This window comes from Vicia villosa, linkage group LG1 (assembly GCF_029867415.1).
Source record: "Vicia villosa cultivar HV-30 ecotype Madison, WI linkage group LG1, Vvil1.0, whole genome shotgun sequence".
Taxonomy (NCBI): domain Eukaryota; kingdom Viridiplantae; phylum Streptophyta; class Magnoliopsida; order Fabales; family Fabaceae; genus Vicia; species Vicia villosa.
Genome location: NC_081180.1, coordinates 193,136,248 through 193,208,336, shown reverse-complemented (window position 1 = coordinate 193,208,336; position 72,089 = coordinate 193,136,248). Strand labels below are relative to the sequence as shown.

The 72,089-nt window shown below is 37.0% G+C and overlaps 2 protein-coding genes and 2 long non-coding RNA genes across 4 annotated transcripts; 1 reads left to right on the top strand and 3 right to left on the bottom strand.

Annotated features, from left to right (window-relative positions):
- Positions 1 to 27,936: 27,936 nt before the first annotated feature.
- On the bottom strand, positions 27,937 to 29,078 carry LOC131621523 (uncharacterized). Its single transcript, XR_009289618.1, has 2 exons — positions 28,549 to 29,078; positions 27,937 to 28,218 (listed from the first exon to the last, which is right to left on the bottom strand). It is a non-coding gene; the product is annotated as an uncharacterized LOC131621523 (long non-coding RNA).
- A 7,178-nt stretch (positions 29,079 to 36,256) lies between these two features.
- On the bottom strand, positions 36,257 to 37,215 carry LOC131621515 (uncharacterized). The gene is made up of 2 exons (XR_009289615.1): positions 36,869 to 37,215; positions 36,257 to 36,538 (listed from the first exon to the last, which is right to left on the bottom strand). It is a non-coding gene; the product is annotated as an uncharacterized LOC131621515 (long non-coding RNA).
- A 167-nt stretch (positions 37,216 to 37,382) lies between these two features.
- On the bottom strand, positions 37,383 to 37,944 carry LOC131661886 (uncharacterized). The gene is made up of 2 exons (XM_058931537.1): positions 37,539 to 37,944; positions 37,383 to 37,403 (listed from the first exon to the last, which is right to left on the bottom strand). Exons 1-2 carry the CDS (start codon positions 37,872 to 37,874, stop codon positions 37,383 to 37,385), a joined length of 357 nt encoding a protein of 118 aa, XP_058787520.1. The 5' UTR covers positions 37,875 to 37,944.
- Positions 37,945 to 58,400: 20,456 nt separating this feature from the next.
- Positions 58,401 to 62,681, top strand: LOC131661878 (uncharacterized). Its single transcript, XM_058931527.1, has 3 exons — positions 58,401 to 60,669; positions 60,766 to 60,849; positions 61,081 to 62,681. The coding sequence occupies exons 1-3, from the start codon at positions 58,401 to 58,403 to the stop codon at positions 62,679 to 62,681; spliced, it is 3,954 nt and encodes a 1,317-aa protein (XP_058787510.1).
- The last annotated feature ends 9,408 nt before the right edge of the window (positions 62,682 to 72,089 follow it).

Genomic DNA, 72,089 nt, shown 5'->3' with positions numbered 1-72,089 from the left:
CTTCAATATAAGTCTTCAAATTCTGAAAAAGAATATTGGAGATGTTGACTTCAATTCCTCTTCCAATGCAGAAGAGAGCAATTTCTGATCCGGACTAATGTATGTTGAGGAAAAGGATCTCCTTCTATGATGGAGAGATCCTAGAATAATCTCAGCCTAAACTTGGTAGAACGGCTTCAACAAACCAGTTTGATGAGATGAAATACCAGTAACGTTAGATATTTGTTTCTCAACTGTGAACCAACACACTCTGCCAGGAAAAGCACCAGTGCTTCCTTCTTCATCATCCAGATTGTACAACTTCCTGATCAACTTCTCAGTTATCACAACTTCATGCCCTAACACGAATGAGATGATTGCAGTTGGGGTAACTGTTGCATGAGCCCAGAAATCTTTCACTAATGCAGGATAAATTAGTCCAACCAATCTATCAAGGTAGTTTGACCATCCTTGTGCCATTGTCGTAGCATCAGTGTTGAAACCATGTAATCTTAGATTTTCAAAATCTACCGAAGATTCACATAGAACTTCCATTTCAGATGAAGGAATGGAACAGGTCTTCAGGGGAGCATAACCATGCTTGCGAAAAACAAGATGAGCAGAAGACATTTCTTCTTGTCTTGAGGAACTTGAAGAAGGATTCATGGAGATATACTGGGATTCGGATACGAACTAGGGTTTATGCAATGAATGAGAAAAGAAAGAGAGGGATGAATGAAGAGAGAGAAAGTAAAAAGATGAAATGAAGGTGAAGATGGGTATATAAAAGGGTGGCTTTTAAAAAATGCAATATGTTTTAAACGAAATGATTACAGAAAAGCATGACATCAATTTGCATATAATGAGATATGATGTTAGGAGAGATAAAGTGAGAAATTGACATGATTTGCACAGTTACCTAGGGCGGCGTCTCCTCAACTGTACGCATGGTTGTCCAAAAATAGTGAACACGTGTTCATTTTCTGGAAAACTGGTGACAGCTGTTTTACTTTAAAAGAGATTCTGAATCAACTTAGATAATGAAACGTTAGTAATAACAGAATCAGAACTTCTAATTGATCACTATCAGAACTTCTTATAAAAACATAATCCTAACACATTTCAGAACTTAACCATACGTAAGAACTTCTCATCTTCTCATTCTGGGCATAAATCCATACTGATATTCTTCAGAATGAACTTAAACCTATCTTCAGCAAGGGGTTTTGTAAAGATATCAGCCCATTGATGGTCTGTATCCACGAAGTTTAAAGAAAGAACACCCTTCTGAACATAGTCTTTAGTGAAATAATGTTTAATCTCAATATGATTAGCTTTGGAATGCAAGATAGGATTCTTAGATAAACATATGGCAGAAGTATTATCACAGAAGATAGGAATGCTACTCTCATATATTTGATAATCTTCTAGCTGAATCTTCATCCAGAGCATTTGTGTGCTACAACCAGCAGCAGCAACATATTCTGCTTCTGTTGTGTATAGGGCAATGGTAGCTTGCTTCTTGCTGTACCAGGAGATTAGGTGACTTCCAAGAAATTGACAACTTCCAGAAGTACTCTTCCTTTCAATTCTATCTCCAGCATAGTCAGCATCACAAAATCCTACTAAGTTGTATTCTTTAGATCTTCTGTAGACTAAACCAACATTAGTAGTACCTCTCAGATACCTCAGAATTCTCTTAACAGCAGTTAAGTGAGATTCTCTAGGATCTGATTGGAATCTAGCGCACAAACAAACATTGAATAAAATGTCAGGTCTAGAAGCAGTTAATTATAGAAGATATCCAATCATACCTCTGTACAACTTCTGATCTACCTTCTTACTTACCTCATCCTTACCTACGACACACGTTGGATGCATAGGAGTTTTGGCTTCTTTGCTTTCAGAAAGATTAAACTTCTTCAGAAGTTCTTTCACATACTTCGTTTGATGAACATATGTTCCATTAGAAGTTTGATTGATTTGAATCCCAAGAAAATACTTGAGTTCTCCCATCATACTCATTTCAAATTCAGCCCGCATAGACTTAGCAAACTCCTTCCCAAGTGTAGCATTAGATGTTCCAAAAATAATATCATCAACATAAATTTTACAATATAAAATGTCCTTCTTAGATGTTTTACAGAAGATAGTCGTATCCACTTGTCCTCTAGTGAAACCATTGTTCAGAAGGAAAGAACTTAATCTTTCATACCAAGCTCTAGGAGCTTGCTTCAATATGTATAATGACTTCTTTAGTTTAAAAACATGTTCTGGAGACTTAGAGTCTTCAAAACCAGGAGGTTGGTGGACATAGACTTCCTCATCTATATAACCATTTAAGAAGGCACTCTTAACATCCATCTGATACAGAGTGATGTTATGTTTAGTGGCAAAAGAAATTAATAAGCGAATAGATTCTGACCTGGCCACTGGTGCAAAGGTTTCAGTATAGTCAATACCTTCTTGCTGACTATAGCCTTGAGCAACTAGTCTGGCTTTGTTTCTTACAACTTCTCCTTTTTCGCTTAGCTTGTTTCTGAAGACCCACTTAGTTCCAATGATGTTAAATCCTTTTGGTCTTGGAACAAGATCCCAGACATCATTCCTTGTAAACTGATTTAGTTCTTCTTGCATGGTAATTATCCAGTCAGCATCTTCAAGAGCTTGATCAACAGAATTTGGCTCAATAAGAGATACTAGACAAAATTGACATTCTGCATTGTTCTTAAGGAATGCTCTTGTTCTGATAGGATCTTCTTTCTTCCCAATGATAACATCTTCTGAGTGAGCAGAGTTGAGTCGAGAAGATCTTCTAATAGTTGGCTCTTCAGAAATTCTGAGATTCTCTAATGAAGCAGCAACTTGATCTTCTGACACTTTGCTTCTGGGTTCTTCAGCTTCTGAGTTAGAGATTTCAATATCTGCAAAATTCTCAAACTTCTTTGGCTTTTCAAGACCAAGCTTATCATCAAATCTGATATTGATTGATTCTTCAACAACCAATGTTTCAGTATTGTATACTCTGTAGCCTTTTGAGCGTTCAGAATTGAAGGATAGAAAAACACTTAGAAAGGGGGGTTTGAATAAGTGTAGCTTTAAAACTTGTAAGATAAAAACAATTTGCACAATGATTTTTATCCTGGTTCGTTGTTAACTAAACTACTTCAACCCATACAATGATTTCTTTAGTTTTAAAACATGTTCTGGAGACTTGGAGTCTTCAAAACCAGGAGGTTGGTGGACATAGACTTCCTAATCTATATAGCCATTTAAGGAGGCACTCTTAACATCCATCTGATACAGAGTGATGTTATGTTGAGTGGCAAAAGAAATTAATAAGCGAATAGATTCTAACCTGGCCACTGGTGCAAAGGTTTCCGTATGTTCAATACCTTCTTGTTGACTATAACCCTGAGCCACCAGTCTGGCTTTGTTTCTTACCACTTCTCCCTTCTCACTTAGCTTGTTTTTGAAAACCCACTTTGTACCAATGATGTTGAATCCTTTTGGTCTAGGAACAAGATCCCATACATCATTCCTTGTAAACTGATTTAGTTCTTCTTGCATAGCAATTATCTAGTCTGGATCTTCTAGAGCTTGATCAACAAAAGTTGGCTCGATCAAAGAAACAAGACCTAATTGACATTCTGTATTGTTCTTAAGGAATGCTCTTGTTCTGATAGGATCATCTTTCTTTCCAAGAATCACATCTTCTGAGTGAGCTGAGGTGAGTCTAGAAGATCTTCTGACTGTTGGCTCTTCAGAAATTCTGAGATTCTCTAAGGATGCAGCAACTTGATCTTCTGATCCTTTGCTTCTGAGACTTTCAGCTTCTGAAACTTTGCTTCTTGGTTCATCAGCTTCTAATATGTCAATATCTATATCTGCAAAATTCTCAAACTGCTTTGGCTTTTCAAGACCAAGCTTATCATCAAATCTGATATTGATTGATTCTTCTACAACCAATGTTTCAGTATTGTATACTCTGTAGCCTTTAGAGCGTTCGGAATATCCAAGAAGGAAACATTTTTGTACCTTAGAATCAAAATTACCAAGACGATCTTTAGTATTCATAATGAAACAAACATATCCAAAAGGATGAAAATATGAAATGTTGGGCTTTCTGTTCTTCCACAATTCATAAGGAGTCTTATTTAGAATAGGTCTTATAGAGATTCTATTATGAATATAACATGCAGTATTTATTGCTTCTGCCCAGAAGTGCTTAGCCATATTGGTTTCATTGATCATGGTTCTGGCCATTTCTTGTAGAGTCCTATTCTTTCGCTCTACAACTCCATTTTGCTGTGGAGTTCTAGGGCAAGAGAAATCATGGGCAATACCATTTTCTTTGAAGAACTCCTCAAAGAATCTGTTCTCAAATTCACCACCATGATCACTTTTGACCTTTATGCTTTTGCACTCCTTCTCAGACTGAATCTGAGTGGAGAATTCAAAGAACACTGAATGAGACTCATCCTTGTGTTTTAAGAACTTTACCCATGTCCAGTGGCTATAATCATCTATGATGACTAATCCATATTTCTTCCCTCTGACATATTCTGTTTTGATTGGTCCAAATAGATCAATGTGTAGAAGTTCTAACGGCCTAGAGGAAAAAACATCATTCTTATACTTGAATGCAGGTTTGGAGAACTTGCTCTTCTGACATGCTTCACAAAGAGCATCTGATTTGTACTTCAGATTTGGGAGTCCTCTGACCAGATTTAGTTTGTTAATCTGAGAAATCTTTCTCAAACTAGCATGTCCTAATCTTCTGTGCCAGACCCATTGCTCTTCAGAGACAGACATAAGGCAAGTCACCTTCTGCTTCTCAAGATTAGAAAGATCAATCTTATAAATGTTGTTCTTTCTCTTGCCTGTAAATAGGATTGAGCCATCCTTCTGACTTACAGCCTTGCAAGACTTTTGATTGAAGATTATGTCATAACCATTGTCACTTAATTGACTTATGGACAATAAGTTATGCGCTAATCCTTCTACAAGAAGTACATTAGTTATGGAAGGAGAGTTACCAATACTTATGGTTCCAGAGCCAATTATCTTGCCCTTCTGATCTCCTCCAAACTTGACTTCTCCACCAGACTTAAGCACCAGGTCTTGGAATATAGACCTTCTTCCCGTCATGTGTCGCGAGCACCAAGAGTCCAGGTACCATGACATTTTGTGCTTTGTCTTCTTTGCTGCCAAGGATATCTGCAACAGAAATTATCTTCTCCTTAGGTACCCACAACTTCTTGGGTCCTTTCTTGTAAGTTTTCCTCAAGTTCTGATTGAACTTGGGTTTAGCATAATAAACAACAGGAGGAACATCATGATATTCTTTAGGTTTGGCAGCATGATATTTTCTAGGTTGTGTCACATGCTTCTTAGTGTGTGTAGCATGAAAGCTTTTGGCATGTGAGGTGAGCCTAATATCATGTGAGTGGCCATATTTGAACTGATCATACAATGGCTTGTATGTGATTTTCATATCATCTACAGGTTCAAATTTGTGTGGAGTATCACCCTCATAGCCAACGCCAATCCTTTTGTTTCCAGAAACACCATATATCATAGAAGCAAGATGACTTCTGCCAATACTTCTAGATAAAAACTTTCTGAAGCTCGAGTCATATTCTTTCAGAATATGATTGAGGCTAGGAATGGATTTTTCTGATTCAGAAGGAGATCCAATATCTTTGGATAATTTGAAAACTTTTTCCTTCAGTTCAGAATTTTCCACTTCCAGCTTCTTAGTTTCAGAATCAAATAGCTTCTTCAGCTTTTTGTATTTGATACTAAGATGAGCCTTGAGTTCCAGAAGTTGTGTTAAACTGGAAACTAACTTTTCTCTAGATAGTTCAGAAAATACCTCTTCAGAATCTGATTTTGATGTAGATTATGATCCATCATCCACTGTGGCCATCAGTGCAAGGTTTGCCTGTTCGCCTTCAGAGTCTGATTCTGATTCTGATTCTGAATCATCCCATGTTGCCATAAGACCTTTCTTCTTATGAAACTTCTTCTTGGGATTCTCTGTCTGAAGTTTTGGACATTCATTTTTGAAGTGTCCAGGCTCATTGCACTCATAACAAATGACCTTCTTCTTGTCAGATCTTCTGCTTCCAAAATATTCTCCTCTTTCAGGCTTCTTTGAACTTCTGAAGTTTTTGAACTTCCTTTGCTTGCTCTTCCAGAGTTGGTTTACCCTTCTGGAGATCATAGACAGTTCATCTTCTCCTTCTGATTCTGATTCTTCAGAATCTTCTTCTTCAGCCTGAAAAGTGTTAGTGCATTTTTTATAATTAGATTTTAATGCAATAGACTTACCTTTCTTCTGAGGTTCATTAGCATCCAGCTCAATTTCATGACTCCTCAGAGCACTGATCAATTCTTCAAGAGAGACTTCATTCAGATTCTTGGCAATTTTGAAAGCAGTCACCATTGGACCCCATCTTCTTGGCAAGCTTCTGATGATCTTCTTGACATGATCAGCCCTTGTGTATCCCTTGTCAAGAACTCTTAAACCAGCAGTTAGCGTTTGAAATCTTGAGAACATCTTCTCAATATTTTCATCATCCTCCATCTTGAAGGCTTCATATTTCTGGATCAAAGCAATGGCTTTAGTCTCCTTGACTTGTGCATTTCCCTCATGAGTCATTTTCAATGATTCATATATGTCATAGGCAGTTTCCCTGTTAGATATCTTCTCATATTCAGCATGAGATATAGCATTCAGCAAAACAGTCCTACACTTGTGATGATTTTTGAATTGCTTCTTTTGATCATCATTCATTTCTTGTCTTGTAAGCTTTACACCACTAGCTTTCACTGGATGTTTGTAACCATCCATCAGAAGATCCCATAAGTCACCATCTAAACCAAGAAAGCATCTTTCAAGTTTATCTTTCCAATATTCAAAGTTTTCACCATCAAATACTGGTGGTCTAGTATAACCATTGTTACCATTTCCATTATGTTGCTAAGCAGAGCCAGATGTAGATGTATGTGTTGAATCTTCACCAGCCATCTTTACTTAAACGTTTTTCTCTTCCTGAATCTTTTCTAAACACGATTAAGTGCTTGCACCTTAGAACCGCGCTCTGATGCCAATTGAAGGATAGAAAAACACTTAGAAAGGGGGGGTTTGAATAAGTGTAGCTTTAAAACCTGTAAGATAAAAACAATTTGCACAATGATTTTTATCCTGGTTCGTTGTTAACTAAACTACTCCAGTCCACCCCCTTGGAGTGATTTACCTCACCTGAGGATTTAATCCACTAATCACACAAGATTACAATGGTTTTCCACTTAGATAACCTCTAAGTCTTCTAGAGTATTCTGATCACAACCTGATCACTCTAGGAACACACTGCTTAGATACCCTCTAAGACTTTCTAGAGAATCCGATAACAACTTGATCTTCTCTAGTTCTTACAAATTAATGTAAACAAATTCTTATAAGAGTTACAATGCTTCTTAATAAGCTATTATCACAACTGTGATTTTTCTCTTTAGTTTAAGCTTAATCTCACTAAGATATTACAACAGCAATGTAGTGAGGTTGAAGATGGAGTTTGAGAGCTTTTGAATTTGACAGCGTTTCTGTACGTTTGCGCAAAAGTGTTGTATTCAGCTTCTCATCAGAACTTCTATTTATAGGCACTTGAGAAGATGACCGTTGGGAGCATTTAATGCTTTGCGTGATCCGTACAGCATTGCATTTAATGTTTCACTCTTTTGTCAACTACCTCGAGCCTTGCTTTCGCTGTGTCAACTGACGTTGCCTTTAATAGCTTCTAACGTTCCTTTTGTCAGTCAGTGTAGCCTGCCATCTTGTACTTGCTTCTGATCTGATGTTTGTGTAAACAACGTTTGAATATCATCAGAGTCAAATAGCTTGGTGCAGAGCATCTTCTTGTCTTCTGACCTTGAAGTGCTTCTGCTTCTGATACCATGAGAATCTTCAGTGCTTCTGCTTCTGATCTCAAGTTCTTCTGATGCTTCCATAGACCATGTTCTGATTCTGCTTGACCATCTTCTGATGTCTTGCCAGAGCATGTTCTGATGTTGCATGCTGAACCTTCTTAGTCAGTGCTTCTTGCGCTGATTTTGTGCATACTCTTTATGTGATTCCTGAAATGGAAATTGCATAGGATTAGAGTACCACATTATCTCATACAAAATTCATATACATTGTTATCATCAAAAATAAGAATATTGATCAGAACAAATCTTGTTCTAACAAGAATATCCAAGAAGGAAACACTTCTGAGCCTTAGAATCAAACTTATTCAAATGATCTTTAGTGTTCAGAATATAACATATACATCCAAATGGATGGAAATAAGAAATGTTGGGCTTTTTGTTCTTCCACAATTCATAAGGAGTCTTATTAAGAATAGGTCTTATAGATATTCTATTCTCAATATAACATGCAATGTTTATTGCTTCTACCTAGAAATGCTTAGCCATATTGGTTTCATTGATCATGGTTCTGGCCATTTCTTGTAGAGTCCTATAATTTCGCTCTACAACTCCATTTTGCTATGGAGTTATAGGGCAAGAGAAATCATGGGCAATACCATTTTCTTTGAAATAAATCTCAAAGAATCTGTTCTCAAATTCGCCACCATGATCACTTTTGACCTTTATGATTTTACATTCTTCTCAGATTGAATCTGAGTGCAAAAATCAAAGAACACAGTATGAGACTCATCCTTGTGTTTCAAGAACTTTACCCATGTCCATCGGCTATAATCATCTATGATGACTAATCCATATTTCTTCCCTCTGACAGATGCTGTTTTGACTGGGCCAAACAGATCAATGTGCAGAAGTTCTAACGGCTCAGAGGAAGAAACAACATTCTTAGACTTGAATGCAGGTTTGGAAAACTTCCCTGTCTGACATGCTTCGCAAAGAGTATCTGATTTATATTTCAGATAAGGGAGTCCTCTGACCAGATTTAGTTTGTTAATTTGAGAAATCTTTCTCAAACTAGCATGGCCTAATCTTCTGTGCCAGACCCATTGCTCTTCACTAACAGACATAAGACAAGTTACCTTCTGATTCTTAAGATCTTGAAGATCAATCTTGTAAATGTTGTTCTTTCTCTTGCCTGTAAATAGGATTGTGCCATCCTTCTGACTTACAGCTTTGCAAGACTTTTGATTGAAGATTATGTCATAGCCATTGTCACTTAATTGACTTATGGACAATAAGCTATGAGCTAATCCTTCTACAAGAAGTACATTAGTTATGGAAGGAGTTACCACTACTTATGGTTCCAGAGCCAATTATCTCGCCCTTTTGATCTCCTCCAAACTTGACTTCTCCAGCAGACTTAAGCACCTGGTCTTGGAACATAGACCTTTTTCCCGTCATGTGCCGTGAGCACCCAGAGTCCAGGTACCATGACATGTTTTGCTTTGTCTTCTTTGCTTCCAAGTATATTGCAACAAAAATTATCTTCTCCTTAGGTACCCACATTTTCTTGGGTCCTTTCTTGTTAGTTCTTCTCAAGTTCTGATTGAACTTGGGTTTAGCATGATAAACAACAGGAGGTACAACTTGATATTCCTTAGTTTGAGCAACATGATATTTTCTATTTTGTGTAATATGCTTCTTAGTGTGTGTAATGTGAAAGCTTTTGACATGTGATGTGAGCCTAATATCATGGGAGTGGCCATACTTGAACTGATCATACAAGGGGTATCATGGGAGTGAGCCTAAGAAGCTTAGTGTGTGTATGTGATTTTCATATCATCTATAGGTTCAAGTTTGTATGGGGTATCACCCTCATCGCCTATTCCATCTCTCTTGTTTCCACTAACAGCATATATCATAGAGGCAAGTTGACTTCTTTCAATACCTCTAGATAAGAACTTCCTGAAACACAAGTCATATTCTTTGAGAATATTGTTCAGGCTTTGAATAGACTTTTTTGAACCAGAAGATGACTCAGCATCTTTGGATAGTTTTAAAACTTTTTCTTTGAGTTCAAAATTTTCTAATTCAAGCTTCTTAGTTTCAGATGCAAAGAGCTTTCTCAGCTTTTTGTATTTGATACTAAGCTTAGCCTTTATTTCCAGAATTTCAGTTAGGCTGGAACTAGCTCATCTCTAGATAGTTCAGAAAATACCTGTTCAGAGTCTGAGTCTGATTCTGATGTAGATTCTGATCCATCATCAACAGTGGCCATGAGCGCAATGTTTGCCTGCTCATCTTTAGAGTCTGATTCTGATTCCGATGAATCTGAATCGTCCCAAGTTGCCATAAGACCTTTCTTCTTTTGAAACTTCTTCTCGGGCTTCTCCCTCTGAAGCTTTGGACACTCACTCTTGTAGTGACCTGGCTCCTTGCATTCAAAGCACGTGACCTTCTTTTTGCCAGATCTTCTGATTCCAGAAGATTCTCCTCTTTCAGGCTTTTTGGAACTTCTGAAGTTCTTGAACTTCCTTTGTTTGCTCTTCCTGAGTTGGTTTACCCTTCTGGAGATCATGGACAGTTCATCATCTTCTTCTTCTTCTGATTCTGACTCTTCAGAATCTTCTTCTTCAGCCTGAAAAGTGTTATTGCATTTTTTATTCAAAGATTTCAACGCAATAGACTTACCTTTCTTTTGGGGTTCATTAGCATCCAGCTCTATTTCATGACTCCTCAAAGTACTGATCATCTCTTCCAAAGAGACTTCATTCAGATTCTTTGCTATCTTGAATGCAGTCACCATTGGGCCCCATCTTCTGGGAAAGCTTCTGATGATCTTCTTGACATGATAAGCCTTTGTATATCCCTTGTCAAGCACTCTTAATCCAGCAGTTAGAGTTTGAAATCTTGAGAACATTGTTTCAATGTTTTCATCATCCTCCATCTTGAAGGCTTCATACTTTTGGATTAATGCAAGAGCTTTTGTCTCCTTGACTTGGGCATTTCCTTTGTGAGTCATCTTCAAGGATTCAAAGATGTCATGGGCAGTTTCTCTGTTTGATATCTTCTCATATTCAGCATGAGAAATAGCATTTAGCAGAATAGTCCTAGACTTGTGATGATTTTTGAATTGTTTCTTTTGATCATCACTCATTTCTTGTCTTGACATCTTTACCCCTCCAGCATTTACAGAATGTCTGTAACCATCCACAAGTAAGTCCTATAAATCACCATCTAGACCAAGAAAGTAACTTTCCAATCTATCTTTCCAGTATTTAAAGTTTTCACCATCAAATACTGGTGGTCTAGAATATCCATTTCCATTGTTGTGTTGATCATTTGAAACAGGTGTAGGAGTTGATGGAGTAGTTGGTGTATCAACCATATTGACTTAGCATTTTTCTCTTCCTAAATCTTTTTCTAACACAGTTAAGTGCTTGCACCTAGAACCGGCGCTCTGATGCCAATTGAAGGATAGAAAAACACTTAGAAAGGGGGGGGGTTGAATAAGTGTGACTTTAAAAAACTCTTAAGACAAAAACAATTAACACAATTATTTTTATCCTGGTTCGTTGTTAACGAAACTACTCCAGTCCACCACCTTAGAGTGATTTACCTCAATTGAGGATTTAATCAACTAATCAATCTTAATTACAATGGTTTTCCACTTAGATACCCTCTAAGTCTTCTAGAGTATACTGATCACAACTTGATCACTCTAGGAATACACCACTTAGAAACTTCTAAGTCTTCTAGAGTTTACTGATCTCACTGATCACTCTAGGAACCTTTTACAAATCAATGTAAAATAAATGTTTACAAGAGTATTGAAATGCTTCTTAGAAAGCTATAATCACAACTGCGATATTTCTCTTAAGTTTTAAGCTTAACTCTTACTAAGATATTACAAGTGAAGTGAGTTTGAAGATGAAGTTCGTGAGTAATGAATTCGGCAGCATTTCAGTATATTGCAAGAGTTGTTCATTGTGCTTCTGATCAGAACTTCATATTTATAGGCGTTTTGAGAAGATGACCGTTGGGAGCATTTAATGCGTTGCGTGTTCCGTACAGCTCTGCATTTAATGTTTCACTTTTTTGTCAACTACCTCAAGCCTTGCTTTTGCTGCTTCTACTGACTTTGCCTTTTGTAGCTTCTAACGTTCCTTTTTTCAGTCAGCGTAGCCTGTCATCTTGTACTTGCTTCTGATCTGATGTTTGTAGATACAACGTTTGAATAATCAGAGTCAAACAGCTTGGTGCAGAGCATCTTCTTGTCTTCTGACTTTGAAGTGCTTGAGCGTGATACCATAAGAACTTCAGTGCTTCTGCTTCTGATCTCATGTTCTTCTGATGCTTCATAGACCATGTTTTGATTCTGCTTGACCATCTTCTAATGTCTTGCGAGAGCATGTTCTGATGTTGCAATCTTGAACCTTCTTAGTCATATACATTGTTATCATCAAAACAAGAATATTGATCAGAACAAATCTTGTTCTAACAAATAATTCTTGTCCATATTTGAAGGCTATTAGAGACTCTCTAATGTGTCCAAAGATAATCGCAGCAAGATTTATCAGATAACCTGATTCCAAGCGATTGATTAATAACCTGTCTCTGGCACACAAGAGTTTATGGAATTTTCCTCTAGGAATGAGATTTGAAAGAATCATCCTGAACCAGACTTGTTTGGATGAGGAGAGGTAGTAGGGATTGTTTTTGATACGACGAGCGTGTCTGCTCAAATCGTTTGGAATGACAAAAGCATTGGCATAGTCGAAGACTAAGAGACATGAAGCATCATGTCTGACTGGACAACCAATAACTTCAGCAATGGATGCTTCAGAAATTGCAAAGTGAATTCCATAAATGGAGGAAGTGATACTGAGGTTATCTTCACTAACAGACGCATTGACCTAGAAGTTTTTGACAAGGTTTGGAAGGACAGTACCATTTATAATAGAAATGTAGGATTCCCATCCTTGCTTATGGCAGAGGTTTATGTAGTAGTTGTCTCTTTTAGCTAGCCATTGATTTTGTTCTTTTATGACAGTGAGGGCTATTTGGGACGTTATGCTGGAAGGAAGTATTGATGAGAGAACAGAAAACTGATTCTAATTGAATGAATGAATGCTAGAAAAGGAAAGCTTTTTATAGAGGTTGATGAGAAGAGAAAACGTTTGAACTAGGTAATCAATGTATGAACTCGCATGCATTATGGAATGAAGAGAAGGAGAGAAATATTGCAATGACCAAGGAGATAGTAGCGTTATGATTAAAAACATGTTAGGGATAACGTAGAGAATTAATGCAACAGTTACGAAGACTTATTACTCATTTTGCTTTACACGCGCGACCTTTCAGATTTTGAACATGTGCTCAAGAATCTCAGGTTTATGTGAATTTGCAGTTTTATATGCTGAACTTCTGATCCAAGGGGTCAGCTATTTCTAGATGATAGTCTTGTAGATAGTTCAACTCGCACTTCAGAATTTAACCACGATTTCATTCAGGACACAAATCCATACTAATGTTCTCTAGAATGAACTTGAATCTATCTTTAGAAAGAGGTTTTGTGAAAATATCAGCCCATTGATGGTCTGTGTCCGTAAAGTTTAAGCTTAATATCCCTTTCTGAATATAGTCTCTGATGAAATGATGCTTAATTTCTATATGTTTAGCTTTAGAGTGAAGAATAGGATTTTTGGAAAGGCATATTGCAGAAGTGTTATCACAGAAAATAGGGATCTTATGCTAATAGATGTGATAATCTTCTAACTGACTCTTCATCCAAAGCATTTGAGTGCTACATCCTGCAGCAGCAACATATTCTGCTTCTGTAGTTGATAGTGCAATGGTGGGTTGCTTTTTGCTATACCAGGAGATCAAATTATTTCCTAGAAACTGACAGCTTCCAGATGTACTTTTACGTTCAATTCTATCTCCAGCAAAATCAGCATCACAATAACCTACTGAGTTAAATTCTCTGGATTTTCTGTAACATAATCCAACATCAGTAGTACCTTTCAGATACCTTAGAATTCTCTTGACAGCAGTCAAGTGTGATTCTCTATGATCTGATTGGAATCTTGCACATAAACATACACTAAACAGAATATCAGGCCTAGATGCAGTTAGGTAGAGTAATGATCCAATCATACCTCTTTAGAGCTTCTGATCTATCTTCTTACTTACCTCTTGTTTGCCTAAAATGCAAGTAGGATGCATTAGGGTGTTTGCTTCTTTACTTTCTGATAATTTGAATTTCTTCAGAAGTTCTTTGACATATTTTGCCTGATGAATGTAAGTTCCTTCAGAAGTTTGGTTTATTTGAATTCCCAGAAAGAATTTTAGTTCACCCATCACGCTCATTTCAAATTCTTCCTGCATAGACTTAGCAAATTCTTTTCCAAGAGAGATATTAGAAGTTCCAAAGATAATATCATCCACATATATTTGACAGATTAAGATATCATTTTGAATGATTTTCGAAAGAGTGTTGTATCAACTTTCCCTCTTGTGAAACCTTTATCTAGAAGAAATGAACTAAGTCGTTCATACCAAGCTCTGGGAGCTTGTTTTAAACCATATAAAGATTTCTTTAATTTAAAAACATGTTCATGATAGATAGAATCTTCAAAACCAGGGGGTTGATGAACATACACCTCTTCTTCGATGTAACCATTTAAAAATGCACTTTTAACATCCATTTGATATAGAGTTATGTTAAATTGAGCAGCATAAGCAATTAATAGTCTAATTGACTCTAACCTGGCGACTGGAGCAAAGGTTTCATTATAGTTAATACCTTCTTGCTGACTATACCCTTGAGAAACCAGTCGTTCCTTGTTTCTGATGACTTCTCCTTGCTCATTCATTTCGTTTCTGAACACCCACTTTGTTCCGATAATGTTGAATTCTTCAGGTCTTGGAACTAGATCCCTGTTATACCCCAAAATTTGCTCGCATCTTTTTTTAAGAAAACTTCAATCTAAAAATTAAGAGTTTCATATAATCTTGGATTTTCACATCCTGATTTATGAATACTTGGTTTTTAGAATTTTTTCTTATACAGTATTTTGGCTTGCTGTTGAATTTATTCTTACGCAAACGCCAAGTACTGTTTATTGCTTCACACACGCTATTTATTTGATATTTGTTTACAGATAAATAGTACTGACGCAATTGGTACAAAATTAAATCTTTTGCAGGCGCAGAGTCTGGGATTCAGACTGTACTAGTAAACAAGTAAATTATTACTAATTTTTGTTTCCCACTAACTTTTGTACTATATTCCATTATTTTCGAAATCTCTTTTCAAATCTCTTTTTCAAAAATCAAATATTAACTTTATTCTACACATCTCTCTTTTTCCCAACACTATCATACACTTTATTTCAAATCTTACTTCCACTCAAATTTTCCTTTTGTACGGAATCACTTCATTCCCCAACGTCTCTATCCTTCTTTTCATTCTATAAATACCTCTCATTTTTTCCATAAAATCTCACATCAAATTCTAAATCATTTCTCAAATTTCTACTTCATATCCATTCTCTCTTCCTCCCCGGCAAAATGGCGAAGCGGATGGAAACGTGTTTTCTTATGGTCATCACCATTGCTACAGTGATCATGTCCATCTTCTGTCTGCATAGTCCTGAAAAATGTGGACCCGCGATGGTTACACTCCCGATCATCTATTTTCTGTTGGTCATAGCATGGGTTATTAATCGTCATTCTTAAAGTTTGTCGTATCTCTTATTTTCTTAAATGTACCGTTTACTCGTCGTACCGTTCATTATAGTATGTAATGTTTGTACTGTCAATATTAAATGTTGTACTATTTGTCATATTGTTGCTTAATTATTCAGATAATATTTTGTGTGTTTTCTGCCAGTCAAATATTTATGTTTCTGTGCATTAAATGATTTTTAGGGTTATTATCGGTAATTTTGCTCGCGTACAGTAAATAATAATTATTTATTATGTCTGTGTTTTTTAACAAGTCATGTAAATAAACTTTCATCTTTCACATAAAACAAAAATAACAAAAAGAAAATTAACTTTGACTGTTGATTTTTCACTCTTACTGTTACATGTCTGAATAGTCAGTTGACAGTCAAACTGCTGACAGTACAATTCTCCGTGTTTTGTACCATCAATCAAATCAAACATTTGCATTTCAAAATTCCAAGATTTTTGTCCTAGAAGTCTTCTGAATATCACATGATTAGCAGAGACTCAACACTACACAAAAATCAGGTACGCTTAACTGTCTCCTACACAAACAGTCCCTGATTAGGGTTTCTTGTTTTTTCAGGAGAAACAAGTTTTTGAGACCTCAAATGGATTTCATGGACCTCCATATATCTCAAAGTACCATTATACAAATTTTCAGACTTCAATTCACTCAGACGCACCGTCAGCAGCTTAAACAGTCAACAGACAACCCGTTTGACCAAAAAGTCAACAGACAGTCAAAAATGAAATTTTTTGTCAACATCCATATTTTGTCAAAGGATTCATCATTTTATCATTGGATGATCATAATTCATCAAGGAAAGATCAAAAATCAACAAAACCCTAAGATTCAAAATTAGGGTTTTCTCCTAAAAAGTCAACTGAACTTTGACTGGTCATAACTCTCTCATCCTTCATCCAAAAAGTTCAAACCAAAGCTCATTTTGAAGGAAATTCAATTATCTTTCAAATGCAATTGATCCCATGGTCATTACATTCACCATTTGAAAAATATGAACAAATACATTACAGGTCATTTTCAAAGTCAACAAAAAGACACTTTTTTCAAAAGGACACACAAGGAGCATCAAAAATCATTTTGACATGAGACCAAAGACATTGGTTAGAGGACTCTTTGAGGTTTCCAAAAAGTGCAAGATCTCCTTCATATGACAAAAATTGAGGGATTTACACCTTGTTGAAGTTGGCTAAATTTTAGGAAAATGCATAAAACCAACATTGCTCAAAAATGTATTTTTTTTCCAAATGGGGCCAAGTTTTCATGGTTCAAACATGTTTGCCATGATATTATTGGCCTCCCACGACCAAGACAAAGCCCACACCATTTTTATCCATTTTTGGTTTAATTTTATCCTATTTTAAGATTAAATGAAAATGGAAAATGGAAGGATAATGGATAACTTAGTTTCTAAGCATGAGTCATCCAAGAATCTTTAATTTTCTGCAGAAGATTGAGGTACAAGGCAAGAGCATTGAAGAGAAGCAAGACTTGGTCAACAATTCAAAGGTTTTAGTATAAAAAAATCAAGAATTCAACAAAGGCAACCAAAGGCTTCTTGGCTTCAATTCTAAGCACAACATAGCTTATAAATAGCTTAGAGTACTTCACAAATAAAAAACCACGAATTCAGAAGAGAATCTATGCTTGTAACCATACTTGTAATCACTTAAATTTTTCAAAGAAATTCCAAATTCGAATTTTGAATTCAAGTCAGTTTCAATACAAACTAAACATTCAAACACCTTCCTCAAGTATCACTGAAACTATTCCAATCATTTCCCAGCCTTGAAACCCACTGAACTAAGCACTACAGGTCACGATTTATTCAAAATAAAACCAACTCGTATCTGATCATTCAGGCATGTTTAACAAGATGTAGACATATATTTGAACTTAGCTTAATGTCCTGATCATTTCTGGACATTTAATTAAAGTTTGGGAGCCTGTACACGAAACTACCATTTTAGGGTTTCTTAGTTCAAATTTAGGGTTTTTCGTTAGAACCAAAAATAGGACAAATTAAGGGCATGGTTGAATTCAGTAGATTGAGACGAATCGAATGGGCATGTCGCGCCAAATTTATATTCATGTTTGACCCTATTCGCTATTTTGCAGGTTTAGAAGGTATCTATTACAGCGCTTTTATTACAAAAACGTTATTAAAGGTGCTGGCTGGAGGTTGAAGATGATGAGGTGTCCTCACCTCATTGGATAGAACGCGCGCGCCAGTGCTTTTGAATTCTGGGTTCCCATGTGCGCTTTACATCATCTTTCCATGTGACCTCAATATCTGGGCCGTCTGATCTCATTAAACTCTCAATCCAACGCATCAAAACACTCATCCTTACCATGACCCTCATTTAAATACCACACCTGATCATTCATCTTTTTATTTTCAATTTTATTTTAATTTCTTTGTTAAATTAATTAAAAATAGTTTTAAAAATCCAAAAAATACACAAAAAATATTTTTAAGTTTCTAAAATAATATTTTATTTTCTGATATAAAAATATTTTATTTTTCTTCATAATTTGATTATTTTGTGTAATTAATTAGATAATATGCATATATTTATCTTTTAATTATTTTCACCCAATCAAAAATCATAAAAAAATTTGTTCTTTATATTAAATATTGTTTATATATTATAAACTAATTTTGTACATATTTTGAATAATTTTCTCTTCAAGTTTTAACTATTTGTGTAATTATTTATATAATTATGTATTAATTAACTTAATAGATTTCAAATCAAATTTCAAAAAAAAACAAAAAAAAAAATAGTTTTGTTTTAAATTTAATTAACAAGCATTTTTGAACATATTTTGAACTTAATTTTTAGGTTTGAAATTTATTTTCATCTTTTTTCCTCATTTTAATTTAATTAATCATGCATTAATTATAATTAAAATCAATCATAAAAATCCAAAAACATTTCTTTTATATTTCTTGCAATTTAAATTCCTAGATAAATGTATAGGTTGTCAAATTCATGTAAATAGCGTAGTTTACATTTCCCGCACAATCGATGTAATAGCGTAGATTTACTTTCCGCATTTTACATTACCGCATTTTAAATTCCAGCACATATAAACTGCGTGTATGCCAAAGATAAAATTGAATCATTAGATCACTAACTTCAAAGATAAAATATCTGAATCCAAACACAATCACACTTGCACCTCTTAGGGTAATCCCTTTCTCATTCTTTTCAAAATCAAAATCAAATTCTATTATTTCAAACGCAAAATCGAACTTTTGTTTATATCCGGTGAAAGGATAGATTTTTAAAGGAAATAGGATAAAGACCTTATAACTCAGGGTAGATCTCCTAATTTGCTTGCTCAAATCAAAACAAACAAATCTCTCATATATCATTGTTTTTCAAAATAAAACTTTCAAAAAAAGACAATACTTTGTATATATCCAAACGAGGATCATTACGAAGTTAACGTTCTTTTTTCAAAAAACATCTTTTGAAAGATAAAAACACTTTGTATACATCCGCACAAGGATCATTACAAAGTCAATTTAAAAAGGTATTTGGAACCACATACGAGCATTTCAAGGCAATCGAAAAGTAATTGAAAACAAGTGAGCTAAGCAAATTAAAGAGCCCATGGATAACCATGGATACAAAGGGTGCTAACACCTTCCCTTTGTATAACCTACCCCCTTACCCAGAATTTCTTAAAGGTCTTTTTTTTTGTTTCTTTTATAAACCTTTCCTTAATTGGATAAAATAAAAGGTCGGTGGCGACTCTCTGATTTTCAAACACAAAAGCAGAAACAAAAAAGAGTCAGTTCGCGTATCTCTCCGCGAGAGGTATGGCAAAAAACCGAGCGCGCGACAGAACTGGCGACTCTGCTGGGGATACTTTCTAAAAACAAAATGTTTTCAAAAGGGGTTACCTTTAGAGAATAGATCATTCCGATGTTTTCAATTGTTTGACTTGATTGCTCTATTTTTCAAAAGGTTGTTTGGGTGTTTTGCTTGTGTGAAAGATTCTAACCCGAATCTCGAGATACCTTAAGTATGTGAAAATAGACCAAGGAAACTGTACGGCATGTACCGATACGGTTGATCTGGTAGTCACCGTTAGTGCGATACTTTGGTTTATACTGATGTCCCTTGAAAACGATCAAGGAGTATATTAGGCTTCCGAAATGTCATTAAACACTAATTTGTCTTAGAACCTTTTAGTTGAACTTGACTTATGGCCTTTTAAGTGGCTAGCTTTGAAGTTGATCGAAGTTAGTTATCCTCGAGGAATATTTTGATCGGCCGTCCGAGCGCCGTATTGAGATGTTACCTTCAAGGATCATAGAACCCGAATACTATTCTAGGACAGGTTTTAACCATCTCAACTTCAGTGGGGAGGGTATCACCTATGGACTTCATGCAAGCCTTTAAACTTAAGGCTATTGTTTGATTTGTTTTTGTGTGCCACATGTTTGACATCATAACATCATAAGCATCATAAGCATATCATTTTTTTCACTAATCATTTCAAGGATCAAAGAGTTTACCTTTGTTTTGTTATTGCAGGTAATGGCTCCCGCCACCAGAGATTACATCCGAATCAACATCTCAACGGTGCCATCTGAACTGAAAAACTTAGTATCAGAATTCCCCAGGAATGTTCAATTCACCGAAAAGCACGGTCACCTACACCATTTGGTTACCTCAAAATTTGAAGAAGACATGATACGGGTCCTGTTCCAGTTCTTTGATCCCGAACATCATTGCTTCACCTTTTCTGATTACCAGTTAGTACCCACTTTGGAAGAGTTCTCTGAACTAATTGGATTACCTGTTCGAAATCAATTACCTTTCACTGGTTTAGAAAGGATTCCAAAACCTGAAACCATTGCTGCTGCTTTACATTTGCGAAAGTCAGAAATCAAGTCCAATTGGGAAACAAAGAGTGGAGTTAAGGGTTTGCTTGCTAAGTTCTTAATGGAAAAGGCTCGATTACTACTAGAAAACAAAAGTTACCCAGCTTTTGAGGAGGTTGTGGCTCTTTTGATCTATGGGTTGGTTTTATTCCCTAATCCCGACCAATTCATAAGTGTGCACGTCATCAACCTTTTCCTAACCCGTAACCCGGTACCAACATTGCTGGGAGACATTCTACATTCTCTACACACTCGTACCATGAAGAAACGAGGAACTCTCATGTGCTGTATACCACTACTGGCTAGGTGGTTTACATTTCATCTTCCCCGATCAGTGTTGAGAAATGAACAAAGAATGCAATGGTCTCACAGGATTATGTCTTTGTCTCGTTCAGATATCCGGTGGAACAACTTCTTTCGGAGAGACATTACTATCATTGATCATTATGGAGAGTACCCTAATGTGGCACTACTTGGCATCAAAGGGGGCATCACTTACAATCCCTCTTTAGCTTTACGCCAATTTGGATATGCACGGAGCAACGGTCCTCATGACATGATTATCCGTGGCATTGTGTTTGATTACGAGGATGATTCCCACAGACATCGACGAAGGTTCATACATGCGTGGGGAAGTGTCTATAGAATAGAAAGCAAAACTTTGGGACAATGGAATTCTATTCCTATGGAACCTTACCTCAGATGGGTTCGGGCTCATGCTCAGAAACTCATCATGCCATATCCTGCTATTCTACCTGTGACTATTGAGCCGGAAGCCGAAGGAGACGAACCTCAAGTTATTCTACATCCGGATATGCCAACTGACCTGGAAGAGTTGCAAAAATCTTGGGTTCAACTAAAAGAGGAAAGAGATACCTTCAAAGCATACTGTCAAGACTATGAGAGAAGATTATTGGAGCTCACCGGACAACTCCAAGAAGAGCAGCAGATCAACATATTCCTGGGTGCAAAGAGAAAGCGTCCATGGGAGACCTGAGGGATCCTTCATTTTCTTTATTTTTGTTTTGTAAGCCCGAATGAGGCAAAAAAGAAAAAAAAGAAGAAAAAATAATAATAAATTGTTTGACTAACAAATGTTTGTTTTTCTTTTGTTTTAACAAATCTAAACTCTAAGATCCTTGAAAACATTGCATATACATTTCATTCATTGCATATACATTTCATTCATATACATTGCATAACAGGTTCACATGATAGATTTCTCATCTCCTCGCTGTTTATTTCAGTCAGAAGAGATGGAATCTGAAACAAGCATCAAGAATCTCGAAGCACAGAACGCCCAAGTTCAAGTGGCAATTCTGGAACTGGCAAAGGGGCAACAAGAACTGAAAGCCCTGATGATCAAGAAGAAAAAGAAGCCCAAAGGATCTGTAGGCTTGAGCCAACTGAAAAGAAAGATCAAAATCCCAGCCAAAAAGTTCAAAAAGCCACCGATCCCTGAAATAGTCGGTGATGGTGAACAAGGAGACAATCACAGCAACCAGGGTTCTGCCAAACCCTCTCTCTCTTCTAATGAAGAAGATTATCATTCTGGAGACGAACAGGATGATGACAAGTACCAGCAGTTGGAGGAACGCATGAAAGCTATGGAGATACAAAAAATACCTGGCTTAGATTTCAATGATCTGGGACTCATCTCAGATGTCGTTATCCCTCCAAAGTTCAAAGTTCCTATATTTGCGAAATATGATGGAGTTTCTTGCCCAAAACTACATCTGAGGTCCTATGTAAGGAAGATACAACCTCACACAACAGATAACAAATTGTAGATTCACTTCTTCCAAGAAAGTCTGTCGGGTACACAACTCGAATGGTACTACCAGCTGGAAAGTACCAAAGTTCATACCTGGGAAGATTTAGCTGCTGCTTTTTACAAACAGTATCAATACAATGCTGATCTTGCACCAACCCGTACTCAACTAAGGGGCATGTCCATGGCACCAAAAGAAAGTTTCAAAGGATATGCACAAAAATGGAGAGATATGACTGGAAGGGTTCAACCACCCTTATCTGATCGCGAGCTGGTCGACATGTTCATGGGCACTTTAACTGGCCCTTTCTATATTCATTTGCTGGGAAGCTCATCATCAGGTTTCACTGACCTGATATTAACTGGGGAACGTGTCGAAAGTGGCATTCAAAATGGAAAAATTCAAATAGGCTCTTCCTCTGGTACTACAAAAAGGCCCATCAGTGGGAGAAACGAGGTCAACACAATGCACAGTCTGAAAGGTCACAAAAGTGAGCAGCACCAATCTGTGGGGGCAGTTCTGATCTCCGCATCTGCACCTCAAAAAGATCAACAGCCAAAATATACGCGTCGACCAGATGCGCCAAGAAGAAATTTCACCAGAATCAATATGCCAATCTCTCAGGCATTGCAGCATTTGTTAAAAGCATATCTGATCACATTAAAAGATCCTCCAAAGAATGTCAACACTTCCTCTCCGAGTTATCGCCCCGATGCAACGTGTGCGTATCACTCAAACTGTCCAGGACATGACGCAGATCACTGTTGGGCCCTGAAAAATAAAATACAAGACATGATAGATGCTGGGGAAATTGAGTTCGATCCTCCAGAAACTCCAAATGTCATCACGACACCCATGCCGAAGCATGACAAAACTGTCAACGCTATCCTAGACATGTTTACATCTATGATGTGACCGAATTGTCAACTCCGCTCCTTGAAGTCAAAGTAATCCGAGCTGGTTACTTTTCAGGTTGTGACCCTGATTGCTTTTATTGCACATGCCTGCCCAATGGTTGTGAGAATCTGAGAATGGGAATTCAAAAATGGATGGATCGCCGTATCATTATGTTTGAGAGGCTCCTTTCTATGGACGTTTTATGCGAAGTCTTTGCAAACGGGATGAGAATAGAGGATGTCTCAGTGATCTCCAGCTTACCATTCAAAATCTCTGCCAAGGCTCCTTTCAAAATTTCCGCTACACTCAAAGTGGCATCAGTAATCATTGCTAGTCCAACTCCATTTCCATACTCCTCAGATAAAGCTGTCCTGTGGGGTTACGACACTAATGTTTATGTCCATGGAGTTAAGCAGGGTACCTCGACTGAAGAGGCCACGAAGTTAACTGCTCCAACTGTGGATAATATTGTGGGTACCAGCAAGATCACGAGAAGTGGAAGGATCTTTTCACCAGAAATTTCTCCAAATGTTGCTACTGGTCCAGTCCAGGTCCCAGTTTCTAATCAAGATATCGACGCTCGAGGCAAAAAGCCACAAGTTGAACCAGTTCAAATACCGGTGGAGGTCACTGTTGAAGATCCATCGAAGCAAGAAATGGAGGAAATATTGAAAATCATCTGCAAGAGTGATTACAATATTGTCGAACAACTGGGGCACACTGCTTCAAAAATATCAATGCTGTCTCTGTTAAAGTATTCAGAAGCTCATGCCAAAGCTCTGATGAAGTTCCTGAAAGCTGCGCATGTGCCTCAAGAGATTTCAGTCGATCAATTTGAAAATTGTGTTGCCAATCTAACAATTGACCAATGGCCTCGGTTTCTCTGATGTTGATCTAACCCCTGCTGGAAAGAATCACAATAAAGCCCTACATATCTCCATTGAATGAAATGACACCACTCTATCTCATGTGCTGGTAGATAACGGTTCTTCTTTGAACGTGTTACCAAAAACAGTACTGGAAAAGCTTGACTTCGAAGGAGTTGTGTTACAACCAAGCGATGTTGTGGTAAGAGCCTTCGATGGGTCAACAAGAACAGTGTACGGAAAGGTGAATCTCCCAATCAGAGTGGGCTCTCAGATCTTTGATTCTACCTTTTACGTAATGGAAAATTCACCCAGCATATTCCTGTTTACTAGGACGCCCTTGGATACATGGGGCAAATGCTGTAGCTTCTACCCTGCATCAGAAGTTGAAATATCCAGTAAAAGGAAAGATTGTCACAGTTTATGGCGAAGAGGAATATGTGGTTAGTGACCTGAGAAATTCCAAATATGTCGAGTTTGATGACGAATTCATCGAAACTCCCTGCCAATCTTTTGAGGTGGTCTCTCCAGATGTCTCTACTACCAAGCATATTTCTGCTACTCCAACTACAAACTCTGGCTTCTCTCAAAGATGCCAAAGCTGTGATCGAAAAAGGTGATTGCACAGTATGGGGACAGCTCCTCGATATACCTTACAAGTCCGACAAGCTAGGCCTAGGCTATGATAGTGGAAATCAAAAGAATGATCAAAGTCCTTGTTCTGGAGGATTAATGTCACATTTCATCAGCCAAGGAGTAAACGCCATTGAAGACGATGGGGTGTTCTTGAACCATATCATTCAGCCATATCCAGATGAAATTCCACCCATTTCCATGGGAATGTTGGATACTTTGGGAGATCCAAGCGGCGGATATAATTATCAATATACCGCACCTCAGAATTCTTTTATTGTTATGGAAGATATTACCCCAACTGTATGGGGTGATCAATTTGAAAGTGACAAAAGTCCCAGCACTCAGCAATATCAAAATCCACCTAAAGAAGTTTGGGATACGCTAGTAGATCCAAGTAGCAAATATGACTTTACGGTGAAATATTCCGCTCCTCCGAGCTCACAAATCGCCATGGAAGACATTGTCCCAACTAGATGGGATGAACATTATGATGACAATTTTACTCCTGAAAACACCAGGGAAACACCAAATAACGAGGGTTACTTTCTGTCACAGTACACTACTCAGCAGATTGCACAAGTCTCCCTCAAAGACATCATCCCGACTGGATGGGACGGCCTTATCGAGTATCTCGCTCAGCCAACAGAGGTACCTCAACCTGGATCCTCATATCCAACAGATCATCCTACTTATCCTGAAAGATCACCGACTCATTTCCCCACCAATGAAATCAATGCTGTGGGAGATGAAGAAGACAACTGCAACTGGAACAGCTGGATACTCCCTGCTCACAACAATGGATTGAACAACTGGAAAACTGAGGATGTGATCTCCTTCGATCAGGAGTAAATGCAATTTCCTGTTTTCTTTGTGTATATTGTGCAAAGATAAAAATGGTTCCTGTAATATCGAACCATGAGCTTGAAAGCCGTGTGCCTTGCCCGAAGCACACCGGTCCTTTTATAAGGGTTTATCATATCATGAGCATGTGCATTCAATAAAATCATGGGACGTTTGCATATTCAAATTTTGTGATCCTTTTTCTTTCTTTTCTTTTCAAATAGCTATGTTTTCTTACACACACTCACATAAATAAAATGCAGATTCACATTCACATTGGATCCAGTCGATAACGATTCTGCTATTGCCCGTCATGACTTTGAAAATCCGATCTACCAAACTGAGGACGAAAGTGAGGAAGATTGTGAAGTACCAAGAGAACTTGCAAGGCTGCTAGAACAAGAAGAGAAGGCTATACAGCCTCATGAGGAACCAATTGAGGTTATCAACTTGGGCAGCAACAAAGAAAAGAAAGAAGTCAAAATAGGGGCTGATTTAGAAAATAGTGTCAAGCAAAGACTGATTCAAATGTTGCAAGACTACGTCGAGATATTCGCCTGGTCCTATGAAGATATGCCAGGCCTTGACACGGACATTGTGGTTCATCGCCTGCCAATCAAAGAAGGTAGCTTTCCAGTCAAGCAGAATCTACGAAGGAGTAGGCCTGATATGTCAAAAAAGATCAAAGACCAGGTTGAAAAGCAATTTAATGCCGGATTCCTGAAGGTTGTAAGTTATCCTCCTTGGATAGCTAACATCGTGCCCGTACCTAAAAAAGACGGGAAAGTCAGAATGTGTGTAGACTACAGAGATCTAAATCGGGCAAGCCCCAAAGATGATTTCCCTTTACCTCACATCGATGTACTGGTTGATGATACCGCACAATGCAAGGTATTCTCCTTTATGGATGGATTCTCAGGGTACAATCAAATCAAGATGGAACCCGAAGACATGGAAAAAACAACCTTCACAACACCCTGGGGAACCTTTTGTTACAAAGTAATGCCCTTTGGTTTAAAGAACGCAGGAGCAACCTATCAACGTGCAATGGTAGCTCTATTTCATGATATGATTCATCAGGAGATAGAGGTGTATGTCGATTATATGATTGCAAAGTCCAACACCGAAGAAGAACATCTGGGTCATCTACATAAGCTGTTTGATAGACTCAAGAAATACAGGTTGCGACTGAATCCAAATAAGTGTACCTTTGGAGTAAGATCCGGCAAACTCTTAGGTTTCATCGTCAGTAGCAAAGGTATTGAGGTTGATCCGGCCAAGGTCAAAGCCATTCAAGAAATTCCTATACCCCGTACCGAGAAACAAGTCAGAGGATTCTTGGGACGTCTGAATTACATCGCCAGATTTATTGCCTACATGACTACTACTTGTGTGCCGATCTTCAATTTGTTGAAGAAAGATCAAGTGGAAAGGTGGAATGACAAATGCCAGTTAGCCTTTGACAAAATCAAAGAGTATCTCCAAAAACCGCCAATCTTGCTACCACCTGTGGAAGGAAGACCCCTGATAATGTACCTAACTGTGTTAGAAGATTCAATGGGGTGTGTACTGGGGCAACATGACGAGTCCGGCCAAAAGGAGCATGCAATCTACTATCTTAGCAAAAAGTTTACCGATTGTGAAACAAGATACTCACTACTCGAAAAAACTTGCTGTGCCTTAGCATGGGCGGCTCGCCGACTAAGACAGCTGTTGCACCCCAAAATTTGCCCTCCTAATTTTATTTCTAATTGGCTTATGTTTCTCATTCATTTACATCTTAGGTCGTCATAACTCATGCATCATTAAATCAATAAAGTTGTCTTGGGTTCAAGGATCTTGGAGATTGGGGTTTCTACTTCATTCAAGTATGATTCAGTAAATGTTACTTCGGGTGTTGGATTATAAGATTAAAGCTTTAATTTTTGGGCAGTATGAATCTCTTCTTCATCTAAATTCTCATGAGATTTCATGCCAAGGTGTTCCTTGATGCTTCCACCATCATTTATTTCAAGGAATCCCCATCGTGTGTTCACCAAAGCAAGATATTTTAAGGCCGAGAGCAATTAACCTGGATTAAATCTGATGGTTGAAGATAAGAGTTTTAGCGCAAGACTAATTTAGTTTGATCATAGGGATCCCTTGTTTGGAATTATTCAATGTCATGAATTTAAATGTATGTTCAAATAACTTGATTAGAGTGGGTTGTAAACATGTTGAGTTTGGAGAGAAAATTCGTGCGGGCTAATATGGAGTGTAAGAGTAATTGGAATTCTTTATTCAAAGCTCTTTCAAAGATCACCACAATTTCAACAACAAATGTATTCGTCATCCATTCTCAATATCACATCATTCAAAACCAACATTATTCCAAATATATTCATTCAAGTTCAAATTTACAAATGAAATCCATTATTTACAAACCATACCAATACCCTACTGTTTGTCTACTTTTGGAACATGGAACAGAAAGAAAAAAGAAACATCATATGCTCACTTCTAAACCTAAAACTAATCCCAAGTTCCTCTTCCTTTTTCTTCATGCTCTGCAGCCTGCACTTGAAGTCGAACCGAGCCCGCTGCATGATAAATTCACTTCAGCCCCATATTCCATCTTCAAAACTGAGCCTGTACCTGCAAATCAAACCAGAAAAATGTCATATACACCAATATCAAACAGCAGCCACATCCATATCAAAAACCAGTTTCAGCCAGTACTAACAAACACTGCATAACTCACCTCTAACCAGTTTCAAACCACCAACTAACCTTCCAACAGAAAGCTAACTCATCCTAACAGTTATAACAGAATTGTAACTTCCCTTGTAACTAACTTCTAAAACACCTAACAGATTCCTAAACCAACTCATAACAAACTTAAAAACCTAACTAATTCAGTTATAGCCAATAGAAAAGCTAACAGAATTCTAACTGAATTAACAGAAACTTCAGAAGAGAACCAACCTTTCATCCCTATATAACAGAGACTTCAATCATTCTTGAGCGTCTCCACCATTTTCACTCCATTCATTCTCTCAGTTCCACATCACAAACTCCACGCTTTCACTCTCTTCCATACTCACCCATCTTCAAACTCTGCAACCTCAACCTTCATCTTCATCGAATTAACTCCAAACCTGCACCTCACCATCATCACTATCACAAGCCAAATCCTAAATCCACACATAACAGAATTGAAGAAGAAAATTGAAGAAGGAGAAGAAAAGGGTCAACACCTGAAGATTTCATCATCGTCAATCCATACATAAGTCCGCAAACCTCAATCTTCCTCACAACTTCGCTTTCGTATCGCCTCGACATCACTGCAAATTCTCCAAGAACGAGCCTCATCCAACGTTCATCTCAGCATCACAACCATCGGCGTCACTCTTACTCTTCACCTTCAATCTCCCAAAGAAACGCTCCCATCCACCAATTCCATTCGTTCATCTTCAACAAATTCCTTCAAACAGCATCATCATATTCGCCTCATCTCTAACTGCAATAACATCAACACAACAACAAATCGTAGAATAACAATCAACAGAGTTTCAAAGCAAAAATTCAGAAATAGAAGAAGAGAAGAAGAAGAAGAAGAGCAAAGAACTGAAGAATAATGGATGCTTAATATTACCTCACCTCTGGTTTTCCTCAACAACCATCTTCGGCTCACATTCAGGTAAGTCTTCGAATCGCTATTTCCATCATTCATCTTCTTTTGCGCCATTGTTGATGCTATACGGTAGATTGTGGTCTTCTGATTGTTTCCCCCATGAATTGAGCAGTAGCGTCCATCATCATCTTGTAATCGCTTTCTTAGGCTTCTTAGGGTTTTGTTGTGAATCAAATACAGAGAATTGAGGGACGAATTAGAAAGAATGAGGTTGGGATTAGAGACGGAGATCGAGGTAGAAGAAGGGTTAGTTGCGGCGGCGTTCATAACGCTCGCCGGAGAGGAGGGGAAGGCCATCGCCGTTTTCACGAAGGAGAAACGAGAACGAGAAGTTAAGAGAAAGAGTTGAAACGGCGCAAAGCCTAACCCTAATCCCCAATTTCTCTTTTTCCATTATTTCCATTATTAATTTGTTTTTTTAAATTTTATTTTTTTCTGTATGAAAATCTGATAAAAACAATCCCTGGGTCGTAATTGCTAAGCACACACCTATGAAGCCCATACAACTTCTTTGACAAGAAAATCAAACAATAAAATCGCACATGGGCCGTTTTACCATTTACACCCCACTGGCCCGTGCTATCCATTTTTGGCCAACAATCTGAAACAAAAATAATGTCCTGGGCCTGCCTCAATGGGCCAGCGCCCTAACTGCTATTACACCACTATATTCAGTGCTGCACCCCCCTATATCTATTATTAGAATTTAGTTTTTAATTAGTTTTTTGCCATTTTCATTTTGATAATTAATACTAATTCTCTCTTATTAATTTTGAGACCTTGATAGAATTTTTGTCACATATAAAAATAGTAAAATAATCACAAAAATAATAGTTTTAGGCTTGTATTTTTAATTCACTTGCTTGATTAAATTCTTGTCTCTTTGTCACATAAAAAAATCAATAAAAATAAATAGTCCTTTAAATTTGATTTTTTGTACTATGTTGCATCGTTCACTTTCATGTCTTGTACCATATTTTCAAGTGTTTATGTTAGCCATTTTACACTAATTCTTGTATCGTTATTTACTTGTATTTTTACTTGTAATTTCGATCTCCGCTTATGCTTATATTCTCATGTCGCTTTTTGCTCCTAACATTTAGGTAGAATCATAACATTAGACTAGTTTTCATTTTAGGCTAGTTGTCCTTCTTTTCTTTTCAACTTTTAAAATACTTAATAAATATCGATGAAGATCATACCGTTACTATATTTCATAGTAAGAAAGAAATGATTGGGGCGTAGGCCCCGATGTAGGTTCTTTCCTACTTAGCGGAGAAGAAATGATTGAGGTGTGAAGCCTCGATGTATTTCTTAACCGTTGTTTAGAGAAACGATCGTGGTGTAGGCCTCGATGTGCATTCTCTAAATATTCACAAAAGAACTCTTTTTGTATCTCCTTTACTTAGCGGAGAAGAAATGATTGAGGTGTGAAACCTCGATGTATTTCTTAACCGTTATTTAGAGAAACGATTGTGGCGTAGGCCTCGATGTGCTTTCTCTAAATATGCAAAACAAAACTCTTTTTGGTATGATCTAAGTCACAAATTAATTTCCCTTAAAAGACACCCAACCAAAAACATTTCAAAATATCTAATAAAGGCTCAGAGCTAATCAAAGTGAGGAAGTGATGCGATGCCTTGTAGTAGGTTTTCGTCCATCATGGAATCACACATAAAAGACACAAACCAATCTCTTTTCTCTCTTGCCTCCGAGGCATTCTTTCTCTTGCCTTCAGGGCATTCTTTCTCCTAATCGGACACGTTATTTCCGCTCCATTCCCAGCTTAAGACTCCAGAGGTCGAGCAGCGGAGTGTGAATGTAACTGTTCAACTAAAAAACACAAAAACAAACAAAAACTAAAGAGCCGAACTACGGCGCTCTGATTCCTGAAAAGGATACGTAGGCATTAGGTCGCGGGGCCTAAACGAGCACAACTATTTATAAACCTTATTTTCCCCGTGTTTCTTTTTCTTTCATTTGCATGCATTCCCTTAGTAATTAAGCTTTAGATTTATACACCCTTAGAATAGAACAAGCATAAGTGGATCCTGTGGAGTACCACAAACGTGAGGGGTGCTAATACCTTCCCCTCGCGTAACCGACTTCTTACCCGATCTCTGGTCGCAAGACCTTTTCTTGTCCTTTCTTTATTCCAGGTTTTCTGATATTCCTTTCCCTTATGGGATAAATATATTGGTGGCGACTCTGTTGTTCATTTTCGCGAGCGTGCGACAGCTGGCGACTCTGCTGGGGACGTGATAGACCTGTGCTGGTCCATTCTTAGCGAGTCGATCCTAGCCTTTGTTTGTTTCTTTTTTTGGGTGTTTTTATTTGTTTATTTATATGCTTACATCCTGTGTATATATGTTTCCGTATCATGTTTATTTCTGTTTGCATATCATATTTACTTTCCGCATGCATCTGGACTATATTATGGGTCCCCGTGGGGACCACATATTTTCTCTGTTTGCAGGTTGGGTGGGATGTTCTATGAGGTAAAAGGCCCAATACCCAGGCCATGAGTGATACCTTAGGAACTAGGAATAGAGTGGCCATGACGGACAGAAGACGTATGTCTGATTGATCCGATCATGTATCCACGGGCAGAGCTTGGTTGAACGAGGCAATATCGTATGATAGCGCCTACTTTCAATCCTCTGTTGGCTTCTTGACCTACCATATACTAGATCCTACCTGTGAGAGGGGTTGGGAAATTTTGTTTTGCAGGAAAACAAGCTTCCATCCCACCCTATGCCCGTTCAGACTATCTATCATAATCAACGTCGAACCTCTGAATCTGGAGGGTTCGACCTTATGTGACTTATGCAAGGTTATCTATCAGAATCAACGTCGAACCTCTGAATCTGGAGGATTCGACCACCCTTGACTTATGAACAAGCTGTTTATCCAGAAAGCAACGTCGAACCTCTGAATCTGGAGGATTCGACCATATCTTATTGACCATGAGAAGTTGTTATCCAAGAAGCCTTGATCCTTGATCCTGATTTATGATACATTTGCATCTTCATTAACATTTTTGCATTCATGCATATGCATCCATGGTTACCAAGACTCCTACATTCTCCCTCTCCACCAGATCAGACAAGACAGTTCCTCGACACTGATATTTGAAATGAGACAATAGACAAAGAATCATGGGGGATTAGAAACAAGATCAAGCTACTATCAGAAAATCCATGCCTCCCAAAAGGGCACCTCCCACCAATGGAGCCTAAAGACTTTATGTTTGTCAGAGAACATTTCATTTGCATTAGAATAAGGCCAAGCTTGCCATTGTATAGATTTCTTTAGTATTTTCAATTGTATTACTTTTGTTGTTATCAAGTACTCCTCATTGTAAGAAACTCATTCTGTTTGAATAAATAAAAATAATGCAATATACATGTTTTTCTCAAATCATTTCATCTTTGTCATTATGTTCACTGATACTTCACTCATTTGTCTTAAGCAATTAAAAAAGGAGAATGATGAAAAATCAAAAACACATGAATCACTAATTGTATGCCTTTGGAACAAGATCCTGCTGACGATGTACAGGCATTGTTTCCATTCCTAAACACTGGAGTTATAAGGGAGTGAAACCTTCGTCAACCCCTTTGAGCCTAAGGAGTAGTAGTTTCTTTTCAAAAAATAACAAAACCCTCAATCTTAACCAGGGGCAGGGTAGTCTTCAGCTAGTGCAACCGAGCGCTCAACCTTCAGGTATTCCATCAGAGGATCAATCATACCTCACAACAAAAGAAGAAGAGCACAATCCACAATGGATGTATCTCATTCACTAAGAAGAAGGCAGTCACAACCTTTTCAACAAGTCAATCACAAAAGTCATACAACTTGTTCCCGAACGAGACAAAAATGATGAAAAGAAAGTTATGAATCATGATAAAAAAAAAAAAAAAACAATAGCCCGCTAAGTCAAAAGGAAGAAAAGAAAAGCTTTGAAGCAAATGACTTAGGCAAAAATTAGGGCATATCCCGCTGGACAACGAAAACCAAATTCAAAAGAAACTCTTTGTCCAGGCAAAAGTTAGGGAAAGTAAAAAAACAAAGCAAAAGAAAAATCCTCCAAGGGACAAGTTGTTGTGACCATCAACAAAAGAATCAAAGGGTGGCTGCCACCTCCGCCAAAGCCATAAAGGATCCTCATCCATCACAATCCTTCCTGAAAAGTGAATACTCGTGTCGAACTAGCTGAACGTAGGACTGGAGAACATCACGAAGAAGGGGTGGGTTAAGTAGAACTTGAGCCTTTATCCTTTGTTTCTCAAACCGTGAACCCGGCCACGTTACAACCCTCAAAAGTCCTAATTGAAGCAGGGTTCGTTCCGAAAGCATACAAACTGTAAAATCATGTCAAACTGACTCCTAATGTTGCTGTGTCATTTGTGTTAGTATCAGTACAACATTTTGACAAATAAAAACTTCTACTTTGAGATTAACATGTGCATTGCATTCTCATTATCTTTCCAAAACAGAATTGTCTCTAAACTTGAAAGTAAGTACTTGATACCAAGGAAAGTTCAACATTGAAATTCCATCGAGTAATCTTACAAAGGCAAAGGTTGGTCATCAACTAGCAAATATCTGAAGAATCCATTGGTTGGAAGAGTTCCTTTCAATCTGGGACATTCATTCCATGATCTACACTAGGGCAGACCATCGCAAATCTCCATGATTCAAGCATTATCAAAGTTCTATCTCAAGAGATCATACACGTTGGGGCAAGCTAGTAACAATTCATCTCTTCATCTTCAATCAAGTGTCAGATATTGAGACAAGTGTCGAGGAGTCAAGCCAAACACCTCACCTTCACAAATCCTATCCTTCAAGCAATGACCTTTCCACAAGGGCATTCTCCATCCGTCCTTCATATCTTGGAAACAATCATTCCATTCATAGTCATACATACATCATGCATATCATTGCATTTTCATTATCATTTCTCCTGCATGATCCAATCATCAACAAATCAGGGGCATCCACCCCACCTCGATTCTCAAACAGAGTTTTAGAACTCCACTTAATCTACTCCACACAAAGCAAAAACCCTGAACAATCAGTACACCGCATATAGAACCCATAGCATTGCATCTCCAGAAGTGCATAAAACAAATCAAACTTTGCATATGAAGCATAAGCCAAGTTACTCATCAGATGAGGTCCCTACAAGCATTCCATTGATAGTCCACTGGATCACTCAGAGTTACCATTGTGGTGTCATCTCCTAAAGTCAATCTTGTTCATCTTTCTTCGACCCAGAGTTGATGTTTTTGAGTTCAACCCAGAGTTGACTTTCCCTCCATTTTTTTTTTTTTTTTAACCCCGAGTTAGGGATCTCTTTCCCACTCAACCCAGAGTTGACGGTTATCATTTGTTCAATCCAGAATTGACTATCTCTCTTTCCCACTCACTCAGAGTTGACGGCTATCCTTTATTCAATCCAGAGTTGATCCTTGCTTTCCCACTCACCCAGAGTTGACGGTTGTCTTCTATTCAACCCAGAGTTGACCCTTATCTTTTTTCACTCAACCCAGAGTTGATGGTTATCCTTTATCCTTTTTCCCGCTCAACCCAGAGTTGACGGTTACCCTTTATTCAATCCAGAATTGATTCCTTTCCCTCTCAACCCAGAGTTGATGGTTATCCCTTATTCAATCCAGAATTGATTTCTCTCTCTCATTCAACCCAGAGTTGATGGTTATTCCTAATTGATCATCTTTCCTCTTTCAACCCAGAGTTGAATTACCTTCTCTCAACCCAGAGTTGATGTCTACCTATTGTCCTCAACCCAGAGTTGATTTCCCTTCATCCTTCAACCCAGAGTCGACCCACGTTTCTTTTTCAACCCAGAGTGGACGTTTATTTCATTTCTAACCCAGAGTTGATTTACTTTCTCTCAACCCAGAGTTGATGTCTATCTCTTGTTTTCAACCCAGAGTTGATTTTCTTTCCTTCTTTCTCAACCCAGAGTTGATGCCTATATCTTGTCCCATTAATACTAATTTCACTTTCCGTTCTCAATCCAGAATTGATGTTTACCTCTTATCCAACCCAGAGTTGACCTCCCTTTATTCTTCGACCCAGAGTCAACCCACCTTTCCTTTTCAACCCAGAGTTGATGTGTATTTCATTTTTGACTCAGAGTCAATTTGATCAATCCAGAATTGATACATTCTACCTAAGTGGAGTTGACACCATCTTTTCCCCAGTGGATAACATCTCTCATCAGGCAAATTTTCGGGTTTACTTGGTATTTAATCTTCTTCTACCTTGATTGCTCGAAAGGCTAGCGCCAATCTCGCCTTCAAGTTTGAGGCGATTAAATAGGGGCAGCTGTTGCACCCCAAAATTTGCCCTCCTAATTTTATTTCTAATTGGCTTATGTTTCTCATTCATTTACATCTTAGGTCGTCATAACTCATGCATCATTAAATCAATAAAGTTGTCTTGGGTTCAAGGATCTTGGAGATTGGGGTTTCTACTTCATTCAAGTATGATTCAGTAAATGTTACTTCGGGTGTTGGATTATAAGATTAAAGCTTTAATTTTTGGGCAGTATGAATCTCTTCTTCATCTAAATTCTCATGAGATTTCATGCCAAGGTGTTCCTTGATGCTTCCACCATCATTTATTTCAAGGAATCCCCATCGTGTGTTCACCAAAGCAAGATATTTTAAGGCCGAGAGCAATTAACCTGGATTAAATCTGATGGTTGAAGATAAGAGTTTTAGCGCAAGACTAATTTAGTTTGATCATAGGGATCCCTTGTTTGGAATTATTCAATGTCATGAATTTAAATGTATGTTCAAATAACTTGATTAGAGTGGGTTGTAAACATGTTGAGTTTGGAGAGAAAATTCGTGCGGGCTAATATGGAGTGTAAGAGTAATTGGAATTCTTTATTCAAAGCTCTTTCAAAGATCACCACAATTTCAACAACAAATGTATTCGTCATCCATTCTCAATATCACATCATTCAAAACCAACATTATTCCAAATATATTCATTCAAGTTCAAATTTACAAATGAAATCCATTATTTACAAACCATACCAATACCCTACTGTTTGTCTACTTTTGGAACATGGAACAGAAAGAAAAAAGAAACATCATATGCTCACTTCTAAACCTAAAACTAATCCCAAGTTCCTCTTCCTTTTTCTTCATGCTCTGCAGCCTGCACTTGAAGTCGAACCGAGCCCGCTGCATGATAAATTCACTTCAGCCCCATATTCCATCTTCAAAACTGAGCCTGTACCTGCAAATCAAACCAGAAAAATGTCATATACACCAATATCAAACAGCAGCCACATCCATATCAAAAACCAGTTTCAGCCAGTACTAACAAACACTGCATAACTCACCTCTAACCAGTTTCAAACCACCAACTAACCTTCCAACAGAAAGCTAACTCATCCTAACAGTTATAACAGAATTGTAACTTCCCTTGTAACTAACTTCTAAAACACCTAACAGATTCCTAAACCAACTCATAACAAACTTAAAAACCTAACTAATTCAGTTATAGCCAATAGAAAAGCTAACAGAATTCTAACTGAATTAACAGAAACTTCAGAAGAGAACCAACCTTTCATCCCTATATAACAGAGACTTCAATCATTCTTGAGCGTCTCCACCATTTTCACTCCATTCATTCTCTCAGTTCCACATCACAAACTCCACGCTTTCACTCTCTTCCATACTCACCCATCTTCAAACTCTGCAACCTCAACCTTCATCTTCATCGAATTAACTCCAAACCTGCACCTCACCATCATCACTATCACAAGCCAAATCCTAAATCCACACATAACAGAATTGAAGAAGAAAATTGAAGAAGGAGAAGAAAAGGGTCAACACCTGAAGATTTCATCATCGTCAATCCATACATAAGTCCGCAAACCTCAATCTTCCTCACAACTTCGCTTTCGTATCGCCTCGAAATCACTGCAAATTCTCCAAGAACGAGCCTCATCCAACGTTCATCTCAGCATCACAACCATCGGCGTCACTCTTACTCTTCACCTTCAATCTCCCAAAGAAACACTCCCATCCACCAATTCCATTCGTTCATCTTCAACAAATTCCTTCAAACAGCATCATCATATTCGCCTCATCTCTAACTGCAATAACATCAACACAACAACAAATCGTAGAATAACAATCAACAGAGTTTCAAAGCAAAAATTCAGAAATAGAAGAAGAGAAGAAGAAGAAGAAGAGCAAAGAACTGAAGAATAATGGATGCTTAATATTACCTCACCTCTGGTTTTCCTCAACAACCATCTTCGGCTCACATTCAGGTAAGTCTTCGAATCGCTATTTCCATCATTCATCTTCTTTTGCGCCATTGTTGATGCTATACGGTAGATTGTGGTCTTCTGATTGTTTCCCCCATGAATTGAGCAGTAGCGTCCATCATCATCTTGTAATCGCTTTCTTAGGCTTCTTAGGGTTTTGTTGTGAATCAAATACAGAGAATTGAGGGACGAATTAGAAAGAATGAGGTTGGGATTAGAGACGGAGATCGAGGTAGAAGAAGGGTTAGTTGCGGCGGCGTTCATAACGCTCGCCGGAGAGGAGGGGAAGGCCATCGCCGTTTTCACGAAGGAGAAACGAGAACGAGAAGTTAAGAGAAAGAGTTGAAACGGCGCAAAGCCTAACCCTAATCCCCAATTTCTCTTTTTCCATTATTTCCATTATTAATTTGTTTTTTTAAATTTTATTTTTTTCTGTATGAAAATCTGATAAAAACAATCCCTGGGTCGTAATTGCTAAGCACACACCTATGAAGCCCATACAACTTCTTTGACAAGAAAATCAAACAATAAAATCGCACATGGGCCGTTTTACCATTTACACCCCACTGGCCCGTGCTATCCATTTTTGGCCAACAATCTGAAACAAAAATAATGTCCTGGGCCTGCCTCAATGGGCCAGCGCCCTAACTGCTATTACACCACTATATTCAGTGCTGCACCCCCCTATATCTATTATTAGAATTTAGTTTTTAATTAGTTTTTTGCCATTTTCATTTTGATAATTAATACTAATTCTCTCTTATTAATTTTGAGACCTTGATAGAATTTTTGTCACATATAAAAATAGTAAAATAATCACAAAAATAATAGTTTTAGGCTTGTATTTTTAATTCACTTGCTTGATTAAATTCTTGTCTCTTTGTCACATAAAAAAATCAATAAAAATAAATAGTCCTTTAAATTTGATTTTTTGTACTATGTTGCATCGTTCACTTTCATGTCTTGTACCATATTTTCAAGTGTTTATGTTAGCCATTTTACACTAATTCTTGTATCGTTATTTACTTGTATTTTTACTTGTAATTTCGATCTCCGCTTATGCTTATATTCTCATGTCGCTTTTTGCTCCTAACATTTAGGTAGAATCATAACATTAGACTAGTTTTCATTTTAGGCTAGTTGTCCTTCTTTTCTTTTCAACTTTTAAAATACTTAATAAATATCGATGAAGATCATACCGTTACTATATTTCATAGTAAGAAAGAAATGATTGGGGCGTAGGCCCCGATGTAGGTTCTTTCCTACTTAGCGGAGAAGAAATGATTGAGGTGTGAAGCCTCGATGTATTTCTTAACCGTTGTTTAGAGAAACGATCGTGGTGTAGGCCTCGATGTGCATTCTCTAAATATTCACAAAAGAACTCTTTTTGTATCTCCTTTACTTAGCGGAGAAGAAATGATTGAGGTGTGAAACCTCGATGTATTTCTTAACCGTTATTTAGAGAAACGATTGTGGCGTAGGCCTCGATGTGCTTTCTCTAAATATGCAAAACAAAACTCTTTTTGGTATGATCTAAGTCACAAATTAATTTCCCTTAAAAGACACCCAACCAAAAACATTTCAAAATATCTAATAAAGGCTCAGAGCTAATCAAAGTGAGGAAGTGATGCGATGCCTTGTAGTAGGTTTTCGTCCATCATGGAATCACACATAAAAGACACAAACCAATCTCTTTTCTCTCTTGCCTCCGAGGCATTCTTTCTCTTGCCTTCAGGGCATTCTTTCTCCTAATCGGACACGTTATTTCCGCTCCATTCCCAGCTTAAGACTCCAGAGGTCGAGCAGCGGAGTGTGAATGTAACTGTTCAACTAAAAAACACAAAAACAAACAAAAACTAAAGAGCCGAACTACGGCGCTCTGATTCCTGAAAAGGATACGTAGGCATTAGGTCGCGGGGCCTAAACGAGCACAACTATTTATAAACCTTATTTTCCCCGTGTTTCTTTTTCTTTCATTTGCATGCATTCCCTTAGTAATTAAGCTTTAGATTTATACACCCTTAGAATAGAACAAGCATAAGTGGATCCTGTGGAGTACCACAGACGTGAGGGGTGCTAATACCTTCCCCTCGCGTAACCGACTTCTTACCCGATCTCTGGTCGCAAGACCTTTTCTTGTCCTTTCTTTATTCCAGGTTTTCTGATATTCCTTTCCCTTATGGGATAAATATATTGGTGGCGACTCTGTTCACATTTTCGCGAGCGTGCGACAACAGTATATGCTAAATCACACCACTTTCCTAATCTCCAAAATGGATCCTATCAAGTACGTGTTCGAAAAACCTGCTCTCTCTGGAAGAATAGCAAGATGGCAAATGATCCTAACAGAATATGACATTCAATACACTTCACAAAAAGCAATCAAAGGAAGTGTGGTAGTTGATCATCTGGCTCATCAAGCAGTGGATGATTATCAAGCATTGAACTTTGACTTCCCAGACGAGGACATTATGCTAGTCAATGACTACAAACAACCAGGACCAGAAGAAGGACCCGAGCCAGGATCCCGGTGGACTATGGTTTTTGACGGAGCTTCTAACGCACTTGGCAATGGCATCGGAGCTGTGATCATTTCTCCTGCAGGAGGTTATACACCATTCACTGCCAGATTATGCTTCAACTGCACTAACAATATAGCCGAGTACGAAGCATGTATTCTGGGTCTCAAAGCTGCAATCGATCTAAGAATCAAGTTCCTGAAGGTCTACGGAGACTCGGCCTTGGTAATTTACCAAGTCAAAGAGGAATGGGACACGAAGCACCAGAATCTAATTCCTTACAAAGAATATGTGCTGAGTCTGATTCCTTATTTCGAAGAAATCACTTTTGAACACATCCCACGCGGGGAAAATCAACTAGCTGATGCCTTGGCTACCATGTCATCCATGTTCAAAGTCAGTTGGGACAATGAGGCACCGACGATCACCATTTACAGACAAGATGAACCATCCTACAGCAATGAGATCAATGCCGAAGGAACGGGAGAAAAACCATGGTTCCATGAAGTAAAAAGATATCTCGAAACTCAGGAGTACCCTGAAGGGGCGTCCATCAACGACAGAAAGTTTCTAAGGAGGTTTGCCGCCAAATTCTTTCTAAGTAATGGAACCCTATACAAACGCAACCATGACTCGACTTTACTTCGTTGTGTAAACAAGAAGGAAGCAGAACAGATTATGGAAGACATACACGATGGTGCCTTTGGTACTCATTCAAGTGGACATACAATGGCTAAAAAGATCCTCAGAGCAGGTTATTACTGGTCTACCATGGAGACGGACTGTCGTCATCATTCCCGAACCTGTCACAAATGTCAGATATATGCAGACAAGGTACATGTACCTCCAGTCCCATTAAACGTCCTGACAGCTCCTTGGCCTTTTGCAATGTGGGGTATTGATATGATTGGAGAAATCAAGCCTACTGCCTCCAACGGACATTGCTTTATCCTGGTCGCTATTGATTACTTCACTAAATGGGTAGAAGCAGCTTCTTTTGCTTCTGTCACCAAAAATGTTGTGGCCCGATTTATCAAGCACAATCTCATTTGTCGGTATGGCATTCCCGAAAGGATCATCACGGACAATGGCACAAATCTAAACAACAGAATGATTACTGAACTCTGCACACAATTCCAGATCAAACATCATAATTCTTCTCCATATCGACCAAAGATGAATGGCGCAGTGGAAGCTGCCAATAAAAACATCAAGAAAATCATACAAAAGATGACAGTAACCTACAAAGACTGGCATGAGATGTTACCTTTTGCTCTTCATGGTTATCGCACATCTGCGCGTACTTCAACAGGGGCAACTCCATTCTCCTTAGTCTATGGTATGGAGGCAGTTCTTCCAATTGAAATTCAAATCCCTTCCCTAAGGATTATGAAAGAAGCCGATCTAGACGAAGACGATTGGATTCAGACCCGGTTAGACCAGATAAACTTGCTTGATGAGAAAAGGCTCGCAGCTATTTGTTATGGTCAATTGTACCAGAAGCGCATGATCAAAGCCTTCAACAAAAAAAGTCAAAAGTCAAGCATACCAAACTGGTGGCTTGGTTGTCAAACGCATCATCTTACCACTAGGTGATCCCAGGGGCAAATGGGCTCCCACTTATGAGGGACCATTTGTAATCAAGAAAATATTCTCCGGCGGTGCCATGTTGCTTACCACCATGGATGGCGAGGATTTCCCACACCCTGTGAATGCGGACATAGTCAAAAAATACTTCACTTGAAAAGAAAAGGTCGCTAAGTTGAAAACCTGAAAGGGCAACTTAGGAAAAAAATGAGCGTCTCGGTGGATTGAAAACCCGAAAGGGCGGTCCAGGCAAAAATTAGAGACTAAATAATACTATCCTGGTAGGCTGAAAACCTGAAAAGGCAGCCTAGGCAAAAGTTAGGGAATAAAGCGTACAACTATGTTCTGTATAGCTGCCTTTTCACCTTCAAGATTCAACACATCAAAGACACCGAACAGTCCAATTACTTTCTTCCAACAAGCGAGGGATGAGATGTTCGAAGACAGATTGGCAATAGCAGAATTGAAACTTGACTGGATTGTTTTCACATAGCTATTTATCTTTATAAATATTTTCCAAAGCTTTATGACAATTTCCTACTACTAGGATTTTTGTTTCCTTGAACTAATCAGCCTATCATGGCTCTTTTTCAAAAATCAATGCAGCTTAGGCTCAAAATCAACATTTTCACTTTTTTCTGTTTTGAATACATAAACGTCCCAATGATAATTTTGAATGAACATGTGCATTTGAATATGATTGATGTTTACCAGGAAAAACAGGAACAACATTCAGGTAATGTCCCAATCATTTGGACATCATCCCGAAACCAGCATCAGAAGAAAATCCCCAAGAGAAATGCACTTCTCAGCAAATTCCTCGATAAGATTTTTCTCTCCAAACGAAGTGATTCGAGAAATCTTATCCCCCAGCAGGGCTGTTCCAGATTACTATCTCCAGAAGGTGTGGTCTCCACACCAGGACTTGGTCAAATAGTGCATCGGAGGATTATGCATCTTCCTCATTCCCACTCAAAAGATCATCAACAATCACAATACCTTCATCTCCAGATGACTGACTAGCTGGGATTTACTTTCCCAATCATACATCATATATCATACATCATACATCATACATCATACATCATACGTCATACGCATATTCATACACAGCATATAATATTTCATGACAAACGCATACATAACATGCATATTTCTCCTTTAGTTAGAGAATCTCATGCATTACATACATCATGCCATTGCATATCACTAACTTGATTTTTCAGGAAGACGGATGTCTTCAACAAAGATGTTCTCAATCACATACAGTGTTCCCCTTGAACTCTATTCAAATAAGCAGTCCTCTCAGACATAATCAAGCCAAGGATTCATTCTGAAGAGATCTCTCCTTTTCAAATTACTTATCAACTCAAAAAACAAGCAACGCAGATCTAAAGCTGATACCTCAGACGGTTCCAGAACGATCTACCATCGAAGATCTAAAGCTGATACCTCAGACGGTTCCAGAACGATCTACCATCGAAGATCTAAAGATGATACCTCAGACGGTTCCAGAACGATCTACCATCAAAGATCTAAAGCTGATACCTCAGACGGTTCCAGAACGATCTACCATCGAAGATCTAAAGCTGATACCTCAGACGGTTCCAGAACGATCTACCATCGAAGATCTAAAGCTGATACCTCAGACGGTTCCACAACGACCAACTTTCAAAATCTAAAGCGGAAAAACTTTGGACAGTTCCATAACAATCATCCTCCTAGACTTAAAGCGGTAACCTTGGACGGTTCCGAAACAGTCAACACAAAGACTTTCAAATCCTTCATCAAGATATAATCAATGGATTCATTCTGATGAACAAACCATCAAACACATTTGCCAGGGGGCATCTGAAAGCCCATCCCAGGTAATGTTTCAATCTTCCAACCACATTTCTCAGACAACATTCAAAGACAAATTCCAACATCACTCCCGATGGAGGTAAGTGCAAATTTTCAGGGCATCTAAAATATTCAATCATCTTCCACCTTCAGATTTCAGACAATCTCTTCAGGTTTAAGAAGATTGAATAGGGGCAACTGTTATACCCCAAAATTTTCCCGCATCTTTTTTTAAGAAAACTTCAATCTAAAAATTAAGAGTTTCATATAATCTTGGATTTTCACATCCTGATTTATGAATACTTGATTTTTAGAATTTTTTCTTATACAGTATTTTTGCTTGCTGTTGAATTTATTCTTACGCAAACGCCAAGTACTGTTTATTGCTTCACACACGCTATTTATTTGATATTTGTTTACAGATAAATAGTACTGACGCAATTGGTACAGAATTAAATCTTTTGCAGGCGCAGAGTCCGGGATTCAGACTGTACTGGTAAACAAGTAAATTATTACTAATTTTTGTTTCCCACTAACTTTTGTACTATATTCCATTATTTTCGAAATCTCTTTTCAAATCTCATTTTCAAAAATCAAATCTTAACTTTATTCTACACATCTCTCTTTTTCCCAACACTATCATACACTTTCTTTCAAATCTTACTTCCACTCAAATTTTCCTTTTGTACGGAATCACTTCATTCCCCAACGTCTCTATCCTTCTTTTCATTCTATAAATACCTCTCATTTTTTCCATAAAATCTCACATCAAATTCTAAATCATTTCTCAAATTTCTACTTCATATCCATTCTCTCTTCCTCCCCGGCAAAATGGCGAAGCGGATGGAAACGTGTTTTCTTATGGTCATCACCATTGCTACGGTGATCATGTCCTTCTTCTGTCTGCATAGTCCTGAAAAATGTGGACCCGCGATGGTTACACTCCCGATCATCTATTTTCTGTTGGTCATAGCATGGGTTATTAACCGTCATTCTTAAAGTTTGCCGTATCTCTTATTTTCTTAAATGTACCGTTTACTCGTCGTACCGTTCATTATAGTATGTAATGTTTGTACTGTCAGTATTAAATGTTGTACTATTTGTCATATTGTTGCTTAATTATTCAGATAATATTTTGTGAGTTTTCTGCCAGTCAAATATTTATGTTTCTGTGCATTAAATGATTTTTAGGGTTATTATCGGTAATTTTGCTCGCGTACAGTAAATAATAATTATTTATTATGTCTGTGTTTTTTAACAAGTCATGTAAATAAACTTTCATCTTTCACATAAAACAAAAACAACAAAAAGAAAATTAACTTTGACTGTTGATTTTTCACTCTAACTGTTACATGCCTGAATAGTCAGTTGACAGTCAAACTGCTGACAGTACAATTCTCTGTGTTTTGTACCATCAATCAAATCAAAATTTTGCATTTCAAAATTCCAAGAATTTTGTCCTAGAAGTCTTCTGAATATCACATGATTAGCAGAGACTCAGCACTGCACAAAAATCAGGTACGCTTAACTGTCTCCTACACAAACAGTCCCTGATTAGGGTTTCTTGTTTTTTCAGGAGAAACAAGTTTTTGAGACCTCAAATGGATTTCATGGAACTCCATATATCTCAAAGTACCATCATACAAATTTTCAGACTTCAATTCACTCAGACGCACCGTCAGCAGCTCAAACAGTCAACAGACGACCCGTTTGACCAAAAAGACAACAGACAGTCAAAAATGAATTTTTTTGTCAACATCCATATTTTGTCAAAGGATTCATCATTTGATCATTGGATGATCATAATTCATCAAGGAAAGATAAAAAATCAACAAAACCCTAAGATTCAAAATTAGGGTTTTCTCCTAAAAAGTAAACTGAACTTTGACTGGTCATAACTCTCTCATCCTTCATCCAAAAAGTTCAAACTAAAGCTCATTTTGAAGGAAATTCAATTATCTTTCAAATGCATTCGATCCCATGGTCATTACATTCACCATTTGAAAAATATGAACAAAGACATTACAGGTCATTTTCAAAGTCAACAAAAAGACACTTTTTTCAAAAGGACACACAAGGAGCATCAAAAATCATTTTGACATGAGACCAAAGACATTGGTTAGAGGACTCTTTGAGGTTTCCAAAAAGTGCAAGATCTCCTTCATATGACAAAAATTGAGGGACTTACACCTTGTTGAAGTTGGCTAAATTTTGGGAAAATGCATAAAACCAACATTGCTCAAAAATGTATTTTTTTCCAAATGGGGCCAAGTTTTCATGGTTCAAACATGTTTGCCATGATATTATGGGCCTCCCACGACCAAGACAAAGCCCACACCATTTTTATCCATTTTTGGTTTAATTTTATCCTATTTTAAGATTAAATGAAAATGGAAAATGGAAGGATAATGGATAGCTTAGTTTCTAAGCATGAGTCATCCAAGAATCTTTAATTTTCTGCAGAAGATTGAGGTACAAGGCAAGAGCATTGAAGAGAAGCAAGACTTGGTCAACAATTCAAAGGTTTTAATATAAAAAAATCAAGAATTCAACAAAGGCAACCAAAGGCTTCTTGGCTTCAATTCTAAGCACAACATAGCTTATAAATAGCTTAGAGTACTTCACAAATAAAAAACCACGAATTCAGAAGAGAATCTATGCTTGTAACCATACTTGTAATCACTTAAATTTTTCAAAGAAATTCCAAATTCGAATTTTGAATTCAAGTCAGTTTCAATACAAACTAAACATTCAAACACCTTCCTCAAGTATCACTGAAACTATTCCAATCATTTCCCAGCCTTGAAACCCACTGAACTAAGCACTACAGGTCACGATTTATTCAAAATAAAACCAACTCGTATCTGATCATTCAGGCATGTTTAACAAGATGTAGACATATATTTGAACTTAGCTTAATGTCCTGATCATTTCTGGACATTTAATTAAAGTTTGGGAGCCTTTACACGAAACTACCATTTTAGGGTTTCTTAGTTCAAATTTAGGGTTTTTCGTTAGAACCAAAAATAGGACAAATTAAGGGCATGGTTGAATTCAGTAGATTGAGACGAATCGAATGGGCATGTCGCGCCAAATTTATATTCATGTTTGACCCTATTCGCTATTTTGCAGGTTTAGAAGGTATCTATTACATCGCTTTTATTACAAAAACGTTATTAAAGGTGCTGGCTGGAGGTTGAAGACGATGAGGTGTCCTCACCTCATTGGATAGAACGCGCGCGCCAGTGTTTTTGAATTCTGGGTTCCCATGTGCGCTTTACATCATCTTTCCATGTGACCTCAATATCTGGGCCGTCTGATCTCATTAAACTCTCAATCCAACGCATCAAAACACTCATCCTTACCATGGTCCTCATTTAAATACCACACCTGATCATTCAGCTTTTTATTTTCTATTTTATTTTAATTTCTTTGTTAAATTAATTAAAAATAGTTTTAAAAATCCAAAAAATACACAAAAAATATTTTTAAGTTTCTAAAATAATATTTTATTTTCTGATATAAAAATATTTTATTTTTCTTCATAGTTTGAATATTTTGTGTAATTAATTAGATAATATGCATATATTTATCTTTTAATTATTTTCACCCAATCAAAAATCATAAAAAAATTTGTTCTTTATATTAAATATTGTTTATATATTATAAACTAATTTTGTACATATTTTGAATAATTTTCTCTTCAAGTTTTAACTATTTGTGTAATTATTTATATAATTATGTATTAATTAACTTAATAGATTTCAAATCAAATTTCAAAAAAAACAAAAAAAAAATTAGTTTTGTTTTAAATTTAATTAACAAGCATTTTTGAACATATTTTGAACTTAATTTTTAGGTTTGAAATTTATTTTCATCTTTTTTCCTCATTTTAATTTAATTAATCATGCATTAATTATAATTAAAATCAATCATAAAAATCCAAAAACATTTCTTTTATATTTCTTGCAATTTAAATTCCTAGATAAATGTATAGGTTGTCAAATTCATGTAAATAGCGTAGTTTACATTTCCCGCACAATCGATGTAATAGCGTAGATTTACTTTCCGCATTTTACATTTCCGCATTTTAAATTCCAGCACATATAAACTGCGTGTATGCCAAAGATAAAATTGAATCGTTAGATCACTAACTTCAAAGATAAAATATCTGAATCCAAACACAATCACACTTGCACCTCTTAGGGTAATCCCTTTCTCATTCTTTTCAAAATCAAAATCAAATTCTATTATTTCAAACGCAAAATCGAACTTTTGTTTATATCCGGTGAAAGGATAGATTTTTAAAGGAAATAGGATAAAGACCTTATAACTCAGGGTAAATCTCCTAATTTGCTTGCTCAAATCAAAACAAACAAATCTCTCATATATCATTGTTTTTCAAAATAAAACTTTCAAAAAAAGACAATACTTTGTATATATCCAAACGAGGATCATTACGAAGTTAACGTTCTTTTTTCAAAAAACATCTTTTGAAAGATAAAAACACTTTGTATACATCCGCACAAGGATCATTACAAAGTCAATTTACAAAGGTATTTGGAACCACATACGAGCATTTCAAGGCAATCGAAAAGTAATTGAAAACAAGTGAGCTAAGCAAATTAAAGAGCCCATGGATAACCATGGATACAAAGGGTGCTAACACCTTCCCTTTGTATAACCTACCCCCTTACCCAGAATTTCTTAAAGGTCTTTTTTTTGTTTCTTTTATAAACCTTTCCTTAATTGGATAAAATAAAAGGTCGGTGGCGACTCTCTGATTTTCAAACACAAAAGCAGAAACAAAAAAGAGTTAGTTCGCGTATCTCTCCGCGAGAGGTATGGCAAAAAACCGAGCGCGCGACAATCCCATACATCATTCCTGGTGAATTGATTTAGCTCTTCTTGCATAGCAATAATCCAATATGTGTCTTGAAGTGCTTCATCTACTGAAGTTGGCTCTATGATTGATACTAATCCAAATAATGAATTTTCATTATTTCTTAGGTATGCTCTAGTTCTGATAGGATCATCTTTCTTGCCCAGGATAACATCTTCTGAATGATGTGTAGTTAGTCTTGGAAATCTTTTCTGAGAGTTTTCTTTAGAAGTTCTCATGTTCTCCATGGTTGATGTGATTTCTGATGTATCTCTGTCTTCTGAATCATCAAGATTTAAAGGTTGTTCTTCTGTATCTGCAAAATTTTCAATTTTCTTTGGCTTTTGATGGCCAGGCTTATCATCAAATCTGATATTGATTTATTCTTCAACTATTAATGTCTCTGTGTTATGTACTCTGTAGCCTTTTGAGCGTTTAGAATATCCTAGCAGAAAACACTTTTGAGCCTTAGAATCAAACTTGTTCAGATGTTCTTTAGTATTAAGAATAAAATAAGTACAACCAAATGGGTGAAAATATGAAATGTTAGGTTTCCTATTCTTCCATAGTTCATAAGGGGTCTTATCCAGAATAGGTCTTATGGACACTCTATTTTGAATATAGCATGCACTGTTTACTGCTTCTGCCCAGAAGTGCTTAGCCAAATTGGCTTCATTGATCATTGTCCTTGCCATTTCTTGTAATGTTCTGTTTTTACGTTCTACAACCCCATTCTGCTGAGGTGTTTTAGGACAGGAGAAGTTGTGAGAGATTCCATTTTCTTTGAAGAACTTCTCAAAGAGATGATTCTCAAATTCTCCTCCATGATCACTTCTGACCTTAATAATTTTAGATTCTTTTTCATTTTGTATTTGATTACAGAAGTCAAAGGAAACAGTATGCGTTTCATCTTTATGTTTTAAGAATTTTACCCATGTCCATCTGCGGTAGTCATCTACAATGACTAAACCTTATTTCTTACCTCTTATAGATGCTGTTTTCACTGGACCAAATAAATCAATATGTAGAAGTTCTAAAGGTCTTGAATAAGAAATAACATTTTTAGATTTGAAAGAGGATTTTGAGAACTTCCCCTTCTAACATGCTTCACAAAGAGCATCTGAGTTGAACTTTAAATTGGGCAGTCCTCTTACTAAGTTGAGTTTGTTAGTTGAGATAATCTCCTCAAGCTAACGTGTCCCAATATTCTGTGCCTAATCCATTGCTCATTATTTACAAACAGAAGAAAAGTCACTTTCTGAGATTTAAGATCAGAAAGATTAATCTTATAAATGTTATTCTTTCTTTTACCAGTAAAAAGAATTGATTCGTCTTTCTAACTTTCAGCCTTGCATGATTTTTGATTAAAGACTATATCATAACCATTATCACTTAGTTGACTAATGGACAACAAATTATGAGCTAATCCTTCAACAAGTAAAACATTAGTTATATAGGGAGAGTTACCATTACCAATAGTTCCTGATCCAATGATCTTTCCCTTTTGGTTCCCTCCAAATCTGACGTCTATGCCGGATTTAAGTTCCAAGCTTTGGAACATAGACCTTCTTCCCGTCATGTGACCCGAGCATCCAGAGTCCAGGTACCATGACTGGTGTTTTGACTTCACTGCTAAAGGCATCTGCAACATAGACAATTTTCTTCTTAGGTACCCATATCTTTTTGGGTCCTTTGATGTTAGTGTGCCTGAAGCTTTGTCTTAGCTTAGGTCTAGCACAATAGTTTTCAGAGTAGATGTATATTTAATATTATGAGTGTGACCATAGTTAAACTGTGTGTGCAAAGGTTTATATTTTATTTTCATGTCATCAACTGATTTAGGTATATATGGATCCTTACCCTGAGGTGTTTCGTAGCCAATTCCATTTCGATTGCTTCTACTAACACCATAAATCACTGAGGCCATTTTCCTTCTGTTTATGCTTTTAACAAGAATTTTTTTGAAAACTATCATCATATTCTTTCAGAATATCAGATTTTAAGGTGCTATTTGAATTAAGAATCTTTGTTTCCTTTTCCTCTATTAGTTGTGTAGTGTTAACTTTAAGTTCATAATTTTCTTGTTTAAGTTTCTTTGTTTCAGTTAACAGTTCAATCTTTAGCCTTTTAAATTTTGTTCTTAATCTATTATGTCTTTCTAAAAGTTCTAATAAGCTTTCTTCAAGTTCTTTTCTAGTAAGTTCAAAAAATACCTCGTTTGATTCACCTTCTGAGTCTGAGTCATTTTCTGCGGTGGCCATGTATGCTATGTTGGCATGTTCATCTTCTGAGTTGTATTCGTCTTCAAATGATTCAGAATCATCCCAAGTAGCCATCAGACTTTTCTTCCTTTCAGATCTTTTCTTAGGCCTTTCTTTTTGCTGTTTAGGACATTCACTTTTGAAGTGTCCTAGTTCGTTGCATTCATAGCACACACCACTTCTTCTGCTAGGCCTTCTGTATTCAGATGTTTCTCTTTTATATTCTGGTCTTTTGTAGTTTTTGAACTTCCTTTGCTTGTTCCTCCCGAGTTGACTTACTCTTCTGGATAGAAGAGACAACTCATCTTCTTCCTCTGATCTGGACTCACTTAAGAATTCTTCCTTAGCCTACAAAGCATTAGTTTCAGATTTTTTAACGGAATTAAGAGTCATAGACTTACCTTTCTTTTGAGGCTCATTTGCATCAAGCTCAATCTCATGGCCTCTTAGTGCACTGATGAGTTCTTCAAGGGATACTTCATCAAGATTCTTTGCAACTTTGAATGCTGTAACCATTGGCCCCCATCTTCTTGGTAGACTTCTGATAATTTTCTTTACATGATCAGCTTTGGTGTATCCTTTGTTTAGAACTCTTAGACCAACTGTTAAGGTTTGAAATCTTGAGAACATGGCTTCGATAGTCTCGTCCTCTTCCATCTTGAAGGCTTCATACTTCTAGATTAAAGCTAGAGCTTTTGTTTCTTTGACTTGAGCATTTCCTTCACGAGTCATCTTGAGTGACTTAAATATATCATGTGTTGTATCTCTGTTGGTGATTTTTTCATATTCTGCCTGAGAGATAGCACTCAGCAAGATAATTCTGGCTTTATGATGATTCTTGAATTCCTTCTTCTGTTTATCATCCATGTTCTTCCTTGCTATCTTTTCACCTGCATCTTCTGGATGATTGATCAGTCACCATTTTTGTTAGTATTTCACCATTTAAAAAGTAAGAATTCAGGTAAACTGTTTGATTTAACACGCGATTTTAAGTTATCTATGTTCTTTTCAGTAAAAAGTATTTTGCTTAAGGCAATCTCTTTCTAGTTTCTTTTTACGCTCTTTTTGGTATAATTAGTGATTTCAGGTTTATGAGCATGGATGTCCAAGATCAGGAGCACAAAAGCTGGGACAAGCAAGCAAGAAAGGAAGAAAATCGTGGTCAAGGCAGCCCATACGCGTATGGCCCTTCTGATACGCGTATGGCTCAATCAGCCACAAGTCCCATACGCGTTCCTTAAAGTCCAAGGCAAAAAACAAGTCTACTCATACGCGTATGGGAATGTCATACGCGTATGCCCCCTAGCCTATACGCGTCTCATACGCGTTTTTTTGAAATCATGTGCAAAATTGACTCTGCCCATACGCGTATAGGGAATATCATACGCGTATGAGGCCCAAAATGTTGCCCATCTCAGACCTATATAAACCAGTATTGCGAATTTCACCGGGTTGGACGATTTTTGACTGCAAAGACACGTTCAGAGCGCTGGAGAACTCAAAATTTGGCAAGGGTTTCACATCATTCAAGAGTTTACACAATTGAAGATTGATTCCTCCACAGATTTTGTAATGACAACAATTCTTTTCATTGCTTTGTTTTTGATTATGAGTAGCTAAACCCCCTTTTTCTAAGGGGGTGACCCTGATTCTGAATGTAATGAATTCGTATTTGTCAATGCATTAATTTTTGTTATTCATTGTTAAATTGATTTGTTCTTGTTATCGTTCTTAATGAGTACACCGTCGGAAAAACGGATTATGAGTTTTTATAAATATTAAGCTGGGCAACTTTTGTTTATCGACCTGAATAAGAACATTGGATAATAAATATTATCTAGGACTAGAAATATTTTATCTTGACCGAAAAATTCTCGATATTTGAATGCTTGATGATTACCGTAATTGACTATGGACATAGAAGTTAGGGTATGTGTTCAAAGATCTTCTGACTAAGGATTTAGGCTTAGATGCTCTAGAGAACCGGTAATCAATTGCTGTGAAGTATATTATTGCACTGATAAGTCGAAATTATTGCAGGCATAATCATTCACCTACCTTTAGCATATTACTCATATCTGTTATTCGTTTAACTCATTTATTCGCTAGTCTGAATTACATATTTTAATCATTTTCTTATAAACCAAACCATTTACCAGTGACCTTTTGTTTAATTGAAATCATATTCCAACTCTATATCCTCAAGCAGTCCTTGAGATCGACATTCGGAGAAAACTCCTTTTATCACTACAATAGGCAAAAATAGTACACTTGCTATTTTCCTATCAATGATTGTAACCATCTCTATCAACCGAGGTCTTAATCCACTATAATCACAACCTGATTACACTTGCACAACCAACTGTCGTGACTCACAATACAATCCACGAGCCAAACTGCTAGTGACTAACGATCCCGCACAAGCCCACTGCTTGTGACTAACCAATCTTCTAAGACTCAACTAGTCCTAGACTTCTTGAGACTTCTGACCCAACTGGTCTCTCAAGGACTAAGTTACCACGTAACTTCTGGTGATAGTGTATAGTTTTTCTTCTAAAATGTTGTAATCGCCACTGTGATATTTCACTAAGATTAAGTACACAATGATGAACTCAGAATTTGAATTAGAGAATTTAGCTTCAGAGAGTTTTTCTTCACAATTGATGATTTTTCAGAGTTGCAGCGTTCTTGAGTGTTCTTTCTTGTTTTCTTCTATTTCACTCGTTGTGTTGTATTTGTTCTTCAAAAGATCATGAGTATATATGGCTTCAGAAGTTTTGACCGTTATCTCCAAAGCTTGCATTCAACATTAAATGGTTTGCGTGTTGTCTTTGCTTTTGCTTTCTCCAAGAATTTACATGTGGATAACTTCTTCAATCAACCTTGGAAATTATGCTTTTGGAGTGTTGCAACCATTTTGCTAATGATTATGTCTTCAACGGTTTAATTTGAATAAATTTGCGTAAACTTCTGTTCAGTCTTTGTTCTTCAACTTCTGTTTTGGATATGTTTTCAGCGTGCGGTATTAGAAGTTGCTTTTCAGCGGTGTTAACTTGAATAATTCCTTATAATCTTCTGTTCAGCCTTGTTCTTCAACTTCTGCGATAGATATGTTTGGAGCATGCGGTATCAGAAGTTTCTCTAGCTTTAAGTTCTGATTCTTCAAGTTCTGATTGCTGGTAATTGCTGGTACTGGTACATCTTCTAAAATTAGAACCATATGATTAGAGTACCATGTTTGCTTTATACAAAATTTGTTTGCTTGTTATCATTAAATCACTAAAATATAATTAGAACCAAACTATGTTCTAACACATCACAATTCATGCAATATAAGTTCTACAACACATATCAACAAGAGTCGTCACTAACATACATCAATTTCATCAATTTCATAGAATTCTTCATTTTACGGTCAAAATACGATTTTTTACGAAACACAACAACAACATCACAATTCATGCAATATAAATTCTACAACACGTATACAAGCCATATCAACAAGAATCGTCACTAACATACATCAATTTCATAGAATTATTCATTTTACGGTCAAAATACGAATTTTTACGAAACACAACAACAACATCACAATTCATGCAATATAAATTCTACAACACGTATACAAGCCATATCAACAAGAATCGTCACTAACATACATCAATTTCATAGAATTATACATTTTACGATGAAAATACGAATTTTTACGAAACACAACAACAATATAAAAATTCAGGCAATATAAGTTCTACAACACATATACAACATATATCAACAAGAATCATCACTAAATACATCAATTTCATATAATTCTTTGTTTTACGGTCAAAATATGAATTTTTGCGAAACATAACAACAACATTGAAATTCATGCAATATAAGTTCTACAAAACATATACAACATATATCAACAAGAATCATCACTAACAAACATCAATTTCATCAATTTCATAGGATTCTTCGTTTTGCGGTCAAAATAAGAATTTTTACAAAACACAACAACAAAGCCATAATTCATACAATATAAGCCATACAATATCCATACAACACATTGCAACAAGAATTATTATAAACATGCATCGATTTTATTAATTTCATATAATTCCCCTTCCAAACCTAAGTTATCAATAAAACTCCAAAACTCATTCCTACATACAAATCATCATACCAAATCTTATAGAGTAAGAGCCCCACCCTTACCTTGGATTGAAGGTTCTATACTCTTTCAATGGAATCCTTGCCCTAGCCTCTTTGTGCCTCTTCTTCTATTTCACGAAAAACTTCTCTTTTCACGTTCTCTCCAAATTCTCTATTTTCCATTCTATTTTCTTACTTATTTTTATTTAACTCCTTACTAACTTTTAACTTCACTAATGGGCTTAATAAACACACCCCCACTATTCCTCATGCTAACACAACATAGGCCCACTAACTATTTACTCATTTACTCTCTTATTATTATTATTTTTATTAGACCTCAATAATAATTCTTATTTCAGTCATATTAAATCATCTAATTTTCTAATAAATTAAAGGGTTAATAGTACTTTTCCCCCCTTGTAATATGAGCGTGTTTTGGGTTACCCCCTACCGTTGCCAAAGGCAGGTTTTGGCAACGGTTTTTTTAAAAAAAACGTTGCCAAAAGGTAGGGAGGGGGAAAAACAAAATTCGCTAACATTACAGGGGGTTGAAGTGCTATTAACCCTAAATTAAATCAAATGAATGATTAGAACTAATTTTATTTATTTAATTATGCAACTTTTAATTCAAAGGCACTACCCTCCATTTTAAGGATACATACTCTCCGATACCACAATCATCATATAACATCAAAGAAAATTCATCCAATAAATCAACAAAATATCAAAATAACACTAAATCATTGAATAGCGAAAATCGGGGTGTTACAATATGAGTAAAAAAGGTTTGAGCATTTTTGCAAAGAAGAATGTGTAGTATTGTGTTTCCAATGCAAAGTTGAGAAAGTGTTTGCATTGTTTGACGAGTATGAAAAGGAAGGTTTCCGTTACGTCATCCAAACCAAAGACGAAATCATAAGTGTTGAATTTAGTACATTCTGATGTGTGTGGTTCGATGAAGACACGGCCACTTGATAGTGCTTATTACTTTGTGAATTCCATTGATGATTATTCTCGGAAAGCATGGGCTTATACCTTTAAGAAAAAAAATTAAGTGTTAGATATCTTTAAGTCATTTCAAGCATCAATTAAAAGAGAAAAGTGAATCCGAACCAATAACAGGGGAGAGTATGTTGGACCCTTCGACAAGTATTATGTCAAGATCAAGGTATACGTCATCAAAAGTCTCCTCCAAAGACACCACAATTGAATGGGTTAACCGAAATAATGAATAGAATTTTGATGGAAAGGGTGAGATGTTTACTTTCTTAATCAAAGTTACCGAAATACATTTGGGGAGAAGCATTGATCACATTTGTACATATTTTAAACCTCACTCCATGTGTTCCATTGAAGTTTTATGTTCCAAATCATGTTTTGAGTGGTAAATATATTTCTTACGACCATCTTCGGGTGTTTGGGTGCATAACTTATGTGCATATTTCGAAGGATGAGAGATTGAAATTGGATGAGAAGCCGAAGAAATGTGTGTTTGTTGGGTATGGGATTAATGAGTTTGGGTATCGATTATTTGATCCGGTTCAATGAAAGCTTATTCATAGTCGTGATGTCGTATTTATAGAGGATTATACTATTGAGGTTAACAACAAAGTTGAGAATAAAGATCTGAATTTTGAAGACGAAGAAATTGTTGATATGGACTAAACTACCATTTCTTCTACCCCTATCATTTTTAAAGATATTCCAATTGAAAATCAAGGTATGGATTTGAATGTTGATAATGTTTTAAATCATAATGATATTGTTGATGTAGGTGCTACGAAAGACGTTATTGAAAATGAGGTTGATCAAGAGGTTGAAAGTGTTAAGCAACCGGTTGCTTCTAATGAATTGAGGTGGTCTACTCGTGATAAAAGGCCTTCCATTCGGTACCCCTCGAACGAGTATGTTTTTCTTACCGATGATGGAGAATCCAAAAGCTTTAAAGAAGTTTTGGAGGATGAGAACAAAAATGAGTGGATGAATGCCATGGAGGATGAAATCCAATCACTTTGTGAGAATAATACTTTTGAGTTAGTGAAGTTACCAAACGGTAAGAGAGCATTGAAGAATATATGGGTTTATCGGATTAAGCAAGATGAGTGTACTTTTCAAAGAAGATACAAGGCTCGCTTGGTGGTAAAAGGTTTTAAACAACGGGAAGGTGTTGACTATGGTGAGATCTTTGCTCTGATTGTAAAGATGCAATCTATTTGAGTGGTTCTTGGGCTAGTTGCTAGTCTTGATTTTGAGTTAGAGCAAATAGATGTGAAGACGACTTTCTTTCACGGTGATCTACATGAAGAAATTTATTTGGAGCAACTGCATGGATTCCGAGAGAAAGGGAAAAATATATGTTTTCAAATTGGGAAAAAGTCTTTATGTTTTGAAACAAGCACCTCACCAGTGGTATCAAAAGTTCAACTCGATGATGATTGAACATGGGTATAAGATAACCAAGGCCGATCATTGTGTGTTTTTTTCGAAATTTAATCAAAGGTGATTTCATTATTCTTTTGCTTTATGTAGATGATTTGCTAATTGTTGGAAAGAATATTTCAAGAATAAAGATTTGAAGAACACTTTGAGTGAATCTTTTGCTATGAAGGATTTAGGAGAGGCTCTAAAAATTCTTGATATTGAAATTTTTCGAGATAGAAATGAGAAGAAGTTGTACTTGTCACAAGAAATGTATGATGAGAAATTCCTTTGGCGTTTTAGTATGGATAAGGCTAAAAAGGTGAGCATTCGACTTGCTTCTCATTCCAAGCTTAGTCATAAACTATATCCATCTATGAATGAAGAAAAGTTGAGTATGAAGGATATTCCGTACTCGTCGGCCATTGGTAGTTTTAATGAATGCAATGGTTTGTTCAAGACCCGATATTGCTCATTCCGTGGGAAAGGTGGATCAATATCTCTCAAATCTGAGAAAAGGTAATTGGGGGGCCGTGAAGTGGACGATGAGATATTTGTGTGGCTCGTCAAATTTGAAGCTAACATTGGGATGCAAGAAGTCTATGTTGGTTGGGTATATGAATTCAGATCTAACCGGAAGCTTTGATGATCAAAAATCCACTTCGGGGTATATGGTGACTTTTGCCGGAGGAGTCGTGACTTGGAAATTAAAGTTGCAAAAGTGTGTTTCACTCTCTACTACCAAAGTTAAGTTTATAGCCGTCATGGAAGCGTCAAACAGAAAGATGGAGAGTCACTGGGAGATGCGTACAAAAGGTTTAAGAGGTGTTTAGTTGCATGTCCCACTCATAATCTGGACGCAACTGAACAAATGCAAAACTTTGTGAATGGGTTGAAATTGAAGACAAAGCAACTTATTGATACAGCTGCCGGTGGCTCAACTAATTTCTCAACAGCCACTAGTATTAAGAAGATTATTGAGGCTATTGCTGCTAATGAGCATTTGGAGCTCTATGATCGTACTGTGAGTCAACCTGAAGGAAAAATTGATTTAAAACTGGCAAATCAGGTTGTGAACATGGAAGATCAAATTAAAGCTGAAGTGGAAAGAAGACTGAAAGGTATGAATTTAGGTACTCAGACGCTAGCTCAAGTTCAACCTGCTTAAGCGATGGTTTGTGAAATCTGTGATGGACCACACTTTGCCATTCATTGTGTTGCTACTGCAGAACAAGTGGAGGCTATAAAGTTCTTGAGGCAAAATAACCCCTACTCCAACACTTATAATCCAGGGTGGAAAAATCATCCAAATTTTTCGTGGAAGGATCAACAGGGTAATGTCCAAAAGCAAGTTCCTCAACAACAACAGTACATGCCTCAACAACAACCACCTTACCAGCAACAATATCAGCCACCTCAGCAATCCTATCAGCAACAAGGGACGAAGAAAGTAGATTGGGAGATAGCCATTGAAAAAATGGCAGTGCAGAATGTTAAATTCCAGGAAGAGACAAGAAATAACCAAAGGAACATTAATGCTTCTATCAAAAATCTTGAACTTCAACTTGGACAGATAGCACAGCAGATCACGAGTTCTCAAGCACCAGGTGCTTTACCAAGTGCAACTGTGATAAATCCAAGAGAGCATAATAATGTGAGTGCAGTAACTACAAGAAGTAGAAAAGCGAATGAAGTTCTTGAAAAGAAAGTTGAGGAAGAAGGTACATTGCTTGAAGTGGATTTGGAAATCTTAGAAAATAAAACACCACCAACTGAAGAAGTCATATTGAAGCCAGTTGTGAAGGAAAGGTCCACTGAGCAAAAACCCATAATAAAGCTCCCATTCCCACAAAGGAACAAGAAGCAGAAGCAGGACGAGAAAAATTTTCAGAAGTTTGTAGAAATGTTCAGGAAGTTGGAAATCAACATCCCATTCTCTGAGGCACTCGAGCAAATGCCTATTTATGCCAAATTCATGAAGGACATCATATCCAAGAAGCGCACCACCGACACTGACTTTGTTATACTAACTGAAACTTGTAGTGCTATTTTGCAGGGTATGAAGATTCCAGTTAAAAAACCAGATAGAGGCTCGGTTACTATTCCTTGCACCATTGGAGATAGGTCCTTTAAAAGGGCTCTGATTGATTTGGGGGCTAGTGTGAGCCTTATGCCTTTGTCCATCTACAGGAAACTCGGGATTGGAAGAGTTCAAGACACTAGAATGAAACTTCAATTTGCCGATCACTCAGTGAAGAAACCCTTTGGGATTGTTGAAGATGTTCTGGTTAAAGTTGATAAATTTGTTTTTCCTATTGATTTTGTAATTCTGGAAATGCCAGAAGATGAGGAGATACCCCTGATCTTGGGTAGACCATTTTTAGAGACAGGTAGGTGTATGATAGACATTGAAAATGGTACTATGACTCTTAAGGTTTATGATGAGGAGCTAAAAATTAATGTGAGAAGCACTATGAAGCACAAAGAGGATGTAGGTACAAATCACTCAGTGGAAGTGATTAATCAGATAGTAGCCGATAACGTTCAGAGTAGTTTTCCAGAATCACCATTAGAAAGAGTTATGTGCTTGTCAACTGAGGAGATGGAGGAGAGTGATAATGAGAAGGAAAAAGAAATTCTTGCTCTACTTGATGCACAACCACCTTGGTTGAAATCCAAACCACACCGGTGGGAGGATTTAAGAGGTTCACCAGAAACAGAAGATAAAAAGGAAAACAAAACAGGTACAAGTTCCGAGTTAAAACAACTACCTGTTAATCTTAAATATGTTTTTCTAGAATCTGGAGAAAAATGTCCTGCTATTATCAATTCTGAGTTAAATGAAAAAGATGAAGAAAAGTTGATACAGGTACTTAAGAAGAATAGGAGTGCTATTGGTTGGACTATCAAGGATATAAAAGGAATTAGCCCCACGGTATGCATGCATAAAATACTGATGGAGGATAACCAGAAACCGGTTGTGCAACCTCAAAGGAGGTTAAATCTAGCAATGAAAGAAGTAGTTAGGAAAGAAGTTGTAAAGTTGTTGGATGCAGGATTAATTTATCCTATTTCAGATAGTTCTTGGGTGAGTCCAGTACATGTGGTACCGAAGAAAGGAGGAACCACAGTGATCTTGAATGAAAAAAATGAGCTGATTCCAACTCGCACAGTAACAGGGTGGCGAGTATGCATTGATTACAGAAGACTCAACACTGCGACAAGGAAGGATCATTTTCCTCTTCCTTTTATTTATCAGATGTTAGAGAGACTTGCAGGGTATGAGTATTACTGTTTTCTGGATGGATATTCGGGGTACAATCAGATTGCTGTAGCCCCAGAAGATCAGGAGAAGACTGCATTCACATGCCTTTATGGTATTTTTGCTTACAGACGGATGCCATTTGGGTTATGCAATGCCCCAACTACTTTTCAGAGATGTATGACATCTATATTTCCCGACATGCTTGAAAAGCATATGGAGGTGTTTATGGATGATTTTTCTGTTTTTGGTTCTTCTTTTGCTATTTGTTTAGCTAACTTATCTCTTGTTTTGAAAAGGTGTCAGGAAACTAACCTTATTCTCAATTGGGAGAAATGCCATTTTATGGTGCAGGAAGGTATCGTGCTTGGCCACAAGATTTCCCATTAAGGAATTGAAGTGGACAAAGCCAAAGTGGAGGTGATAGCTAATCTTCCACCCCCCGTGAATGAAAAGGGGATAAGGAGCTTTATAGGACATGCAGTCTTCTATCGCAGGTTTATCAGAGACTTCTCAAAAGTGGCCAAACCATTAACTGATTTGCTTGTTAAAGACAAGCCCTTTAATTTTGATAGTAATTGTTTGGCAGCTATTGAGACTTTAAAGAGTAAGTTGAGTACTGCACCTGTTGTAATAGCCCCCGATTGGTCATTACCTTTTGAAATAATGTGTGATGCTAGTGACATTGCTGTGGGGGCTGTTTTGGGACAAAGAAAGGACAAACTATTACATGTGATATATTATGCTAGTCATGTCCTTAATCCGGCCCAAATGAACTATGCAACTACCGAAAAGGAGTTATTGGCCGTGGTTTATGCTTTTGACAAATTCAGGTCTTATTTGCTTGGGTCTAAAGTTATTGTTTATACTGATCATGCTGCTTTAAAGTATTTGTTTGCTAAGCAGGAATCTAAACCCAGACTTTTGAGATGGATACTTCTCCTTCAGGAATTTGATCTTGAAATCAAAGATAAAAAGGGGTGTGAGAATACAGTTGCAGATCATTTATCTCGCATGAACCCGATTAAGGGAACTGAAGAGGAGCATCCAATCCAAGACACATTTGCTGATGAGAGAATCCTAGCTGTGACTGGAACCCCGTGGTTTGCTGACTATGCAAATTACTTGGTAGGTGGAGTTATACCTGATGATTTTAGTGCTAACCAAAAGAAAAAGTTTCTCTATGATTGCAGGTTTTATTTGTGGGATGACCCATTCCTATACAAAAGGGGAGTGGATGGCCTAATCAGAAGATGTATTCCCGAAGGAGTGCAGAGAGATATACTGAAGGCTTGTCACAATTCCGAGTATGGAGGACACTTTAGTGGAGATAGAACAGCAGCAAAAGTCCTCCAATCCGGGTTCTATTGGCCTACGCTATTCAAGGATGCCTATTACTTGGTCCGAGAATGTGACAGATGCCAAAGAACAGGAAATATCACGAGGAGAAACCAGATGCCACAAAATTCAATGTTAGAGGTAGAGCTGTTTGATGTGTGGGGTATTGATTTTATGGGACCGTTTCCACCATCATTCGGAAAGAACTATATTTTGGTGGCGGTCGATTATGTGTCCAAGTGGGTAGAAGCTGTAGCATTAGCCACAAATGATGCTAAAGTAGTTGTGAGTTTTCTCAGACACAATATCTTTTCCCGGTTTGGGGTACCAAGAGCTTTGATTAGTGATGAAGGCACTCACTTGCTGAATAAGCTTGTGGAGAGTTTGCTAAAAAAATACAATGTGAAGCACAAGATTGCAACACTGTATCACCCTCAGACGAGTGGACAGGTAGAAGTGTCCAACAGGCAGATCAAGCAAATATTGGAAAAGACCGTTAATGCTTCTAGGAAAGACTGGGCTGTGAAATTGGATGACACGCTCTGGGCTTACAGGACAGCATTCAAAACACCTATAGGTATGTCTCCATATCAGCTTATTTATGGTAAAGCTTGTCATTTGCCGCTTGAACTCGAGCACAAGGCATTTTGGGCCACCAAATTCTTAAACCTCGATTCCAAAAAAGTTGATGGTTCCCGAATTCTCCAACTCCATGAGTTAGAAGAATTTAGGAACTATGCGTATGAGAATGCCAAAATATATAAAGAAAACACAAAAAAATGGCATGATCAGAGGATCGAGAAGAAAGAATTTTGGGAAGGGCAGTTTTTTTATTGTTTAACTCCAGGTTGAAGCTATTCCCTGGGAAATTAAAGTCAAGGAGGTCCGGACCGTTCGTGGTCACGAAAGTATTCCCTCATGGAGCAGTGGAGGTTAAAAACCCAAGTAACGGGGATATTTTCAAAGTCAACGGACAGAGGTTAAAACCTTACCATCAAGTCCAAGAGGTAGGTTTGATTCAATATCTTCATCTCACATCTTGATGTGGAGACCGTCGAGCCATGCGACGTTAAACGAAGCGCTGCTTGGGAGGCAACCCAAGGAAGGTACGAATTTTGTTTTACTGCAAATATCTTTAATTCAGTTAAAAAAAATGAAAAAGTTGAAAAATTTGGCTGCCCATACGCGTATGAGACCTAGTATACGCGTATGGGATATTGGATTCTGAGGTTTTGGGCTCTGGCCATTTGCGTATCATACGCGTATGGTAGGCATGGTACGCATCCATACGCGTATGGAATGTGATACAAGATCTGGATACGCGTTTTTGAATTTGTGACCGTTGGAAGTTGCTTATGAAAAGCACCATACGCGTATGAGTATGGTTGATACGAGATCCAAGTTTTTAACACACAAAAATTACTCTGCCCATACGCGTATGAGGCGTATGATACGCGTATGGCTCGTCCATTTTCGCGTATGATACGCGTATCATTTTCTGGACCCACTATTTATGCTTTTTCCTGACATTTCTGATCATTATTCTGTTTTTGCATACGCACAGTTCCCGTATTGCTCTCATTTTATCTGCAGAATTGTGGATTTTTGTGTGTCTGTGCCTAAGTTTTCAGGTTACATTGTTCTTTCTTCTCAACCATGGCCCCATATGATCGAAACAGATTCAGATCTGCTGCACACTATGCAAAGTTTGAAAGTTTAGCCACCAGAAACATTATTGAAGAAAGATCGTGGACGTTAACACCAGAGGAACTACCTGAAGTCCAAATTGTTCTTCCGGAACAAAAGTTAACATATTTGAATGAGGGGATTAAACCTGTTAGCAGAGTTTTGATCCAAGAATTTTATGCCAACGCCTTCAGAACAGGCTCAGAGGTTGATCCAGTGTTGGAATCTCGAGTTCGGGGTAAAAGAATAAACTTTAGTGCTAATAAGATTAATCGGATTCTGAAATCAAAACCTCTCGAGGAACATTGCCACTATCAAGAGATGAAAATGTCCATGAGAAGATTCTGGCCATTTGACGAGATGAAAAATTTGTTGCTTCAAGAAGGAAAGGACTGGCACCCTACTACAAGAGCCTCGCCTTCAAAGATGATGGTTGTGGATTTGGCCCCTATTCCAAAAGCTTGGGCTTTCTTTGTCCATCACACTCTGAGCACAAATCAAAGCGGCTCTGATTTAATTGCTGAAAGAGCAATGTTGTTATTTTTTTTCTGACCCACCGTCCTATGAACATTGGGCGGATCATCTCTTCTGATATTGACGACATAACACAATCTTCTTCCAAGAAAGCGCTTGGTCATGCTTCTGTGATTTATTTGTTATGCAGGGAAGCAGGTGTTCCGGATCATGATGGACCAGTGGTTAGACCAGCTAAATCATTAGGGTCGAGTTGTTTGTCCCTCGTTGCACCTCACAATACTCAAGCTGAAGAACCTAGAGCTGATGGTTCAGGACCGAGTGGCACAACGAGACCTGAGAACACCACCTCCGCACCAGAGAGTACTACTGCTCCAGATGCTTCTGCATCTGTTCCATCATCTTTTGCTGCAGATATGATGGATGAAAACTCTCAGTTGTATCGGTTTATGATGTCAGGTTGGTGTATGTGGCAAGATCAGTGCTGCAGATGGGGATTCCAGCATGCTACATGTGTCACCAGACTGATTTGTGGAATGATGCTCAGCGCTTCCGTGATCGTTACTCTGGCACTTCAGATGATCCTTCTTTTGGGATCGTTTGCATTCCGGGATTCCCTGCGCCATTTCAGATGGGGGGACCCTTTATCCCGCAAGAACAGCCACATCACCAAACCCCTAACCCGCAGCCGACTGTATTTCCACTAGATGCATTTGTTCAGGGGACACCTTTTGATATCGATGAGCACATCAGTTTTGATGCGGATATGCAGGACATGGATGGAAGAACCGACGCATAGAGTTCTTTGTTATCGTCTAGTTCGTTTGTTAGTTTTTTGTTTCAATCGCTTTTAGTTATCTTGTGTTATAACGTACTTTGTTTCATTTCTTTTGTTTTCGTTGTTTTTGTTTTATTTTAGTTTTATTTCTCTGTAATCGCCCATTGGGCATAACTTATTAATGAATCCGTTGTTTTATCATTCAGTATGAATTTCTTGTTTATAGAGATGGTGGTTCTAACTAAATGGGTGACATCGATTCTAGACTCCACAAATGTGTAAATCATCCAATCATGTTACCTCATTCATAGATACCTGTGACTCAAGATTGGACGCACTTTAGTCAACCTCATCTTGAAATCCTAACAACTTTGTGACAACTGTAGTGACGACGCACAATATGGAGAGCCATCAAGAAATCTGTCAAAATCAACCTACCATGGTGAGATCAGATATAGCTGATTATTCATTCATTTCCATGAGGGATATTCAAGTATGATTCTACTATTCAGAGTTTGCATGCGTCCTTTTCTGATGTATACTGCATGATAACACACTGAGGCAAGTTTTTTCTTTCACCCTAGAGCCTTTTGTAGTCACCTGATCTTTATTATCCCTTGTTCCCCATTTTCGAGCTTATAAAAAAAAAACATATCTTTTCTTTCTCTCACACCCTGGTTAAATGTCACCTTCCCCTGTTTCAAGTATGTAAATTGCAATTGTTGGTTTATCGGCTTTTGTGTAAGTTTGGGGTTGCTCATGGAATAGAAATGTGTAAGTTTGGGGTAGCTATGCAATGATATTCAAAAGATGAACTCACAATATGAGTACCTTTAAAAAAAAGAGTTGAAAAAAAAAAGTTTACAATGAAAAGGTACTCATAAATAAGTGCATGGAACTACCCGAAGACTTTTCCAAGAGACCCAGCAGTAACCGTGTTTAGTAATGAGACGCATAGACACATACTTGAAACTTGTAACCTTCATCCTTTTGATTTTTATTCCACCTTAATCCGAGCCCCATTACATCCTTAAAGACCTCGAAAAAGTGTGTGACTTATGCATGTTAACAAGGATTAGGATTCATTCGAATTATTGAGTGAGTATTACATACCATGAATTTGAGTGTAAACACATGAACCCCTGAGAGAACTGGTGAGAGTGTGAAAGAAGCTGACAGGTCGAATGATGTTTCAAAATGGAAGTGTCTCTAAGCGATGGTGACATAAAGTTGGAAGAATTAAAGGGTGATCGCGAAATGAGGTGCGAAAGATTTCACAGGTATTGTGGTAAGAGTTTTGTTTCAAATAAGTTTGGGGTGATATGATTGGTCTTGATTTGAAGTTGCTTGAGGACAAGCAACAATTTAAGTTTGGGGTTGTGATCAGTCACCATTTTTGTTAGTATTTCACCATTTAAAAAGTAAGAATTCAGGAAAACTGTTTGATTTAACACGCGATTTTAAGTTATCTATGTTCTTTTCAGTAAAAAGTATTTTGCTTAAGGCAATCTCTTTCTGGTTTCTTTTTACGCTCTTTTTGGTATAATTAGTGGTTTCAGGTTTATGAGCATGGATGTCCAAGATCAGGAGCACAAAAGCTGGGACAAGCAAGCAAGAAAGGAAGAAAATCCAAGTCAAGGCAGCCCATACGCGTATGGCCCTTCTGATACGCGTATGGCTCAATCAGCCACAAGTCCCATACGTGTTCCTTAAAGTCCAAGGCAAAAAACAAGTCTGCTCATACGCGTATGGGAATGTCATACGCGTATGCTCCCTAGCCTATACGCGTCTCATACGCGTTTTGTTGAAATCATGTGCAAAATTGACTCTGCCCATACGCGTATAGGGAGTATCATACGCGTATGAGGCCCAAAATGTTGCCCATCTCAGACTTATATAAACCAGTATTGCGAATTTCACCGGGTTGGACGATTTTTGACTGCAAAGACACGTTCAGAGCGCTGGAGAACTCAGAATTTGGCAAGGGTTTCACATCATTCAAGAGTTTACACAATTGAAGATTGATTCCTCCACAGATTTTGTAATGACAACAATTCTTTTCATTGCTTTGTTTTTGATTATGAGTAGCTAAACCCCCTTTTGCTAAGGGGGGTGACCCTGATTCTGAATGTAATGAATTCGTATTTGTCAATGTATTAATTTTTGTTATTCATTGTTAAATTGATTTGTTCTTGTTATCGTTCTTAATGAGTAAACCGTCGGAAAAACGGATTATGAGTTTTTATAAATATTAAGCTGGGCAGCTTTTGTTTATCGACCTGAATAAGAACATTGGATAATAAATATTATCTAGGACTAGAAATATTTTATCTTGACCGGAAAATTCTCGATATTTGAATGCTTGATCATTACCGTAATTGACTATGGACATAGAAGTTAGGGTATGTGTTCAAAGATCTTCTGACTAAGGATTTAGGATTAGATGGTGTAGAGAACCGGTAATCAATTGCTGTGAAGTATATTATTGCACTGATAAGTCGAAATTATTGCAGGCAGAATCATTCACCTACCTTTAGCATATTACTCATATCTGTTATTCGTTTAACTCATTTATTCGCTAGTCTGAATTACATATTTTAATCATTTTCTTATAAACCAAACCATTTACCAGTGACCTTTTGTTTAATTGAAATCATATTTCAACTCTATATCCTCAAGCAGTCCTTGAGATCGACATTCGGAGAAAACTCCTTTTATCACTACAATAGCCAAAAATAGTACACTTGCTATTTTCCTATCAATGATTGTAACCATCTCTCTCAACTGAGGTCGTAATCCACTATAATCAGAACCTGATTACACTTGCACAACCAACTGTCGTGACTCACAATACAATCCACGAGCCAAACTGCTAGTGACTAACGATCCCGCACAAGCCCACTGCTTGTGACTAACCAATCTTCTAAGACTCAACTAGTCCTAGACTTCTTGAGACTTCTGACCCAACTGGTCTCTCAAGGACTTAGTTACCACGTAACTTCTGGTAATAGTGTATAGTTTTTCTTCTAAAATGTTGTAATCACCACTGTGATATTTCACTAAGATTAAGTACATAATGATGAACTCAGAATTTGAATAAGAGAATTTAGCTTCAGAGAGTTTTTCTTCACACTTGATGATTTTTCAGAGTTGCAGCGTTCTTGAGTGTTCTTTCTTGCTTTCTTCTATTTCGCTCGTTTTGTTGTATTTGTTCTTCAAAAGATCATGAGTATATATAGCTTCAGAAGTTTTGACCGTTATCTCCAAAGCTTGCATTCAACATTAAATGGTTTTCGTGTTGTCTTTGCTTTTGCTTTCTCCAAGAATTTACATGTGGATAACTTCTTCAATCAACCTTGGAAATTACGCTTTTGGAGTGTTGCAACCATTTTGCTAATGATTATGTCTTCAACGGTTTATTTTGAATCAATCTGCGTAAACTTCTGTTCAGTATTTGTTCTTCATTTTCTTTTTTGGATATGTTTTCAGCGTGCGGTATTAGAAGTTGCTTTTCAGTGGTGTTAACTTGAATAATTCCTTATAATCTTCTGTTCAGCCTTGTTCTTCAACTTCTGTGATAGATATGTTTGGAGCATGCGATATCAGAAGTTTCTCTAGCTTTAAGTTCTGATTCTTCAAGTTCTGATTGCTGGTAATTGCTGGTACTGGTACATCTTCTAAAATTAGAACCATATGATTAGAGTACCATGTTTGCTTTATACAAAATTTGTTTGCTTGTTATCATTAAATCACTAAAATATAATTAGAACCAAACTATGTTCTAACACATCACAATTCATGCAATATAAGTTCTACAACACATATCAACAAGAATCATCACTAACATACATCAATTTCATAGAATTCTTCATTTTACGGTCAAAATACGATTTTTTACGAAACACAACAACAACATCACAATTCATGCAATATAAATTCTACAACACGTATACAAGCCATATCAACAAGAATCGTCACTAACATACACCAATTTCATAGAATTATTCATTTTACGGTCAAAATACGAATTTTTACGAAACACAACAACAACATCACAATTCATGCAATATAAATTCTACAACACGTATACAAGCCATATCAACAAGAATCGTCACTAACATACATCAATTTCATAGAATTATTCATTTTACGGTCAAAATACGAATTTTTACGAAACACAACAACAATATCAAAATTGAGGCAATATAAGTTCTACAACACATATACAACATATATCAACAAGAATCATCACTAAATACATCAATTTCATATAATTCTTCGTTTTACGGTCAAAATACGAATTTTTGCGAAACATAACAACAACATTGAAATTCATGCAATATAAGTTCTACAACACATATACAACATATATCAACAAGAATCATCACTAACAAACATCAATTTCATCAATTTCATAGGATTCTTAGTTTTACGGTCAAAATAATAATTTTTACAAAACACAACAACAAAGCCATAATTCATACAATATAAGCCATACAATATCCATACAACACATTGCAACAAGAATCATTATAAACATGCATCGATTTTATTAATTTCATATAATTCCCCTTCCAAACCTAAGTTATCAATAAAACTCCAAAACTCATTCCTACATACAAATCATCATACCAAATCTTATAAAGTTAGAGCCCCACCCTTACCGTGGATTGAAGGTTCTATACTCTTTCAATGGAATCCTTGCCCTAGCCTCTTTGTGCCTCTTCTTCTCTTTCACGAAAAACTTCTCTTTTCACGTTCTCTCCAAATTCTCTATTTTTCATTCTATTTTCTTACTTATTTTTATTTATCTCCTTACTAACTTTTAACTTCACTAATGGGCTTAATAAACACACCCCCACTATTCCTCATGCTAACACAACATAGGCCCACTAACTATTTACTCATTAACTCTCTTATTATTATTATTTTTATTAGACCTTAATAATAATTCTTATTTCAGTCATATTAAATCATCTAATTTTCTAATAAATTAAATCAAATGAATGATTAGAACTAATTTTATTTATTTAATTATGCAACTTTTAATTCAAAGGCACTACCCTCCATTTTAAGGATACATACCCTCCGATACCACAATCATCATATAACATCAAAGAAAATTCATCCAATAAATCAACAAAATATCAAAATAACACTAAATCATTGAATAGCGAAAATCGGGGTGTTACAATATGAGTAAGAAAGGTTTGAGCATTTTTGCAAAGAAGAATGTGTAGTATTGTGTTTCCAATGCAAAGTTGAGAAAGTGTTTGCATTGTTTGACGAGTATGAAAAGGCAGGTTTCCGTTACGTCATCCAAACCAAAGACGAAATCATAAGTGTTGAATTTAGTACATTCTGATGTGTGTGGTTCGATGAAGACACGGCCACTTGATAGTGCTTATTACTTTGTGAATTCCATTGGTGATTATTCTCGTAAAACATGGGCTTATACCTTTAAGAAAAAAAATAAGTGTTAGATATCTTTAAGTCATTTCAAGCATCAATTAAAAGAGAAAAGTGTATCCGAACCAATAACAGGGGAGAGTATGTTGGACCCTTCGACAAGTTTTATGTCAAGATCAAGGTATACGTAATCAAATGTCTCCTCCAAAGACACCACAATTGAATGGGTTAACCGAAATAATGAATAGAATTTTGATGGAAAGGGTGAGATGTTTACTTTCTTAATCAAAGTTACCGAAATACATTTGGGGAGAAGCATTGATCACATTTGTACATCTTTTAAACCTCACTCCATGTGTTCCATTGAAGTTTTATGTTCCAAATCATGTTTTGAGTGGTAAATATATTTCTTATGACCATCTTCGGGTGTTTGGGTGCATAACTTATGTGCATATTTCGAAGGATGAGAGATTGAAATTGGATGAGAAGCCGAAGAAATGTGTGTTTGTTGGGTATGGAATTAATGAGTTTGGGTATCGATTCTTTGATCCGGTTCAATGAAAGCTTATTCATAGTCGTGATGTCGTATTTTTAGAGGATTATACTATTGAGGTTAACAACAAAGTTGAGAATAAAGATCTGAATTTTGAAGACGAAGAAATTGTTGATATGGACTAAACTACCATTTCTTCTACCCCTATCATTTTTAAAGATATTCCAATTGAAAATCAAGGTATGGATTTGAATGTTGATAATGTTTTAAATCATAATGATATTGTTGATGTAGGTGCTACGTGTAACACCCTTCTAAACCCCACGGAAATTAATAAAATAACTCAGAGTAAAACATGAAAACAAGGGTGCCACAATTCCAATTATAATAAATTTATCATAAATCAATTGTCATGCTTCACTTAGGGGCAAATCATCCATTTAACAAAATCATGTTTCTATACAGCGGAACATTAATCAACAGATAAGCATAACATCATCTATGCAATATCTCACAAAATTACTCCAATAACAACAAAATAGAGTATCATCATCAACTCTAAACTAGCGTTCCCCCAGTGTTACAATATCAGAGCATGACACCGACACTATACTTAAACAAACTGGCCTATGAGCTATCCTCACCAGAGCCAAAAGCCGCTACTCGCCAATCTGAAATCATCAAAGTAAGGGTGAGTCTCATTCACAATTAACAAATGTTATCGAATCATAAACAATAACACATCATAGTCACATTATTCATCCAATTTCATTATATTCAGATTGTCAGGAAGTACTTATCAACACACAACAACAATAGAATAAATTACCAAAAGACATCACCATAACAATTACACCATCATCAAATATTATAACATTGGACAATCTTCCATTCATGTTATAATTATACACAACAACCTAATGCAAATGCAACTATATGCATGTGGTACCAAACATGGGATAACCCATCTCACCGATCCACCACCATAAAGATTCGGCTACTTCTCTCACCAATTCCACACAATGGGAATTAGCTACCGCTGTCCCACCACCATAAGGGATACAGCCCACAACATGATTATGAAATGCATGTATCAACCATAACATGCTCATCATCAACATTAATCAACCAGACATCATAATCATCAACCACCACAATAATCAACAGCCACACACAGTTATGTTGTTTCTCAACCATAATAAAATACATATTTTACATCAACAATATATGTATAATAAACACCAATTACAACCACAACATCATAGCAGGTAAATCATTCATTATACAGTGCACAACAATAGCACCCCTCACAATCGCGTACCAAGTACAACAAAGCAACTCACCCACGATAGAGTATTTACCTCATCATTCATCAAAATACATGATAACCATATTTACCATGAACAACATCCATTTGTAT

Excerpts from the sequence above, each read along its gene's own strand:
- LOC131661886 (XM_058931537.1), bottom strand. The coding sequence starts at position 37,874 with ATGGCCTTCCCCTCCTCTCCGGCGAGCGTTATGAACGCCGCCGCAACT. Across the intron at positions 37,404-37,538 it reads TGAGGAAAACCAGAGGTGAG|TTAGAGATGAGGCGAATATG; the intron begins GTAATATTAAGC and ends ATGTTATTGCAG.
- LOC131661878 (XM_058931527.1), top strand. The coding sequence starts at position 58,401 with ATGGTTTGTGAAATCTGTGATGGACCACACTTTGCCATTCATTGTGTT. Across the intron at positions 60,670-60,765 it reads CCCAACTACTTTTCAGAGAT|CTAACTTATCTCTTGTTTTG; the intron begins GTATGACATCTA and ends CTATTTGTTTAG. Across the intron at positions 60,850-61,080 it reads CCATTTTATGGTGCAGGAAG|CTATTGAGACTTTAAAGAGT; the intron begins GTATCGTGCTTG and ends ATTGTTTGGCAG.